General features: G+C 40.6%; 1 protein-coding gene across 2 annotated transcripts; it reads right to left on the bottom strand.

Moving 5' to 3' along the window:
• Positions 1-5,735: 5,735 nt before the first annotated feature.
• Positions 5,736-52,722, bottom strand: LOC138978562 (vitellogenin-1-like). Of its 2 annotated transcripts, none has more exons than XM_070351307.1 (10): positions 52,330-52,722; positions 22,383-22,442; positions 21,560-21,696; positions 19,627-19,747; positions 18,829-19,155; positions 18,209-18,445; positions 9,366-9,601; positions 7,175-7,259; positions 6,474-6,694; positions 5,736-5,997 (listed from the first exon to the last, which is right to left on the bottom strand). In XM_070351307.1, the coding sequence occupies exons 1-10, from the start codon at positions 52,370-52,372 to the stop codon at positions 5,986-5,988; spliced, it is 1,479 nt and encodes a 492-aa protein (XP_070207408.1). In that variant the 5' UTR covers positions 52,373-52,722; the 3' UTR covers positions 5,736-5,985. The 2 variants fall into 2 exon arrangements, with proteins under 2 accessions (XP_070207408.1, XP_070207407.1); XM_070351306.1 differs by having other exon boundaries at positions 5,745-5,997; positions 18,829-19,164.
• Positions 52,723-63,053: the final 10,331 nt, after the last annotated feature.

The following is a 63,053-nucleotide window of genomic DNA, read 5'->3' as shown; positions in this document are numbered from 1 at the left end:
TGTTTATTCCTTTATTTGTTTCTTTGTTTCTTTGTTTCTTACTTTCTTGCTTTCTTTCTAGCTGTCTGATTTCTGTCTGTCTTTTTTTTTTAACTTTATTTCTTTTCTTTCTCTCTCTCTTTTTTTATAAAACGATCCAAATTTACGTTCATCTTATTTTCCATCATTTTCTGATTCCAAAAACATATAAATATGTTATATTTGGATTAAAAACAAGCTCTGAAAATTAAATATATAAAAATTATTATCAAAATTAAATTTTCGAAATCAATTTAAAAACACTTTCATCTTATTCCTTGTCGGTTCCTGATTCCAAAAACATATAGATATGATATGTTTGGATTGAAAACACGCTCAGAAAGTTAAAACGAAGAGAGGTACAGAAAAGCGTGCTATCCTTCTCAGCGCAACTACTACCCCGCTCTTCTTGTCAATTTCACTGCCTATGCCATGAGCGGTGGACTGACGATGCTACGAGTATACGGTCTTGCTGCGTTGCATTGCGTTCAGTTTCATTCTGTGAGTTCGACAGCTACTTGACTAAATGTTGTATTTTCGCCTTACGCGACTTGTTTCTTTCTCTCTTTCTTTCTTTCTTTCTTTCTTTCTCTTTCTTTCTTTCTTTCTTTCTTTCTTTCTTTCTTTCTTTCTTTCTTTCTTTCTTCGTTTTTTCTTCCTTACTTTCTTTCTTTCTGTCAATCTTTCTCTTTCTCTTTCGCTGGCATGGCTTGAGTCCTGTCTCATTGGCAGGACTCAGGCTGTGCTTGTCGATGGCCAGATGTCTGCTCCAGCCCCACTTTCTTTCGGTGTTCCTCAAGGTTCAGTACTCGGTCCCATCCTTTTCATCATGTACACTAAACCCCTATCCACACTGATTCAAAACCATTCTGTTTTAAATCAGTCTTTTGCTGATGACACCCAGCTGTATAAACCCAGTCCCCCTGCAGAGACACATTCCGCCATCCAGACCATTCAGACATGCATCACTGATGTTAAATCTTGGATGGTCGATAACAAACTTAAGCTGAATGATGATAAGACTGAAGTCTTACTGTGCAAAAGGAAGAACACTACATTTCCCTCTCCCCAACCTGTTTCTGTTCAAATAGGCAACACCGACATTCTTTTCTCACCATCAGCTAGAAACCTTGGATTCACCCTTTCATCTGACATGACCCTTAACAAACATATATCTTTAGTCTGTAGAGCAGCTTATTTTGAGCTTCGTAAGATCAGCACCATTCGCCACACACTCTCCTCTCAAACAACTAACACTCTTGTCTGTGCCTTTGTTCTTTCTAAACTTGACTACTGCAACTCTCTTCTCTCTGGCTGTCCTCTGTACCTCCTGCATAAACTACAAAAAGTCCAAAACTCGGCAGCACGCCTCATTCTGAAAGCACGAAAACGAGATCATGCAACACCACTTCTTCACACTTTGCACTGGTTACCTATTCAAGCCCGCATTGACTACAAACTGTCCACCCTGGCTCGTCTCCTGCTTACTTCTCTGAACTCCTCACCGTCCGCTATTCTCCGGCAAGACAACTCCGTGCCTCTTCTGACTGTCGCATCCTCACCATACCACACACCAAAACCAAAACATACGGACAACGCACTTTTACTTTCTGCGCACCCGCACAATGGAATTCTCTCCCCTTTCACATCCGCCACTCTCAGACACCCCAAGCATTCGAACGAGCACTTAAAACGCACCTCTTCAAGAAATACAACCCCTGATTTTGTTTTCTCAGTCCATCAGTAGGCTACATGTAGTGTATTTGTTGTTTTAGTGATAATGTGATAATGTATATAAACATCTAGGGCTGTTTTTCAGTATTGTTGATAACATGTTCTGTTTGATTAAGGGTATTCAGCTGGTATTTCCTTGTTTTCACTACCTATTTTATTCATGTTTTTATTACTTAGTTAGTGGAAGAATCTTTTGTAATGTATGTTTGATGGTGTATGCTTTTAATTAAGCGTTGCTGACTATGAATGTAGATGTAAATGCTTGTATAACTGTGTTTTAATTTTAAATGTGTCAAGCGCAAAGAGCATAATTGTAAAGTTATGATGTTGCGCTATATAAATGCTCATTTATTATTATTATTATTATTAAACATTCTGACTTCAACCAAACATGTTGCACGATCCACGGTAAGTTGAATGCCCTCTGATGTCACAGTTGTGTGGGTTTAATCATCGTCTCGCCTGGCCGACTTCTTGTCGATTGTCAACAGCAGATGCTTTTAAAGAACAGCGAACTACAATTATGTTTCAGTTTCTACTCGAGAAGCAACTTGATCGTATATGCAACAGGCGCCCGGCTCGATGTCATCTGTGGTTTTATTTTTTTAATGACAAGCAACCACATTTATATTGCTACACAGCCTCTTTATCTCACGAGTTTATACTTGCTTTTCAAACATCAGAGAGGGACGGGCGAGCGTGCAGGCAGTCAGACAGACAGACAGACAGACACAACCCCTCTTCACACACACACACACACACACACACACACACACACACACACGAACGAACGAACGAACGAACGAACGATCGAACGAACGAACGAACGAACGAACGAACCAACGAACCAACGAACGAACGAACGAACGAACGAACGAACAAACAAACAAACAAACAAACAAACAAACAAACAAACAACAACCAAACAAACAAACAAACAAACAAACAAACAAACACATTTTTTTCTTTCATTTTCATTTTTTCATTACTTTATTGTCCCATCGCTGGGAAATTCGGGTCGCTTCCTCCCAGTGGAAAGCTAGCAGCAACGGAGTCGCGCTACCCAGGTGTCTGCGTGTTTAGGTGTATTCAGCCACCTGCACTTATGGCAGAATGACCAAGGTCTTTTACGTGCCATTGTGATGACACGGGGGTGGGACATGGCTTCCGTCTCTGGGTCTGCACATAAAGTTGACCCGTGTCCGTCCCGGCCCGAATTCGAACCTGCGACCTTTCGATCACAAGTCCAGTGCTCTACCAACTGAGCTACCGGGCACACTGTATCGAAAAAGAAAACATATTTTGCTGTAAAGTACGTTTCCCAGTGCCTTTGACATTGCGTCTTGACTAGGTACCGTATTTCATACATGTCTTTGTTCCGTCAGGTACAAACACCTTCTTTCTCATGATCTCCTTAGAACGAGGAAGTGCAGGTAGTTGACAAGCATCCTCCGCCAGAATCACCTGCCTGGGGTTTTCAAAATTCGTTTGCATTTTTTCACCCCGAAAAAGATGTTTTTCAAAAGAATGAGGTTTGTATCTTGTGATAGCTCAACAGGCTTTGGGTGGAGAAGGGGCCAAAGAACCCAACACGGCGCAGCACTGGTGGAGGGGTGGGTGTGGGGATTGGGGGAGGGGGTAGGGTTGTGTGCAGGACAGTGGGAGGATTTAGGGTTAAAGGAAAAACCCATACAGGTACAGCTGGTAAACACTTTTACCTTCATATTGTTATTCAGTCTTATGATGAATATTTTCGAAATAAAAATCGATTGAAACAGAAAACACGGACATAATCTCATAATCTAATAAACCCATAATTATTTGAATGTCTTTCCACCACAAAGATCATTAGGTTCGACATACCCCTTGTAAATATTTAATTTTGTGCATGAATAAACGTTCCAAAAATGGCCGTTTTGCTTAGTTCATCTTTAAAGCAACAGGTGTTCTAAAATAAGACATTGCATAAGTTTTCTTTGAAGTATGATATGTATCTTATTTGTCCATATTACAAACTAAAAGTTCTTGTGAATGTAAATTAAATGTTCCAATCATTAAACCTTTCTTGTTTTTTGGTTTCATAAACAAACCTTTATTAAATTTTCTATTTTCATGACTTATCGTCAGTTGGAACATTTCGACCCACACGCTTTGAAAATTATTCAGATGACGTCACGATTAACATGGTGATGGTTATTTTTTGTTTGTTTACTTTTTTGTCTGTTTTTTTTCTTCTCCAAAGCGTCAACTGTCAATAATGAATTTCCAAAAATGATACAGTCAAATAATCAACCAATCGATCAATCAATCAATCAATCAATCAATCAATCAACCAATCAATCAATCAATCAATCGTTTGTGTCTCCGCGATGAGACAGATGTTTGATCATCAGACATCAGCCGAAAGAATTCATTTTGGTTGAGTTTAGTTAGGTCTGCGAGCAGAAGAGAAGACAGAGATCGTCACTGTGTACGGGAGACAAACTTGTTTAATGAACAATCAGCAAAGCAAGGTACAATATGAGTTGCTTCCCTTCAAAGTCGCGTAGATAATTATGTTTTCGCACATTATTTTAGGGGAGCAAAATGAGTGATGATGATTAAACTAATTGAAATGAACTGTCTACTGGTGGAATATTTATTTCTTTACTTGGTTATTTTGCTGGGATATAAATGTCACGTGTTTGACGTTTTTAATTACTTCTAATGATATGGTAATGGACAAATAGAGGACTGGGTGGCCGAGTGGTAACGCACTTGCGCTCGGAAGCGAGAGGTTGCGAGTTCGACCCTGGGTCAGGGCGTTAGCAATTTTCTCCCCCCTTTCCTAACCTAGGTGGTGGGTTCAAGTGCTAGTCTTTCGGATGAGACGAAAAACCGAGGTCCCTTCGTGTACACTACATTGGGGTGTGCACGTTAAAGATCCCACGATTGACAAAAGGGTCTTTCGTGAATAGATAAAAATGTCCAGCAAAATACCCGTGTGACTTGGAATAATAGGCCGTGAAAAGTAGGATATGCGCCGAAATGGCTGCGATCTGCTGGCCGATGTGAATGCGTGATGTATTGTGTAAAGAAATTCCATCTCACACGGCATAAATAAATCCCTGCGCCTTGAATATGTGCGCGATATAAATTGCATAAAAAAAATATAAAAAGATAAATCCCTGCGCTTAGAACTGTACCCACGGAATACGTGCGATATAAGCCTCATATTGATATTGATTGATTGAAATATAGTACTTGTACCTGTAACTGAATAAGCTGGTTTTGATTAACCTTCCAAACTAGCTTTGTATCTAAAACTAACTGTTTTATTACTGTCCTACTTCATTAAAATAAGAAAGGTTAATCATCATTTTGTGTTTTAATGTTGTGATAAGCAATTATCATTGTATTATGTTATTTGGTTTTGCACGCTTAGCGACCTGCGACAGTGCTTCATTGTGGTCAAAGGGAGACAAGCATGTTTTCAGAATTTTAAGAAATCGATGTAGTTGTCTCCCTTTCACAGCAGGCATTTTCCACTCTCACCCGTATGAATTGCATAAATTATATATACATCTTTTGTTTGTTTGTTTGTTTGTTTGTCTGCTTGCCTGCCAGTCTTTCTGTTTGTTTGATTTTGTTTTTCTGCCTGTCTGACGTTTTCTGTGTGTCCGTTTGTTTGTTTGTACGCTCCCCCCGTAATTATTACCTTCCCAACAGGGATCTGTATTTATGATGTATTCATGCGTATTGGGCTAAATCAATGGAGCTTTTAGTCTCGTATTAAAATGATAGCAGGCTGTACACACACACACACACACACACACACACACACACACACACACACACACACACACACACACACACACACACACACACATAAAGCTAAGACCTTATGTTGCTGGCCTCCTCAAAAACTGTCAATCTTCAAAGAAAACCAGCAGACAATCAATACAAGCAAACAAACAAACAAACGAACACATCACAAGGCAGAAGGCATATTCATACAAAACACACTACACATTTTGTTTGACGAGCATAATCCTTTTTATCAGTGTCAGTTTATGACAGGAATGGGAAGAGGGTGGGTGATAGGGTAGGAGGGGCTTTGGGGGGTCTACTGTACATGACTTCAAGAAAGTCACTGCCGCAACAAATAACAAGATACACGAATCACATTCCATGGCAAAATTCCAGCTGAACATTCTCCTCTCCTTGGTTTTGCAGGCTAGCTATGTCCTCGATTTATTGTCTCTTCTGGAAAAAAGAAAAAAACCAAAAATATTCGCGTAACATTTGATTTCATTTCAACTGATTGTGCTGCAATGTTCAATATTTAAACACAATATGTGCTCTTTCCCACAACCCAATTTCACATTATGAGAGTAATTCCCTTCATCTATTAAACCACGACAATACAAATACAATACAAGCTTGACAAAAATGGTGCTTTTGAGTTTGGTATAGACAGAGTATTTTTGAAAATAATATTTCAAGTGAGAGCTCGTTTCCTGAAAAGGGCTGGACATTAGACTGAAATGCCACGCGCCGCTCTGCTTTTATACCCGACCCTTAGGTCTTAAAAGCTAGTTCAAGTTGTATGAACAGATCATGTAGAACAACTATAGTTGGTCTTCAATAGGGGTTGCTCTTAAAACGAGGGGTCTTCAAAAGGGGTTGTTCTTCAAAGGAGGGGTCTAGTAAACATTAAAGGGGGTCGCCATGGCCTGTACCTCAAAATGCGGAAAAGAATCTCGCTGTTGGAGACAATCCACATATTCCGCGTTCAAGCACTCCCTCTCGTGCCAGTGGAACTGGTAGCCACGGGGACACTTCTCTCGGATGCCATGGTAACCAGAACAGCTGTAGTACGTGGAGCAGTCTTTGGACGAATGGTCTGCCTGGCGACCGAACTCCACGTCACAGCGGTGACGATTCTTGCTGCTTAGAGACCCTGGGGGATACAGTTCAGTAGTTAGGTGCTTGTTTGTCCTTTCCGCGGCGTACACGATCAAATTTATCACCATAGATAGAAAGACAGACCGACGGACGAACTGACGGACAGGTAGACAGACAGACTGGCAGACAGAGAGAGAGAGAGAGAGAGAGAGAGAGAGAGAGAGAGAGAGAGAGAGACAGAGAGAGAGAGAGAGAGAGAGAGAGACAGACAGACAGACAGCCAGAGACAGACAGAAAGACAGACACATATAAATATACAAACAGAGAGACAAACAGAATACAGACACACACACACACACACACACACTGACACACACACACACACACACTGACACACACACACAAGCACACACACACACACACACACATACACACACACACACACACACACACACACACACACACACACAAACACACACACACACAAACGGTAGACGAACGCAGAAGGGATGAGCAGATACACAACCAGATTTACCGCTGTGTGAGTCGTATTCAGAATCCGAGTCTGAGTCACTTCCATGATGCCCGCTTTCGCTGCCCCCTTCTTCCCCTGCGTGAACCTGTCCAGTCATTTGTAGGTTTTACAGTTTCAGTGCACAGCGTGACTATTTAATGATAATAATAATAATAATAATAATAATAATAATAATAATAATAATAATAATAATAATAATAATAATAATAACGGGTATTTATATAGCGACTTATCCGAAGTTCAAAGCGCGTATGCCGTGTGAGATGGAATTTTTTACACAATATCTCACGCATTCACATCGTCTCTCTGTCTCTCTCTGTCTCTCTGTCTTTCTCTGTCTCTCTCTTTCTCCCCCCCCCTCTCTCTCTCTCTCTCTCTCTCTCTCTCTCTCTCTCTCTCTCTCTCTCTCTCTCTAACATATTTTTGTTGTACTATTGCTACATGTTTGATTGCTGCTACCAGCTTGTACTTATAATTACCTGCATAGTATGCATTTGATTTTAAGAATAACCACATATGCATGCTCTTCATGCCTCATCTTCATCATCATCATCATCATCATCATCATCATCATCATCATCATCATCATTCTCATCATCATCATCATCTTTATCATCACGTGCTGAAGTTTTCCGACCTCCTTTTGTTGGTTAACTTTTTAATTTTTAATTTTTTAATTTTATCATTGTGTGTCTGTGCGTCCCAAGGACAAATTGTAAAACAAGTCGCGTAAGGCGAAATTACTACATTTTAGTCAAGCTGTGGAACTCACAGAATGAAACTGAACGCACTGCATTTTTTTCACAATGACCGTAGTCCGCCGCTTGTGCATAACGGAGTGAAACTGACGAGCCTGTTTTTACTTTCTGAGCGTGTTTTTAATCCAAACATATCATATCTATATGTTTTTGGAATCAGGAACCGACAAGGAATAAGATGAAATTGTTTTTGAATCGATTTCGGAAATTTAATTTTGATCATAATTTTTATATTGTTAATTTTTAGAGCTTGTTTTTAATCCAAATATAGCATATTTATATGTTTTTGGAATCAGGAAATGATGTAGAATAAGATGAACGTAAATTTGGATCGTTTTATGTAAAATATTTATTACAATTTTCAGATTTTTAATGACCAAAGTCATTAATTAATCTTTAAGCCACCAAGCTGAAATGCAATACCGAAGTCCGGCCTTCGTCGAAGATTGCTTTACAAAAATTTTAATCAATTTGATTGAAAAATGAGGGTGTGACAGTGCCGCCTCAACTTTTACAAAAAGCCGGATATGACGTCATCAAAAGTATTTATCGAAAAAAAGAAAAAACATCCGGGGATATCATTCCCAGGAACTTTCATGTCAAATTTCATAAAGATCGGTCCAGTAGTTTGGTCTGAATCGCTCTACACACACACACACGCACAGACAGACAGACACACACACACACACACACACACACACACACACACACACACACACACACACACACATACACCACGACCCTCGTCTCGATTCCCCCTCTATGTTAAAACATTTAGTCAAAACTTGACTAAATGTAAAAAGGCGTAGCCTTAAATCTTAATTTTTCCTTCTATGTTAAAACATTTAGTCAAAACTTGACTAATTGTAAAAAGGCGTAGCCTTAAATCTTAATCCTTATTAAATAAAGTTAAATTCAATTCAATTCTCTCTCTCTCTCTCTCTCTCTCTCTCTCTCTCTCTCTCTCTCTCTCTCTCTACCCCCCCCCTCTCTCTCTCTCTCTCTCTCTCTCTCTCTCTCTCTCAGCCTCTCTCTCTTTCTCTTTAAATATTATAAAAATCCAAACCTTTTTCGACTAAGTTTGCCCTTAGCCTCATCAAATGAAACTATTGTCAGAAATGTGTCCTTGTATTTGTACAAAGCATTTAGGTTAAGGGAAGCTGTAATTTCTTAGTTGAGTGCCGTGTGAAGATGTGTTAGTATTTATTATTGTATAATTTTCATTTATCTTTCTTTTGCACATGTTCAGTGCAATGGTATGCGATGGTAACTCTATGTTCACACCCCTTCATATGGGGCAATGGCCCTATGAATAAACCATCTGCGTCTGCGTCTCTCTCTCTCTCTCTCTCTCTCTCTCTCTCTCTCTCTCTCTCTCTCTTTCTCTTTCTCTCTCAGACAACCCCACTTTCCCCTTCCCCGCCTAAACCCACCTCGTCATAGTAAATGTGCTCATAATAAAACTCCTGTTGCTTTTCGCAGATGACATCCTCGTCTTTGACACAGTCGAGCTTGTCCCAGTGGAACTGATAATGCACTGGACATTCGTGAAGAGTTCCATGGTGGTCCTCGCAGGACCAGTAACTCTTGCAGCCCTCGTCGTAATAGTTGGGTTCTTGGCCCTTGGCTATGTCGCAGGTCTTGGTTTTCGAGTTCGACTCTTTCTCTTCTGTAATGCAGAAAACGGTCAGAAAAAAGTGACTGATTGAATAAATAACTGAATGAATGCATGACGGAATGATTTGATGGTTGTTTGAACTAATAAATCATCACAATTTACCATCAGTTCAGTGAATGACAGACTGACTGATTGGACATAGTTTTACGCTCTTTGAGATTAATGTAGGCCTACACATGGATGAGACAGTAAATGACAGACTTCGTGACGGGAACAACTGATTGAAGAATGATTGCAAGGCACGTGCATGAATGTAGGAGTTGATTGAAGCAAGAATGCGAGGATGAATTAATAAGACAACCGTAAACTTGCCAAAACTTGAAGCTACACCAGAGAGGCGAGTTATGGGAAGACACGCGGACAAGCCGACAAACAAAGGGCATGAACAACCATATAAGAAGGTCATCATCTTACTATTTTTGAATTTACAAAACAAGCCTTTGCCATCGAAAAAGGAGATAAGGGAACAAAGTTGTTGAACTAAGCTACTCACACAAAGTTAAGGATCACTTGCACACAAATGCATAACTTTCCAAATAAGTAAGCCAATGCGTTGGTATTTGGCAAACGTTTAATTCAATGCTTTAGTGATAACGATACAACATTTCCTTCAATTTTGAGCAATCGTTTGGTCTGTACATTTTATCAAAGTGTGTACGTATCGACATTTGATTTCCCAAAGTCGTTGAAATCACAAGACATGGCATTCAGATGCTCCCAAAAGTTCAGTAGTGCGTGTAACCGCCCTGGCTGTTCTGGCACTCGACGCAGCGAGTCCTCATAGAGTTGACCAGGGTGGTGAAGATCCTCTGTGGAAGCACCTGCCACTCAGCCCGCAACATCTGGTAGAAGTGCTGGACATCCCTGGGAGGGGGTGGTTGCTCCTCACTTTGCGATCCAACTCATCCCTAAGGTTCTCAATCGGGTCGAGATCGGGACTGCATGCTGGCCACTCTATTCTGTTGACTCCAGACTGCTGCAGGAAGTCGTTGACCACCCTTGCCCTGTGGGGTCGAGCGTTGTCATCCTGGTAGACAGCCTGCGGTCCCATCTGCTGCAGTGTAGGCACAGCCAGCGGTCGAAGGATCTCATCCCGGTATCGGAGGCCAGCCAGGTTACCCTGTACATGAAACAAGGGTGTTCTGTGGTCAAGGCTGAAGGCCCCCCAGACCATTACAGAACCTCCACCAAAGGCCACCTTTTATTGGACAGTGGCGTCAATGTAGCGTTCCCCTTGGCGCCTCCAGACCCTCAGTCGGTCGTCGTTGTGGTTCAGGGTGAAGCGTGATTCATCACTGAACAGGACCTGGGACCATTGCTGACGTGTCCACATCACGTGACGTCTGCAGAAGGCGCGGCGTGCTGCCCTATGGGCTGGAGTTAAGCGTGGCCGTACAGCTGGGCGACGAGAACGGAGGTCAAACCCATGAAGGCGATTCCGTATGGTCTGCTGGCTGATGTTGGTGTTAGTAGCCACCCTCAGCTGCCTTCAATTAATGCTGGTAGAGGCTGTTCTTGTTTGCAAGGCTAGTCGTTCAATAAGACGATCTTCACGTGGAGTTGTCTTCTTTGGTCGCCCAGGTCTGCGTCTTTCCTGGACCCTCCCAGTGGCTGTGAAACGTTGAATCAGTCTGACAATGACCGAGATGGACACGTGAAGTCGCCTGGCCACTTCTCGCTTGGGGACACCATCTTGGAACCATGCAACAGCTCGTCCCCTCTCAAACTCGTTCAATTTTCGTCGTGGAGGCATTGTCAGATAATGCCTAATACTGGTGGTATGTCTTCTCAAAAAGCCAAGCAAGTGACAGCATCTCACACATAAACAGCAGTGCTTGCACGTGCATAATGGTTTTCCATGTGGCTTGTGCAATGTGTTCGGGCTGAACGGTCCAAAACAAGGTCCTTTTTCGCAAGTTTCCGCTTTTTCTTTTGCTACCAAGCTCAGTAGTAGAGAATCCCGTGCAATTTTCCCACTAATACAACATCGCCCACTTACAGCTGAATAAGAATTCATAACAATTTGGTTTGACTGAGAAATAAATAACAGTAGCGAACTGATTTTATTGAGCACCTGTTTTCTCCTAGTGATCCTTAACTTTTTGTGAGTAGTGTATATCTTTGACGTCGGTACGTTTTACAATTCAGCATAATTATATTTATGATTGTGTTCAAACAAACAAACAAACACATGCTAAATTATTGATTGAAGTCTATGAACTTAATATGTTTCGAGTTACTTTTAAAATGTAAACTCTACTTGTGTCCAGTTTAAAATTCTTACCCCCAAGCGTCTGACTCCTAACTAGTCGTCTCACGTGCCAACGCTGGTTTTCCCGATAGCTCATCTGAACGATAGCCATCAGTGGACAGCTAGATTAACAGATATAATGTGTGGCCTACATCACTGATGGACACTTCGAAGGTTTCTTGGTTGAATACAGTGACACCCAACTTTTCGACCTCAACACAACTGTGAAAATCAGGTGTTACCGAGAGGGAGTCTGACAAACTGGAGGTTATTTCAACAACGAAAATAGGACAAAACTTGTCTAACGGGAAGGAAATGAGTGGGGGTAGGGGATGTGTGTTTGTGAGTACGTGTGTGTGTGTGTGTGTGTGTGTATGCGTGTATGTGTGTGTGTGTGTATGTATGTATGTATGTGTGTGTGTGTGTGTGTGTGTGTGTGTGCCAGCGTGCGCGTGTGTGTGTGTGTGGGCCAGCGTGTGTATGTGCGGGCCAGTGTGTGTGTGGATGTGTGTATGTGTGTGTGTATGTGTGTGTGTGTGTGCCAGCGTGCGTGTGTGTGTGTGTGTGTGTGTGTGTGTGTGTGTGTGTGCCAGCGTGTCAAGGTATGTGCGGGCCAGTGTGTGTGTGTGCGTGTGTGTGTGTGTGTGTGCTTGAGAAGGGTCACGTTCTTACAGAGACATCCTAACGTATAGCCGTAAGGGGCTAGTCGATTACAGAGAGGAGTAAGCCGGTGCAAGCCAACACAGAGGAGATATCATCCTCCATTCACACACACACAAAGAGGAGATATCATCCTTCCTTCAGGGTGAACGTGTGATCTTGAAAGAGGGGGTTATATTCCTATAGTCTGGTCGACACATGTTGTTATTCGGAACACCTCATTAGATAGTCTCATCTCGCCCTATTCAGTTCAGTCATAACCCCTGAATTTTGTTTTTCGAGTTATGATAATCCTTTCCCCCCCATCGGAATGAGCTTAGGTATATGTTGAAACAGTTTGCATTTTTGTAATCTTTTTTCTTTCTTCTCTTTTCTTCTTCTTCATGTACCCCATGTCATTTATGAAAGTGTGCTTGTCAGCGTGCAATTGCTAATTGGCTGTTCCATTCTCCACCCTCCGTTCCCCTCTCCGTTTCTTCCAATTCCTCCATGCTTCCACTTGTTTCGCTCTTCCGTTGTAAGCTTTATTGCAGAGTATAGTTATAGAAGTAAAGTAGCCATTTTGGCAACGTTTGCCTGTGAATTTAACCTCAAGAAATCCCAGGCTCTTTTTTGTATAATAGGCTGTAATTTGCACACACCTGTAGTGATACACTCAAAAATGTTTCGCAACTAGTTAATTAATTAATTGATTGAATCAATGTAAATATAATAGCGGTTTGATGTTGACAAGCTCTCCTTGGGAATGACAGAGAAGAGAGAGAGAGAGAGAGAGAGAGAGAGAGAGAGAGAGAGAGAGAGAGAGAGAGAGAGAGAGAGAGAGAAAGAGAGAGGAGAGAGAGAGAGAGAGAGAGAGTGAGAGCGAGACAGAGATCGAGACAGAGAGAGAGAGAGAGAGAGAGAGAGAGAGAGAGAGAGAGAGAGAGAGAGAGAGAGAGAGAGAGAGATCAAATCAAATCAAATCAAATTTTATTTTTTGAGGGTTGTGGCATAAGCAATACAACGAGCTTTTTTTCAACCAGCCCTCGCCCAGAGAGGGGACTAATCTAATCACATATTTACACGGATATTAACGTAGAAAAAAAGGTAGAGAAAAACAACAACATATGAATATTTACACATTACATATTATACACAAATATAAAGCGTCGTATATGTAACGTAGTGAAAACAATGCTTTATCCTACATACGTGAGAGAGACACCCGTGAGATAATAATCGTTCAAATCACACGTGTGTATATCATGTAAATGAGGTCATGTCAAGCAAGTCTGGCAGGGACCTGTTTTTCCACTGCTTATGATGCCAAAGTCACCGAGACAAACGTCATTATAGAAACACAAATTGCGCTCGCTAATTACCCTCGATGAATATTTAGAACTAACACGTCACGCCACACTTTCAGAGTGACGTTTCTTTGCTTTGACGTAATAGATTGCACGAGGCTTTAGAAGAGATCGAGGTTCTAAAACAAGCGTCTTCAATTTAGCTGCCTCGAATGCAGGACATTTTCAGTAAAATACACGTAAGTACAGTATGTAGGATAAACAGAATACTACATGGCTTGCTGTTCCGTACCAGATTTACACTCGTTGCTTTTTCAAATAGTGAACAGCTCGCTTTCGCTCGCAGTTCAATATTTAAAAAAACAACTCGTGTAAATCTGGTACGACACAGCAAGCCATGTAGTATTCTCTATGAATACACATGCATGAGTAAATGTGTTATTAAAGCTTTGAGTGTTTTTGTGTGGATATAATGAACACTGATGCTTTGGACAAATGAAAATATAACCAAACGAAGTCTTCCATCACTGTGATTTTTCGTAATTTAACATTGAATACAGTGAAAGGTGTTTTTTGAAAGTATTGAGACTCATTGGGACTCTCACAAATTCCGAGAGAGAGAGAGAGAGAGAGAGAGAGAGAGAGAGAGAGAGAGAGAGAGAGAGAGAGAGAGAGAGAGAGAGAGAGAGAGAGAGAGAGAGAGAAAGAGGGAGAGAGTGAGAGTGAGAGAGAGAGAGAGTGAGAGAGAGAGAGAGAGAGAGAGTGAGAGAGAGAGAGAGTGAGAGAGAGAGAGAGAGAGAGAGAGAGAGAGAGAGAGAGAGAGAGAGAGAGAGAGAGAGAGAGAGAGAGAGAGAGAGTTTTCATTCAAGTCGACTTACACATTACTTCATTTTGAAGATATAATCAACGGTTTATCGACCTGGATATATATTCAAGTTGATGTAAACACAAGGCCATGGGGATGGACGCACAACAAAACGCACCTCCCTCTTCCCCATCCCCCATCCCTCCGGTCCTCTATCGCATATCGCTAGAGCCATCTCCACACTTGCCTATTACAGAGAGGCCTATTACCAACTCAAAGTTTTGCTTCGGGATGTTGTGTCGGAAGTGTGTCGTGGACAGGGCTGGTTGATGAACACCTTCAAACATGGGGCTAAGGATAAGAATATGATACATTTTAGTGCGAACACGTCACACCTTTTTTAATTTTTTTTATTGCAAAGACAGCCATTGGAAGAACGGACTCGGCATAAGAATATGACACTTTTTAGCACAAACATAGTTTATGTTTTTATTGTAGAAATGTTGAGAACATTTCAAGTCAGAACTGCTACTTTCGAGTCAGAGTTGTTTGTTCAGCCGCTTCAAAATCAAATGATGTTATTTATGTTTACAGCTGTCGTGTTTTCAGTGTAGCTACAGGGACCGATATTTTGACGAGACACACATTACACTGCCGAGTCGAAGATGAGGCGCATTATAATTGTTCGAGTCATAATATCGGGCCCTATTGCCACGCTAAACACATGATAGTGTTAAAATTGCCATCTATATATATATACGACTTGTGTCTGTCTGTCTGTGTGTCTGTGTGTGTGTCTGTGTGTGAGTTCGCGATGCACGGCCAAAGTTCTCGATGGATCTGCTTCAAATTTGGTGGGCATATTCAGGTAGACCCGGGACAGGACACAACCTGGTCGATATTTCAACACGTGCTCTCAGCGCGCAGCGCTGAACCGATTTTGGTTCCACCTCAGCTATTTTGGTTCCACCTCAGCTACCCGGGCCCCCATACCGACACACCAAAGCCAAAGTTCTCGGTGGATCTTTTTCAAATTTGGACACCGTATTCAGCTACACCCCGGACACAATATCATCGATGAGATATTTCAACACGTGCTCTCAGCGCGCAGCGCTGAACCGATTTTGGTTTTTGTGTTCATTTCACCATTATAAGTAACTCTTCCTTATCTTCTCATTTTCTCCAGGTTTTCAGCGTTTACCTCCCTTCCTTCGTATGGTGCACTATAGTATGAGTGGGGCGTCTTCGGATATTCCCGGCGTTCTGTTACTATTTTTAGAAGGTCACCGCAGTGTCCAGAACGTAAATTGGACCCGTAAATTATCCTCACTGTAAAAGTGCAAAGGTCGAATCAATTTATAGCCACGCGAAAAATACACTGTCATCTATCTCTCTATAGATACGGCTTCTCTGTGTTTGTGTGTGTGTGTGTGTGTGTGTGTGTGTGTGTGTGTGTGTGTGTGTGTGTGTGTGTGTGTGTCTCTCTATGTGAGCAACACCTGGGGAATGTTCAGTTCTGTTTGTGATGTGGTCTGGCGGCTTTTGTGTATTTGTAGGCCCACTTTGGCACTACTTTCTCCTCACTGGCTCAATTCAATGCTTCACTCTTTAGTGAAATCAGTGTCGACCCAAATGATGTGGCCCAAAACCCCATATCTCGTGATCCCTCATGGACAATGAAAGAAATGAATTTTGACACAGAATATTGCACAGCCACAAAGGATGATCAGTTATTACTCAGGATACAAGCCCTTGAGCACATTGATACTGTATACAAAGGCCATGTTCATGTTTACACAGACGGGTCAGTGTTGGATGACAAGAAGGCTGGCGCAGCTTTTGTAATCCCCAGCGATGACATGACTGGGAAATTTAAACTGTGCAACAGAAACTCGATCTTCTCAGCTGAGCTCCTTGCCATCTGCATGTCGCTTGTTCATCTCAATCTCAAGAACACTCCTCCTCAAAAGATAGCCATATTCTCTGACTCCAAAGCAGCCATTGAAGCATTAAGATCTAACAAAAGATCAAAAAGACATGATCTTGTCATTGCCATAAAGGAGCTGGCAAATAAAATTATAAAAAAAGGAAGCGAGATTAACCTGGTCTGGTGTCCAGCACACGTGAACGTGCCTGGCAACGAGAAAGCGGACATAGCCGCTAAAGAAGCTGCCCAAGGCATAGGCGCCTCCGAGGTAGACCTGCCATTGTCTGCTTCTGAGATCAGTAGCCTTACAGACTCTCTTCTCTGGAGAGAATGGAGGAACAAATATATGCACAAGGCTATAAGCTCTGGCTGGCTCATTCGGGAAGCCCCATCAAAACAGATGAACACCTATAATGCATGCCCACGTGTAATAAAAAGGATTAACCGCCTAAGGGCAGAAGCTGGGAATTACCAATTTCTAGAGCTTAAATGCACCTGTCAATCCGACCTCACCATTGCTCATTTGACTTTGGAGTGTGATTTGAACTCATGCCACTTTCAACCCCTGACTCAGTTTATAAACTCAAATAGAAATATTCTGCCAAATACCTCAAAGGAAAAATTAAGCTATCTTTTAAGTTTTAATAAAGACCTTGGGTGGCAAGGTCCCAAACTTATCGCTGGACTTATGCACACGCACCCACTTGGTCCCTGGATATGAAGAGACGTTGCTGCGGCTGACGCCATTGCTTCTCATACAGCTACTATATATTTTTATCAGAACTTTTAAAAATACCATTTTAAATCCAAGTATCTCTTAACACCATTTTTTATTAGATGAGCGAGAGTGTGCGGGGGGCGGGAGGGTGGTGAACCACTGTACATAAAGGGAAAGTTTGTGTGCGTGCCTGTGTGTGTTCTTAATCTAAGACAAATGTCGCCAATGTTTTTACAGAGTGACGTTAAATAAACGATTTTATCATCTGTATTTGTATGTACTGGCCTTCCTTTGAAAAGCCATAACAGTTCAAAAGGGCTTACAGATAAGCTATAAATTGCTCAATCCTGTTTGAGTGGAGTTCGCCTCCAAAGGTGATTAACACGGTTACATTCGTCGACAAGGATGGGACTCGATATGGTCAGGAATGGCATTATGGCCACTGAATCATTTTCGTGCTGTTCCCATTCCACGAATCTGGGAGGGACCTAAGCTTGGCGGGTCCATTGTTCGGACCCGGCGAAGCCGGCGTACGGCTCTAAGTACTTCTTCCCGGCGAAGCCGGCTACCCGGCGAAGCGGGTATTCATTCTAGTTAAGACAATATATGTGATTAAAAATGCATGTTTCTTTCTTCGATTGACATGTCTTCATATAATAACAACAGCAACGACGACTATAGTACTACAACGACGACAACGACGACGACGACTCGACGACGACGACGACGACTCGACGCCGCCGATGATGATGATGATGATGATGATGATGATGATGATGATGATGATGATGATGATGCCGCTGCTGCTGCTGCTGCTCCTGATGATGATGATGATGTTGATGACGACGGCGACGATCATGTTGACGATGAATACACTAAAGACAACAACGACGTCGATTATGATGACATCCAATAAATTACGTCACTAAGTCTCGAAATATCACCATTTACCTTCATCACCGGAGCCATAGGGATGTCCATGATAATATTTCTCCATCTGAACCCAGCAGGACACGTCGTCATCGTTCATGCACGTCTTGTACTGGAAGTGGAACTGATCCGACCCGTGGCAGCGTTGAGGCGTGCCCCAGTAATCCTCACAGCTCCAGTAGCTCGAGCATTCCTCCGAATCGTCAAAGTCGGGCTCGTTGCCGTACGCCGTTTTACAGATGTGGCCCTCTGCACGGTCTGCACAGTGGCAGAGAAGAATGGATAAGATCTGACTGCAGTGTAGGACTATTTCCTCGTTTACAGGAAATTAACAATTGTCCATTGGCACCACATCGCATGACTCAGGAGGACAAACATATTGCTAACGATTAAACGCATAATGATTTTAAACCAATCAACCAATCAAATAATCGGTCAACTATGACAGCGTCAGCTATTACAGAGCCTGTAGTGTGATAGTTGACGATTATCTTATATCTTTAACAAAGTACATAATTTTACGTTTAGCAGAGTACGAAGTACCCGCAACAGAACGGTATAACTGACTCAAGACTCAAGGTGTGTTGTACTTACAACAATAAAGAAAAACAGCCATGACAATGGATATATACCAGACTCACCAAGGGAGTCAGAAGAAATGTCCGACGACGACGACGACCCAGAGGACGACCCAGAAGACGACGATGACCCAGACGACGATGACCCAGACGACGATGATCCAGACCCAGAGGACGAAGACGATCCATACTTCTCGTAGTATTCCAGCTGCCATTTGCAAAGCACGTCTGAGTCCTTTTCACAGGAGAGGTGCTCGAAGTCGAACTGGTATCCGCTGGGACAGTAGAAGAGCGTCCCCCAGTAGTCCTTGCAGTTGTAGTAACTCTTGCACTCGTAGTCGTTGTAGTTGGGCTCGATGCCGTAGTCTGTGTGACAGTCCCTTTCGTAGCCTGAAGAACCTTGGAAGGAGAGGAGGTCGTGAAGGTTAACAAGCCATTAGTGTGGGAATGTGGGGTGAGGGTAGATGCCCCTAATGGATTAACCGTGAGGGCGTTAAACAACATGTATTGGGTGGGAGTAGGGGATGGGTGTGTGGGTGATTGTGGTGGTGGTGGTGGTGATGTGAGTCATGCTGAACCTGACCATCATTCTTACCAGAGACTTAAAATCACAAACGCCTTTAGTGCTGAGTCTGTCTGTCCACTGTCAAGAACATGGGGTCGACGTTCTTGTGAATGTAATGCTTTGTTTTGTCATACCTTACCGTTCTTGTGTTTTGATTGTGGTAAATTTTTATCGGGCTTATCAGCAGTATACGACAAAATATTACTATGTTGCGTTGCGTTGCTTTGTGTTGTGCGAAGCTATAGCTATACAACGCCACTGATACTATGCCATGCCATGCCCATATGCTAGGTTACCAGAGCTTGAAGAACCGGAAGAACTGGAGGAACCGGAAGACCCCGAGCCGCCATAGTACTGCAGCTGCCATTTGCACATGACGTCACTGTCGTCCCTGCACTCCTTGTGGTCAAAGTGGAACTGCACGCACGTGCACACATAAATTAGGCGGCGTCAGGGGTTACACCGGATACTTGCGATAGTCATTATGGGTCAACACAATCTTAATCCCGCTCTGAAGGCAATGTGAGCTTAACTGTAACTGTACGCATTATTTCATGTTTGAAAGAGAGAGATGCAAAAGCTTTTTTTATGTTATTTTATTTGAACGAATCCACTAATGACTTACTGGAGGGTAAGTATGCTACACCCAAGCACCTCCTTCTTGAACTTGTCCTCAGTAAGCGTGTGGGTGTACCAGACATTCTTGTCCTCAGTAAGCGTGTGGGTGTACCAGACATTCTTGTCCTCAATAAGCGTGTGGGTGTACCAGACATTCTTGTCCTCAGTGATTATTAAAAATAATGGTCGAAGTTAGCGGATCATGAAAAATGCGAGCTTCAGCGAGCTTTTTCATGACCGTGAACTGAGGTATGTAACCTCTTTATTCCTCCTTTCTTCAGTTATTCAAAGAAAAGAGGAGTTTTTGTGCGAAAGTTTGATCGAATGGGACTAGCAGACAAACCTGTGCACCCGTGTTCCAACGTTAAAAACTGTATGAAGTTCAGTTTTTTGGGGCAAAATAATGTATGAAACCGCTGTATGTTCTTTAAATTGATGAGATGTGTGCACTTGGTTGCGTGTGATCTGTTTATACAATGAAATATTGTCGAAAACTAACCGTCAGATTGCAGTCTTTTGTCCAAGCAACTTAGTTCAGAAAATTTGGAAGGGGAACTACTCTTATCGCTAGACAGAGTACGAGAGTTACTTGCCTTGGAAGTTTGCTTGCACTCACAAGAGATCTAAAGCGAATTTCTCTGCACTGATCGTTAGATTTGGATTTAGAAAACAACCAAACTCATGGATTTTATATGGAGATTAATGTGTTCAAGCCTGTAGTTGCTAGTTTAAATGCAGTATGTTTGTATTGTTTGGTCTAGAGATGTATATTTCGTACATTAGAGCGTTCGGAACTTTTCAATCGCTAAAGTAGTTCCCTCAAAGTCTAGCTCATTAACCTGTGAGCTATCGAGGATTCAGGCCCGTTGTTGGGTAAGTGATTTTGGTTGTTGGGTAAGTTACCGAAAAATAACTAGCCCTACACGTTTACAGAGAGAAAGAAGCAGAGGGGGGAATAACAGACATTTTTTCCCCAGTAAGCGTGTGAGTGTACCAGACATTCTTGTCCTGAGTAAGCCTGTGGGTGTACCAGACATTCTTGTCCTGAGTAAGCGTGTGGGTGTACCAGACATTCTTGTCCTCAGTAAGCGTGTGGGTGTACCAGACATTCTTGTCCTCAGTAAGCGTGTGGGTGTACCAGATATTCTTGTCCTCAGTAAGCGTGTGGGTGTACCAGACATTCTTGCCCTCAGTAAGCGTGTGGGTGTACCAGACATTCTTGTCCTCAGTAAGCGTGTGGGTGTACCAGACATTCTTGCCCTCAGTAAGCGTGTGGGTGTACCAGACATTCTTGTCCTCAGTAAGCGTGTGGGTGTACCAGACATTCTTGCATTTAAAGCAACAAGTGTGAAAAGACATGAGCTTGTTAGAACCTTCTTCATTGTACAGATATCGACCAAAGTGTAAGAAGTTTCAAAGACTACCTTGTGAACAGAGGAAGGAAACAAACTTGGTTTGGTCCTGCATAGCCAAGTTGGCTAAAGGGACGTTAACAAACCAACATCAAACCAACCACCCTCGTTCGTGTGTCGTAAAGGGGTCACCCAGTCTCGCATTTAGGTCCTCTGGCCCACCAAAAGTTAAGATTTCCTCAGATGTACTGATACTGACCTGTTCCCCCTTAGAACAGTAGTGCAGGGAGCCCCAGTAGTCGCTACAGGTGAAGTAGCTCTTGCAGTCGTCGTCGTAGTAGTTGGGTTCCTTGCCGTAGTCTACGTCACACACGTGACCTTCTGACCCCGATGACCCTTGGAGGTCAAAATATGTCATTGATTGATGAGAGTAAAAAAAAACAATAGACTAAATGAAAGAACCATACTAATTTAGTTTCGCCCTTTGTAAAACGTCGTCACAAGCAATACAATAACTGCACACAAGCACACTCAAGGACGCACACAGGTACATATCCACAAACAAAGAAGTTCCCTCTCCCCCTCTCCGATACGAACAGAAACGCACGTGCATAATTATGCAACTGCTTAAAGAGATGCAAGTACATCAATCATTCAATCAATCAATCAGGGAATGACTCCGTTAACCAAATGACCAATCAATCAACAATCTTTATTAATCATGCAATCAATGAAACAACCAAGCAATCAATGACTCCGCCAATTGATATTTAAATGACTTATTCAATCATGTCATGAATGAATGAATGAATTAATTAATTAATTAATCACTCACTCACTCAATCACTCAATTACCCGCTCACTTACTCACTCACTCACTCATTCGATCGCTCACTTACTACCTCATCACTCGCGCATTCCCTCACTTACTCACTCACTCACTCACTCCATCAATCAATCAATCAATCAATCAATCAATCAACAGTCAATCAATCAATCAACCAACCAACCAACCAACCAACCAACCTACCAACCAACCAACCAAGGAAGAGTAGAGTAAGGAGAGGGGTACATCAACTTACAATCACTCTGGAAATCACTGTGGCACTGTGCAAAGTCTACGCAGAAACACAGCATGGCAACTGAAACACAACATTACAACCAAGCACACATTTACTTACACAGTCAGAGAGATAAACACAAAAAATATAATCCAAATTTACCGTAAAATCCCTAGCATAAGCCCACCATCTAGCAAACGCCCACCCCCCACTTTGGGCCAAAAGTTGTGCACAGGGGTAACTACCTAGCAAACGCCCACCCTGATTTTTTCAAAGAGACTTTCACCAGGATTTGTGCAGACTGTTCTAAAAGTCATCTTTTTCCCCTTCTTTACCTTTTCGTGTTTCTTTCCTTTTTTTCTTATTCTTTGTCCCCTCTCCTCACTCCCACCCATCGTTTATGTTTTTTCGAGTTTCTCTTCTCTTTTTTTTCCTAAGTTTGTGGGTTTTTCTTTCTCAGAAAGATTGGGCCTTTTGAAGACAAAATCCAAGTTCAGTTAACGTTTCATTTCCAAAGACGATCGTGTAATTTCTTCCCTGTACAGAAAGAAAGGGCTTCATTGGTGTTGACATTTTGACATTTCATCAAGTTTCTTTTTCCCGGAATTGTGTTGTTATTGTTTGTCCTTGCAAAGGTCTGGCGATTTTCTTTTTACTCATAAATTTATATGAATGACTATGCTCGTGTTGTTTTCAGAAGAGCCAGTCCTTCTCTCTCTCTCTCTCTCTCTCTCTCTCTCTCTCTCTCTCTCTCTCTCTCTCTCTCTCTCTCTCTCTCTCTCTCTCTCTCTCTCTCTCTCTCTCTCTCTCTCTCTCTCTCTCTCTCTCTCTCATGGTTGGCCTTCTTTGCCTCAAAGTCCTTTTTTTTCTTTTTTCCTTCACTTCTACTCACACGATCTAACTTACATGCTTTCTGGGTTTGTATTCACTCAATTACACGGTTGAGCACAAAACTTACTTTGTGCAAAGGGGTCTATCCCTAGCAAACGCCCACCCCCCAATTTTGCCCTAAATCTGTGCACAGGGGGGGTGGGCTTATGCTAGGGATTTTACGGTAGTACCAGAAAAAATAAAGCTTACAAAATTAAGGAGAGAGAGATCAAATCAAATCAAATCAAATCAAATTTTATTTTTCGAGGGTTGTGGCATAAGCAATACAACGAGCTTTTTTTCAACCAGCCTTCGCCCAGAGAGGGGACTAATCTAATCACATATTTACACGGATATTAACGTAGAAAAAAAAAGATAGAAAAAAACAACAACATATGAATATTTACACATTACATATTATACACAAATATAAAGCGTCGTATATGTAACGTAGTGAAAACAATGCTAAATACACATGCATGAGTAAATGTGTTATTAAAGCTTTGAGTGTTTTTGTGTGGATATAATGAACACTGATGCTTTGGACAAATGAAAATATAACTAAACGAAGTCTTCCATCACTGTGATTTTTCGTAATTTAACATTAAATACAATGAAAGGTGTTTTTTGAAAGTATTGAGACTCATTGGGACTCTCACAAATTCCGGGAGAGAATTCCACAGGACGCTACCAGAATAGGCTAAGCTTGATTTGAAGAGATCTATCCTTGGAATTGGGACGTTAAACTTTCGGTTTGGTTTGACTTTAAAGTTTGCGACGAAAGTTCGTGGTGCACGGCCGGAAAGTATTTTGTGAAGGAGCACGCCTTCATTTAATTTAAATCTTTCTTTTAATGGGAGAATCTTAAGTTTCTTATAATCATCAAATACAAGACTGGATTGTTTCAGTAAAACTAGTTTCAGCGCTCGCCTATGTAAACTAAACAATGGTTTTAAAATATTAGCACTGGCAGAGTCCCAGATGGTTGAGCAATAATCTGTGATGGTTTGTATATATGAGAGAGAGAGAGAGAGAGAGAGAGAGAGAGAGAGAGAGAGAGAGAGAGAGAGAGAGAGAGAGAGAGAGAGAGAGAGAGAGAGAGAGAGAGAGAGAGAGAAAGAGAGAGAGAGAGAGAGAGAGAGAGAGAGAGAGAGAGAGAGAGAGAGAGAGAGAGAGAGAGAGAGAGAGAGAGAGAGAGAGAGAATTGAACTTTATTTAACAAGGATTAAGATTTTATGCTACGCCTTTTCTTACAATCTGTAAGAGAGAGAGAGAGAGCGGCATAGAGAGCGAGAGAGAGATGAGAAGGATCATACGATGCCATAACCTACGTGACCAATGGACACTAAGCAATAAGTCAGTGATATCAAGGTAAGCCGAGATGTGCATAATTTAGAAATGTGAAGCAGACACAGCAGACAATGCACAGCATCCTAATACTTTTTGTGGTAATATCTAGATTTGTTTTAGTTGTGTGTGTGTGTGTGTGTGTGTGTGTGTGTGTGTGTGTGTGTGTGTGTCAGTGTGTGTGTGTGGTGTGGTGCGGTTTGGTGTGTGTGTGTATGTGTGTAAGTGTTTGTGTGTGTGTGTGTGTGTGTGTGTGTGTGTGTGTGTGTGTGTGTGTTCAAGTTTGTTTGTATGTTTTTTTTGTCGTGGTTGATGGGAGGAAGGAGTTATTTTCATCGAGTAAATTAGGGGTTGTGAGGAGAACGAGCACATCTTGTCATCATTACCTACGATTTTTACGTCGATGAGATATATTTTATATTCATGTTTCCTTTTAACTTCCATTCCTCAAGTCAATATTCATTACGAAATTCTAAAGGCAATTGTGACATACACAACTCTGCATTTTCTTCTTCTTCATAATAACATATCTAAACCTATGGCATTCCGTTTGTCAAATAATTATTTGGATACTTTTTCATGTTTTTTTCACCAGTTTTAGCTAAATAATCATTATTTAGAAGCTCATGTGCTAAATAAGTAATTGTTTATAAACAATGTAAAACAATTCTAAATAATTTTTTGTTTACGTAAACAATTCATTATTTACCTAAACAATTCATTGTTTACGTAAATAATTCATTGTTTACGTAAATAATGATTTATTTAGCAACATTGCTGATTCTTTATAAACAATGTAATATAAGTCTAAATAATATATTGTTTACGTAAATAAATCATTATTTACGTAAACAATGAATTATTTACGTAAACAATGAATTGTTTAGGTAAATAATGAATGGTTTACGTAAACAAAAAATTATTTAGAATTGTTTTACATTGTTTATAAACAATTACTTATTTAGCACATGAGCTTCTAAATAATGATTATTTAGCTAAAACTGGTGAAAAAAACATGAAAAAGTATCCAAATAATTATTTGACAAACGGAATGCCATATAAACCACAAACATTTCAGATGTTGATTTATTTCTGTACAATATACCCAACCAAAAGGAATGTAGCATACTGTAATAGATCTTTATGGCAAAGAAATTATCTAAGCTCTACTAGATACGGAAGTGACCCATGTCGTCGTGAAATCGGGAATCCAGCCTGCTTTTTATAGGTAGACTGGATTCCCGATTTGCCAACGACCAGGCGTTGGCCTATTTCAAAGGATATATATTTTATAGATTCACCTTCTATGCAAACTTGGTGCGGCTATGTCGGCAGAACGCCAGTATGACACGAATGTGTTTTTCCCGGACTTTATTCTTAATATACATCTCTGTACAGCATACCGATTTTGGTCTTCACTCCCAATAAACATTAATATTTACTATCTTTGCGGACAATTTTGTCTGCTAGTAATTAACGACAAAATAGCAAACACATGCATAATTATTTCTAAAACACATATTTTAGTTAGGAGAAAACGTGCAGGTGCTGTTTTCAACACAATATGACATGCACTTCAGCTGAACCTGAGTCTTTGGTTGTCTTCAATCTGTGGTAGACATAAGCAGGCAGTGCAGTGTGTGGAGTGTGGTTGGTCCGTTGTCGATCGGTGGGTTCTAATGTGGAGACACACCTGCTACCGTGGCGTTTTTGACCATCTTTTATCGATTTTGGTTTTTATATTTAGTCAAGTTTTTATATTTAGTCAAGTTTTGACTAAATATTTTAACATCGAGGGGGAATCGAAACGAGGGTCGTGGTGTATGTGCGTGTGTGTGTGTGTGTGTGTGTGTGTGTGTGTCTGTGTGTGTGTGTGTGTAGAGCGATTCAGACTAAACTACTGGACCGATCTTTATGAAATTTGACATGAGAGTTCCTGGGTATGAAATCCCCGAACATTTTTTTCATTTTTTTGATAAATGTCTTTGATGACGTCATATCCGGCTTTTCGTGAAAGTTGAGGCGGCACTGTCACGCCCTCATTTTTCAACCAAATTGGTTGAAATTTTGGTCAAGTAATCTTCGACGAAGCCCGGACTTCGGTATTGCATTTCAGCGTGGTGGCTTAAGAATTAATTAATGACTTTGGTCATTAAAAATCGGAAAATTGTAAAAAAAAAATAAAAATTTATAAAACGATCCCAATTTACGTTTATCTTATTCTCCATCATTTGCTGATTCCAAAAACATATAAATATGTTATATTCGGATTAAAAACAAGCTCTGAAAATTAAATATATAAAAATTATTATCAAATTTTTTTTTCGAAATCAATTCAAAAACACTTTCATCTTATTCCTTGTCGGTTCCTGATTCCAAAAATATATAGATATGATATGTTTGGATTAAAAACACGCTCAGAAAGTTAAAACGAAGAGAGGTACAGAAAAGCGTGCTATCCTTCTCAGCGCAACGAATACCCCGCTCTTCTTGTCAATTCCACGGGCACTGCCTTTGCCACGGGCGGTGGAGTGACGATGCTACGAGTATACGGTCTTGCTGCGTTGCGTTGCGTTCAGTTTCATTCTGTGAGTTCGACAGCTACTTGACTAAATATTGTATTTTCGCCTTACGCGACTTGTTTAATTTTGATATCATCTGACCATCCTTTAATCTATATCGTTCTTCTTGAAGATCATCCGACCATACTTTTATCTTTATCCGTTCATACGTTCAAGTATATCGTGTTTGTTTTTTTATAGACCATCCGACCATATTTTTATTTAACTACATATTATTATTTTTTAGTCCATCTTATCATACGTCTATGTCATTATTTAAGGTTTCCTTTTAAAAGTAGGACCATTCTTTTATCTAAGTATAGGGTTTATTAGACAATTAAACCATATCTTTTAACGTTTATTTAATTGTTGATTTTTGACCGTCTGACCATACTTTTATTTAATCTTTTTTTTTTCTTTTCATTTTTTTTTTTGGGGGGGGGGGGGGGGTTCTGTTATTTAAGTATTTAGTTGTTGTTTTTAGATCATCTGAACATACTTTTATTTAACTTTAATTATTTAAATACTTTTAATACCATCCGGCAGTACTGCTGTTTTATTAACTAGACTAGACCAAACATTATTTTGTATTTAGCTGTTTCTGTCATAACCACCCGACCCTTCTTTTATTTACATATTAAGGTTTATTAGCATTCGACCATACTTTTGTTTGACTATATATATATATATATGTGTGCTCTCATCCTCAGAATTAATTACTGACATGTAGCTTATATTCTCCACAATACCAAATGACCATAAATTCCCTGCTTCTCAATTAAAGCAGAAGTGGGTTTTTTTCTGACAGATTGCATGTGCCTGTGCCACTGATCTAAAAATAGAAGCCGCTGTGTTTCATCTAATTTTCGCCGACTTGCATAGATTCTTCTCATATGCCGTGTTAGTGGCATGTAGCTTATCATCCACATTACCAAATGATGAGTTAGTATAAAATTCTCACCCGCTAGCAGAAAACACAAGTGTTATTCCGATAACGTACCAGCTAGACCAGTTTGGAAGACTGACTCGATCGACTCTGTCATACGTAGCACTGACTACACTAAAATACGACTGCATCAGTTCAGTAAATGAATCGTGGTTTCCGAATTATTATTTCAAGGCAAGAACAATCGTAATCGAAAACGTGTAGGGTTCAGAACGTTCTTACCATATATATACCAGCCTGCCTCGTGCGTGCAGACTCAGTGCAGACTGCATGCAGTGGTTTGATTGCCCTAGCAGACGACATAAACCCCGCTCAGCAAATTAACATGATTAACATGTTGGGCAAATGTGAACGAAAAAACGATGGGGATATAATACGTGTAGGGTTCAGAGCATTCTTACCGTTCATATTTAGTACCAGACTCCCCGATGAGTGAAGATACCACACGAGAAACATGCCACATTTATTTTGAAAATGTGCCGCTTTCCGTCGACCTTGGCAAGGGGCAAAACTCTGCACAGTCAATCTGTCGAAGCTCGATGAAGGTTTCGAATCGCAAATTAAGAGCACAGTCCTTTCTCCGAGTTTAAATGAGGTCTCTATGAAAGATCATCACTTTTTAGCTTAACGATACACTGGAATTTACCAACAGAAATTAAAACAAGAGTTTGCGTGTGACGAAAGCACGACACACTTGTGACAGCCCACACAAAAGTAGATCCAGTGACACAAACCTGACCACACAGTTACGCCGATCCAAATGCGCGTTGCAAAATGTGCGTTTTGAATCTTCTTTTTTTTCTCTGGCGGTACTGACAATATCGTTATTGAAACAATCCCAGTGCACTAAGGGATTTATAGAGCAAATCTCGAAAATAATTTCTCGATTTGCTCTATAAATCCCTTAGTGCACTGGGATGTCTCAATAACTTAAATAATAATAATAATAATAATAATAATTGTCAGTAAGTACTGGTGTCACATGACTGATGTGAACCAGTTGATTGGCTAATGGCGATGCGCTAAAACTGTTAGCGCACTCTTGGAGTGCGCTAACTTTTCCACAGAGCGTATTCTTACGCCCTTTACCTAAGCAAGACTGTGCTCTCATCCTCAGAATTAATTACTGACATGTAGCTTATATTCTCCACAATACCAAATGACCATAAATTCCCTACTTCTCAATTAAAGCAGAAGTGGTTTTTTTTTTGACAGATTGCATGTGCCTGTGCCACAGTGCGGCTGCCACTGATCTAAAAATAGAAGCCGCTGGGTTTCATCTAATTCTTGCCGACTTGCATAGATTCTTCTCATCGTGTTAGTGGCATGTAGCTTATCATCCACATTACCAAATGATGAGTTAATATAAAATTCCCAGCGGCTAACAGAAAACACAAGTGTTATTCCGATAACGTACCAGCTAGACCAGTTTGGAAGACTGACTCGATCGACTCTGTCATACGTAGCCGCACTGACTACACTGAAATACGACTGCATCAGTTCAGTAAATGAATGGTTTCCGAATTATTATTTCAAGGCAAGAACAATCGTAATCGAAAACGTGTAGGGTTCAGAACGTTCTTACCATTATAAGACTTATTACCAGCGTGCCTCGTGCGTGCAGACTCAGTCAGTGCAGACTGCATGCAGTTGTTTGATTGCCCTAGCAGACGACATAAACCCCGCTCAGCAAATTAACATGTTGGGCAAATGTGAACGAAAAAACGATGGGGATATAATACGTGTAGGGTTCAGAGCATTCTTACCGTTCATATTTAGTATCAGACTCCCCGATGAATGAAGATACAACACGAAAATATGCCACATTTGTTTTGAAAATGTGCGAACCGTCGAGTCCCGCTTCGAGTCAATTCAAGGGGAGTCACTCCGCACAGTCAATCCGTCGAAGCTCGACTGGAGGTTTCGAATCGCAAATAATGAAGAGCACAGCCCTTTCTCCGAGTTCAAATGAGGTCTCTCTGAAAGATCATCACTGTTCAGATTAACGCTACACTGGTATTTACCAACAGAAATTAAAATGCGTGTGACGAAAGCACGACACACTTGAGACACCCCACACAAAAGTAGATCTTTACTGTGCACGACCTGACCACACAGTTATGCCTATTCAAATGCGCATTGCAAAATGTGCGTTTGGAATCTTCTTTTTTCTATGGCGGTACTGACAATATCGTTATTGAAACAATCCCAGTGCACTAAGGGATTTATAGAGCAAATCTCGAAAATAATTATTGAACTCAGCGCTATGCGCTTCGTTCAACAAGAGGCGAAGCCTTCAAGGCTCCCGTAAGAAATCAACAAACAGTAACATAACACAAACTCACTCACTATGTAACACACACACACACAAACACACACACACACACACACACACACACACACACACACGCACACACACGCACACACACACACACAGTTAAAACTAACGCATCATATCAACTCGCCTGGTTCTTAAAATAATTCTGACGGTCAACACAGCCAGAAATGCCAACAAAGACAAGAAAGCTGTTGCAAGGTAAGCTTACCAAACGTTACATAGCGAATCATATGATAGTGCGTAAACAGCAAACAGTAGATCTACAATCAAAGAGAGGATCGAGTCTGGAATGAAACGCGATACAGATCTAGCATTCAAAAACTGTCTTTCACGTTCAAGGAAGTTGTTGCAAAGTACTTAAGACTAGATCAACTCATTTCACTAGAGGTGACTGCCTAGCACTGTGTTTGACAGCCGTGTCTGCTGAAATAAAAAGAAACTAGTAATACCCGTGCTCCGCACGGGATTTTTTCTTCTTCATTAATTACAGAGTTAATTATGAATAAGCAACAACAAAAACGTGTTCAATGTGCAATGGCACGCGCGTACAGAACAAAATGCCATACATTTATTGGGAGAGATAAAAAAAAGGGCACAGAGGTGGATTGGCCATGACTTGTGCAGTGACAACAGTAACATATTAAATTTAGAAGTAATTGCGACAAATTTATCCCAAAAAAGCGCTAGCACACACAGAACAAAATGTGATAAAACATCAAACCTAAGAAAAACAGCGTTCAATGTGCAATGAACTGCAAACCATTTACACAGCAGCAAACATGTGACGCTTTCTGAAATTTCGGTCAATGTAGCGATATTTTCTTTTTACCAGGCTCGGCGCTTGAATACACTTTCTTTCTTTTCTTGCGTAGCTGCTCACCATTAGTAATGCAAGAATCTACAGCTTGGTGAAGGCAGACAGTTACGAAGGAAAGGCTAAATGCGGCAAAACTAAAAAAAGTGGCTATATTAACCGAAATCTCAGAAATTATGACACATGGGAGTGAAACAAACACATAAACACAGCATTAAATGAGCAAATTGTGTGCACAGTAAAAAAAAAAGTTTTACACATATAAAAATTTACATGGTTGCCCATATGGTCTTTGTTGATGTTCTTTGTCTCGTGACGTTATCAATATGTCCACAAAATTCAAAACAGGGATCAGATTTTACCCGCAACTACTGACTCGAGCAAATAGTGTGCACAGTACAAAAAAAAGTTTTACACATCAGCAAATAGGAATGAAAATGTAACCCAGTGGTGAATTTACAGTGGGTTCTGTGAACAATAACAAATCATGTAATTGGGAAAGAATAAAACAGCGTTAAATTGTGCCCTTTTTTGAGATTTCAGTCAATGTGGACAGTCTGAGAATTCAATCAATGTGACAAAATCATTTTGTCACGCTTCAACCAAGATGATGAATGCTAGTTAAAATGTGTAAAAGAATATATAACACCAATCATATAATTGGGAAAGAAATCTCGTCGCAGTACCCTACAGCTCGAGTCACCCACAATGAAACGTTTGCACGATTGACTGGACTTAAACAAATTAGCGGCTACATTGACATAAGTGAGGGACATAAATGTGCAAAAAAATGTGCCCAGAGAACAATAGTTGTACACATCACCATATATGTCTTAAGACGGGGAAAAAAACAGCACTAAATGGAACAAAATTTGTACACTTCAGCAAACATGCGAGTGAAAAATAAGATGTTAACCCTTACACCGGTGCAATTCTGTAACACATGTTACATAGCCACTGGTGAATTAACAGAGAGAAAAATAACAAAAAACAGTCATATAGGTTTTCGCATCAATGGGAGGTAATCGGAACTGACCAAACAGACTGAGCCAATAGCGCGACATATGTCGTGACAACCAGGTGACAGTATACGTAAAGTAGCGCGACATATGTCGCGACAACCAGCCAATGTGAAATTGGTTCTGCGTTCTGCGAACAACAAAATGTTTACACATGCATTGTGCACAGAGAACAAAAGTTTTCAGATCACCATGCATATATGGCATTATGATGGTTAGGCCTGAAGAAATACATTTGCTTTTGTTTAATATTTCTCTAAAATGTGAAATTGGTTCTGCGTTCTGCGAACAACAAAATGTTTACACATGCATTGTGCACAGAGAACAGAAGTTTACAGATCACCATGCATATATGGCATTATGATGGTTAGCAGGGGCGGATCTGGGTTTTGAAAGGGGGGGTGCAAAGTTCTTTTTTTTTTTTTGTATCTTATCAGCGAAGGCGCGAAGCGCCGAACCGATGGCGCGAAGCGCCGAGCATGCTAGGGGGGTCCGGGGGCATGCCCCCCCGGAATTTGTTTTAAAAAGGAAGCAAAATTGTGCAATTTGGTGCAATCTGAGCGTGTAAAGTGCTATTTTCAGGTGATACATTTTTCTTCTTTTTTTTTTTTTTGTTGTCCCGCTTGGGGGGGTGCAATTGCACCCATTGCACCCCCCCCCCCCCCCCCCCAGATCCGCCCCTGGTTAGGCCTGAAGAAATACATTTGCTTTTGTTTAATATTTCTCTTGGGCTGCAAGCCAGCACAAAATAATTAAAACATTTCATTTGCCAAATCAGCGCCACCAAAACTGATAAATAGGACTAAGCATGGAGTATTCATGGCAGGGGCTCTTTTTTGTTTGTCATGCTGTGTGCCACACGCGTTGCAGTTGTCACCGTGTGTAGAGTTTAAGATGATGTGATTCCTATTCTTATAAAGACAAAGTCGATCTCCGTTACACCCCCGCAACAATTTACATGGTTGCCCATATGGTCTTTGTTGATGTTCTTTGTCTCGTGACTTTATCGATTTGTCGCAAAATGATTCCACCAAATTCAAAACAGGGATCAGATTTTACCCGCAACTACTGACTCTGAAAAGGTTGTGAAAAAATGGGTTGAATGTGAATGTTTATTCCTGAGACAATGCTTGGAGAGCTTCTCCCGATGTGACTGCGTCATCTGAAGTGGACTGGGTTGCGTTTTGTGTTGCATCAAACATGTCTGTGGATTGTGTTGAATTTTGTGTTGCGTCAATCATGTCGTCATCCATGATTTGACTGAGCGTTAGGACGTCGACAATAGGTGGTTTGATGTGTTTGTAGGAGTGCTTGTTGCTGCAGGGTTGTTTGGTGCAGCGGTGGGTGAACGTAGTGCAGATGAAGATTAGCTGGCTATTGCCGCAGGGTTGTTTGGTGCAGCGGTGGGTGTAGATGAACGTAGTGAAGATGAGGTGGCCGACTGGAGGCGTTGATTTTCACGCCTAAGATTGGTTAGTTGTGTGGAGTCTTTGCTCGCTTTGGTTTTTGCATCTGACAATTGGTTGATGATGGTCTGGAAAGATTGCTTTTGTTTTTGTCGAAGTCGGGGTACTGCTTCACAGGTCAAGTTGTGGTCAGCGTCTTGAAGTGAGGTCGCAGTGAGTTGGTCGTTGGGACGCCATATCTGAAGAAAATTACAAAAAATTATACCTTATACACAGGAGTATGGAACACTGAAAAAAGATTTGTTTTGGCAGGAATGACGTTTGCATGATTACGTCTACATGAACAAAATTTTCTCTTTATACGTTTGCTCATTGGTGTAAAAATCCAGCCCCCCCCCCCCCCCCCCAAAGCATTAAAGGTAAAAGCCATCGTAAAGATACGAAATGGAAATCTATAACGTCTAAAATATATAAAGATTCAAACGCATATTGTAACTAAATGACAACAGAAAATATACATGGTCCAAACACACACACACACAATCGAGTGCACGCATCCATGCATATAAAGTCATGTACACACACACACACCCAATAAAGGTACGTCCAATGGCACGTGTGTGTGTGCTGTTTTCAGGTAATAGCACCGCCCTCCCTCCCCCTCATGTATGATTTTTACGAAATGGAAATCTTTCCTTGAACCCCACCCCCCCCCCCCCCCACTCATGTATTGCCTATGCCTGGGTTAGTAAACAACGAAAGAATGCAGCGTTTCTTTCTGCATCTGCATGGGTAACGCGGGTGTGACGTTTTCATCTTTCGCTTTGTAACGGTGTTGATATTTTGATTCTCGGCCTCGTTGATCTAGTATAAACTCTACACTGAACAAAAAAACACCCTTCGATTGTACTGATAAGCGACCTTGTGTACCCTACATTCATGGGGCCAAATTTGTCCAACCAATTTTTTTTTATTTAACTTGAAATTTGATTCATCCTCAAATGTTTCTCTTCTTACTCAAAGGACGTAACCACTCGGTACACGTTTTCGAAAAAATCGATTTTGGGTGTGAAATCTATTAAATTTAACCAATTTTCTTCACATGCAAGAAAATGACATGCTTTTCGTCCATAAATAATTTCACTTCTTAATTTTACCAGGAAACATTTCAGTCTTGAGTATCGAGGGGGAAATATGTACACAGGCGAAAGATGAAATCGTGACACCGGCAGAATCCCAAACTTTGGCTTAGTACCGCACCCCCCCCCCCCCCCCCCCCGTCCATAATGTATGGCAAGATTCCTTGAATCCCCCCCCCCCACCCCCCATATGGCCTATGCCTGGGTTAGAAAACAACCAAAGAATGCAGCGTTGAAAGAGCGAAAATCCTGCAGTTCAGCCGTGGCGTGTCAAAATGGCGGGGGAAGACTGAGAAACGTGGCGAATAATGTTGCAAATTCTCTATAGTATAACCCCTGTGGTAGAATACAGCAAGGTTAGGAACACTTTAAGAAAGTTTTACAGACTGATAAATGGGATTTACCTGTAGAGCCAGCCGTAGGATCCAACAGCAGATTTGACAGTTGCCCCGATTCAAAGCTGGGGGAGGAGCGGCAACATCCGCTTTGCCTTTGGTTCTGACTAAAGACTGCGCGACCACACGCGACCGCCGACTGGAGGCGTTGATTTTCACGCCTAAGAAGATTGGTTAGTTGTGTGGAGTCTTTGCTCGCTTTGGTTTTTGCATCTGACAATTGGTTGATAATGGTCTGGAAAGATTGCTTTTGTTTTCGTCGAAGTCGGGGTACTGCTTCACAGGCCAAGTTGTGGTCAGCGTCTTGAAGTGAGGTCGCAGTGAGTTGGTCGTTGGGACGCCATATCTGAAGAAAATGAAAAAAAATTATACCTTGTAGTTGTACACAGGAGTATGCAACACTGAAAAAAGATTTGTTTTGGCAGGAATGACGTTTGCATGATTACATCTACATGAACAAAATTTTCTCTTTATACGTTTGCTCATTGGTGTAAAAAATACAGCCCCCTCCCCCCCCCCCCCCAAATGATCACACACACACACAGTGATGAAAGTGCGCATCTCTTCCCAGCCTTGCAGCGCTTTGAAAGTTGGAAGCATTAAGCATTAAAGGTAAAAGCCATCGTGAAGATATGAACAAAAAGTAAGACGTCTAAAATATATAATGATTCAAACGCATAGTATAACATAAGTAAATAACAGAAAATATACATGGTTCAAACACACACACACACACACACACAATCGAGTGCAGCATCCATGAACACACACACAGACAAACACACACACAATAAATGTACGTCCAATGGAACGTGTGCGCGTGTGTGTGGATGCTGTTTTCAGGTAATAGAACCCCCCACATGTATGGCCTATGCCATGGGTTAGAGAAGTAGAAAAAGCAAGATTCGTTCACCCCCCCCCCCCCCCCCCCCCCCACATGTAATGCGCCATGGGTCATAGATTTTTACGAAATGGAAATCTAAAACGTCCAAAATATATAATGATTCAAACGCATATTCAGACCTGGGAACCCCTGTTTTGCACTTTGACTATTCTCTGTTTCTCAAACAAACTTGGTGTATTATCAAAAAAATGAGCGTAGTCACTACTCCACACAGCGTTTGCACATCCATGATTAAAACATGCCTCATGCGCGTCAAAATGGCGGGGGGAGACTGCAAATTCTCTATCTCTATAGTATAACCCCTGTGGCAGAATACAGCAAGGTTAGGAACACTTTAAGAAAGTTTTACAGACTGATAAATGGGATTTACCTGTAGAGCCAGTTGATGCGACAGCAGATTGACAGCTGCCTCGATTCAAAGCTGGGCACTGAGAAGCAAGCGGTCCGAATGTTGCCACGCTTTAGGTCTGACCGTCTGACTAAAGACTGCGCGACCGCACGCGACTATACAAACAAACAAAATAAAATACAGCAGGAATGACGTTTGCATGAATCCATGATTACGTCTACATGAACAACAGTGATAAAAGTGCGCATCTCTTCCCAGCCGTGCAGCGCTTTGAAAGTTGGAAGCATTAAAATTTAAACGGGTAAAAGCCATCGTGAAGATACGAAAAAAAAGTATGACGTCTAAAATACATAATGATTCAAACGCATAGTATAACATATGTAATAAACACACAATCGAGTCCACACATCCATGCTTATTTAAAGTCATGTACACACACACACACATACATGGCATCAAGCAATACACAATTAAATGACACATATATGGAAAACGTATAATGAACATGAACATGGCAAGTAATTCACACCGTTACCTACTATAAAATTGATGATATATATATACCACTCACTTGCTATTCGCCTAAAAGCTTGCAGTGTGCTGTGACACATATAAGAAACCAGAAGAAAAAAGGACTTTACTTTGGCGAAAAGAGCATATGCTGCTTATTTTTGTACATAACTGCTATAACTGTATTTTTTCCGAACACTTACATGTAAAAAACATAGAGATATATCTTACCATTTCACTAAGACAGCCAAAATAACGGTCAAATTAAGGGGAGATCATGATGAAGGGGAGATCATGATGACGTACATGTCTATGGTTGCACCGGGGGAAAATATTTAGTCGCTGGAACCTATAAGGTTATACGGCGACTTATCAGATGATATTGTTTCGAACTTATCTTTTAAAAATTAAGTAAACAAATCTATAGAATATTTTGGAGTTCCATTAACAGATAAACAGATCTATCTATCTTCTTATTATTTTAGGTTCGTCTGGGGTAGAGAAATAAAACACACAGCTAGGTTCGTCTGAGGTGCGGTCGCGTAGTGTTTAGTCAAACCGTTCGCTTTCGGCCAATGGGATAGCTGGGATATTCTGTCTGCTACGACATTTCACGTTAAAAAGGCCTCAAAAAGCCATTTCGCTTTCGAAGTCGTCAATCTAACCCAGCCTATCGTCTTCATCGCGATCCGTTCCTACGGAAAAACCGAGGGACAGGGTCCAAACCGGCGGGGTTTGGTAGGAGATACGTCCACACGGCGAAAAAGGCCACGCGTATTATAATATAGATTAAAACAAAACGGATTAACAGTAGGTGACACGTTTTAATATCAGAGTGGGAGACACTAGACAGTCTGTCTCTGAACTTACCGGGATACGGCTGCAAGATCGACACTGACTGCCGCGCTTTCGACAGCTCTTCCTCGCGTGGACATTGGAAACACGCTGTGCAGATCAAATTGTAGGAAATCTCCCTTTGGTATCTTCTTTATTTACTTTTCTGGAGCTTAGAAACCGAACAACATGAAATCGTCTTCCCCGGCGAATCGGCGAGGTGAGAACTGGACCACAATCCTTCGCGCGACCCCTGACCTGATCTTGACACCTGACCTGCCGTCTACATGCCAAACACGACACAAATCAGTCAACTGCTTGTACCCCTTCAAAACCCCCCACCACCCGTTTTCTTTGGATACACGCTTTAACTACACACATGCCGACACAATGTTGATCATTGCTTCAATAATTTGAAGATGGTGCTTGAAAATTAACCACGTGAAACGAGTATTTCGGTGTTTAGCCAAAAATGTTAAAGTTTCTACCACAGACATACACACATACATACATACATACGCACGCACGCACAGACAGACAAAGTTTACCATCGCATAGGCTACACTTACGTGAGCCAATAATGAATTTTCTCGATTTGCTCTATAAATCCCTTAGTGCACTGGGATGTCTCAATAACTTAAATAATAATAATAATAATAATAATAATAATAATTGTCAGTAAGTACTGGTGTCACATGACTGATGTGAACCAGTTGATTGGCTAATGGCGATGCGCTTAAATCTGTTAGCGCACTCCTGGAGTGCGCTAACTTTTCCACAGAGCGTATTCTTACACCCTTTGCCAAAGCGAGACTGTACTCTCATCCTCAGAATTAATTAATGACATGTAGCTTATATTCTCCACAATACCAATGATTATGACCATAAATGTCCTGCTTTTCAATTAAAGCAGAAGTGTTTTTTTTCTGACAGATTGCATGCGCCTGTGCCACCCACAGTCGCACTGATCTAAAAATAGAACCCGCTGTGTCTAATTTTTCCGTTTCGACTTGCGAAGATTCCTCTCATAATTATGCCATGTTGGTGGCATGTACCTTATTATCCACATTACCAAATGATGAGTTAGTATACAATTCCCAGCAGCTAACAGAAAACACAAGTGTTATTCCGATAACGTAGCAGCTAGATCAGCACGCAGCAGACTACACTGAAATACGACTGCATCTGTTCAGTAAATGAATGTTTTCCGTTTATTTTAAGGCAAGAACAATCGGAATCGAAAACGTGTAGGGTTTAGAACGTTCTTACCACATATAAGACTTATTACCAGCCTGCTTAATGACACACAGTGTGCAGACTCAGTGCAACGGGACGAGCAATTTTTGTTTTTGAAATGAGACTCAGTGCAATAGCCTAGCAGACGACATAAATCACGCTCAGCAAATTAACATGTTAGGCAAATGTGAACGATAAAACGATGGGGATATAATACGTGTAGGGTTCAGAGCATTCTTACCGTTCATATTTAGTACCAGACAATGAGGGAAGATACCACACGAAAAACATGCCACGTTTATTTTGAAAATGGGCTTTCCGTCGACCTTGGCAAGGGGCAAAACTCTGCACAGTCAATCTGTCGAAGCTCGATGAAGGTTTCGAACCGCAAATAACTGAAAGCACAGTCCTTTCTCCGAGTTCAAATGAGAGAAAGATCATCACTGTTTAGCTTAACGCTACACTGGAATTTACCAACAGAAATTAAAACAAGAGTTTGCGTGTGATGAAAGCACGACACACGAGACAGCCCACACAAAAGTAGATCTTCCATACGACCTGACCACACAGTTATGCCTATTCAAATGCGCGTAGCAAAATGTGCGTGTTGTATCTTCTTTTTTCTCTGGCGGTACCGACAATATCGTTATTGAAATAATCCCAGTGCACTAAGGGATTTATAGAGCAAATCTCGAAAATAATTATTGAACTCAGCGCTATGCGCTTCGTTCAATAATGAATTTTCTCGATTTGCTCTATAAATCCCTTAGTGCACTGGGATGTCTCAATAACTTAAATAATAATAATAATAATAATAATAATAATAAAACATTCTTTTATAGCGCTGTTCACCGCCGAATGGCAGTCTCATGGCGCTTTACATTAGACAATAAAATTTAACGTTTTACATATAAAAAGTTTTCTCTAAGAAATAACATACAAGCATTAAAAACAATTCATAGACAACGACCACTTATAGTTATATAAGATAATTTAGAAAAATTGTTTTTAAAAAGATGAAAAAAACACGTAAGATAAGTAATAGACACATAGTTACACATAAAACGTCTGACAATAAAACAGAACTCACATAAAAGCGTACAGATCTAAAAAAGAACAAAGATGTAACATAGACTGTGGGGCAACAAATCTTTTATATATATATATATATATCTACAACAAAAAAAGAAGGTATATATACATCTATATATATATATATACGACTTGTGTCTGTCTGTGTGTGTGTCCGCGATGCCAAGCCAAAGTTCTCGGTAGATCTTTTTCAAATTTGGAGACCGTATTCAGCTACACCCCGGACACAACCTCATCGATGAGATATTTCAACACGTGCTCTCAGCGCGCAGCGCTGAACCGATTTTGGTTTTTCTCTGGATCCATTCCCAGTAACTCTTCCTTATCTTCTCCAGAGTTTTTGGCCGCGTTTGTCTCCCTTCCTCCGTGCGGTGCGCCGTAAAAAGCCGGCGTACACCCGGCATAGCCGGGTCCCCGGCGCAGCCGGGCTTTCGGCCCGACTTCTTCCCGGCGCAGCCGTACCCGGCGAAGCGGCTATTCATCTAGTGTATATATATATACCTGTTTTTGTTTTTGTAGATCACCCCCCGACCATGCTTTTATTAAATTATTTAGCGTTTTAAGACTTTTGTTACCATACACTTTTTTGATTTTGTTTGCCCATCCGACTGTACTTTTATTTAATTATTTCGCTTCTTTTAGACCACCCAACCATATTTTCATTTCAATATTTAGTGTTCTGTTAGATAAATACTACTACTACTACTACTACTACTACTTCTACTACCACTACTACTACTACTACTACTACTACTAATAATAATAATAATATGGGAGATTTATAGAGCGCTTTACGTTCTCAAAGCGCTTTACAATGACAAACATACATAATACATACAAAGCAAAGCAAAAGCATGTGCAGCAGCATTCAGCACACAAGTGAACAACGATACTCAAACACTACATCAATACAATCTGCAAGCATACTAACACAGGCAAAACATTCAAACATTCAAACACCTGATTCAAAAATGCACCATGTTGAAATAAAATTAATCAAAATACTGGGTGAAGAAGTGTGTTTTAAGGTTTGATTTGAAGGAACAGAATGTTTGGCAGTGTCGGATAGAGTAAGGGAGAGAGTTCCACGCAACGGCAGCAGAGTGGGAGAAGGCTCTCTGGCCGTGCTGTTTGCGACTAAAAGAAGATAGACGGAATATTCTAGTGTCTACAGAGGAGCGGAGGGATCGTGAGGGTGTATAGAGTGTGAACAGGTCAGACAGGTAGGATGGGGCTGAGCCAGATATTATTTTGTAGCAGATACAGCAGCACTTATATTGGATTCTCAGCTCTACAGGGAGCCAATGAAGTTTCTTTAGCAGGGGGGAACAGGACTGGGACCGAGGGGCTTTGCAGACAAGCCGGGCTGCAGAATTTTGAACGCGCTGCAAAGGATGGATGACAGACTGAGGACAGCCAATGAGAACAGAATTTACTACTACTACTACTACTACTACTACTACTACGACTACTACTACTATTACTACTTATACTACTTATAATAATACTACATAACTTTTAAATAGCTCGAGTCCAAGCAGTTGGCTCCAGGCGTTTACAATTTCCCTCTAAAACAAACGAGCAATAGTATAACGAGCATACAAAGCATACCAATAACTTTGAGAAAAGAGTTAGAGAAAAGAGAAAAAATTGAAAAAAATATGAGAAAATGTAATTTACATGTTTTTGTTGTTGTTCTTGAGTATAATGCTAAGTCTGGATTCAATGTTTTTGTATACCAAATTTGCTGTGAGAGATCAAATCAAATCAAACAAAATATTTTACTGGGGTTGTGGCAATACAGACGAGCTTTTTTCAACAAGCCCTCGCCCAGACTGAGAGGGACTAATCTAATCACATTATGTACACGGACATTCACATAAATCAAGCATTGACCTTAACGGGCAAAATAGCCGCCCGTGGTGACACGGGGGTAGGACATGGATACCGTCTCTGCACAAATAGTTGACATGTGACCTAATCCGCGACCTTAAGTCACGCTTAACAGTTTCAAACCATACTAAGAGAGAACGAGAGAAAGAGAGAGAGAGAGGGGGAGAGAGAGAGAGAGAGAGAGAGAGAGAGAGAGAGAGAGAGAGAGAGAGAGATCAAATCAAATCAAATCAAATTTTATTTTACGAGGGTTGTGGCATAAGCAATATAAACGAGCTAAACGAGAGAGAGAGAGAGAGAGAGAGAGAGAGAGAGAGAGAGAGAGAGAGAGAGAGAGAGAGAGAGAGAGAGAGAGAGAGAGAGAGAGAGAGAGAGAGAGAGAGAGAGAGAGAGAGAGAGAGAGGAAGGGGGATGGGGGGTGAGAGAGAAACAGAATGACAGACAGACAGACAGAGCTGTCGGCATCAAAGTAACAGATTAACAACAGTCATCGCCGAGACCTTATTTCAGATAGTCTCGACTAACCACTGAGACGCCTGTACACAACACCGCTTTCCTTACCCGAAGCCGTGACAACTGAACTTTGGAAGAGTACACCTCTTCATTACCTCCAGAGATCTTTCACTTCCAGCTGACTACCGCCCCACCCCCCACCCCCGGTCTCCCACCCCCTCCCCAGCCCCTCTGTGGGCAGAGAGGTGTCACCGTCAGCTAATTGAGGTCACATGCACTCACTCAGAGCAAAACCAGTTGACCGTGTCTAACTTTTGACACTGATAAACAAAATTAAAAGAATTAAAAAAAAAGTTTAAAAAAATTAAGAAAAAAATGAAAATTTAAAAAAAAAAAATGAAAGAGAGTGCAGATTTTTTTTTAAATTTAAATTAAAAAAATAATTAAAAATATATTAAAATAAAATGAAAGAGAGAGCGAGAAAGGAGTGCAGAAGAAAAAAGTGAAAGTGAAAATAATAATAATCAAATATTCGGGCCATAAGGAGCGTCGAACCACGCACCTACGCGCGCTCGTCGAAATCAAGCATGATATTCAAGTTTTACGCCCTCACGGCAAAGCCATTAGGTGAGATACACAAGTGTATGCGTGTTTAGGTGGTATCAGCCATTATGGCAGAATGACCGAGGTCTTTTACGTGCCACTGTGGTGACACGGGGGTGGAAGATGGATACCGTCTCTGGGTCTGCACATAAGGTTGACCTGTGTCCGTCCCGGCCCGGATTCGAACCAGCGACCTTTCGATCACAAGTCCAGTGCTCTACCACCTGAGCTACCCGGGCCCCCCGTCGAAATCAAGCCTCTCTTTGATCGAGAGCGCCGAGGGACGATGTTTCAAACCCAGACATACGCAATGACAGTAAACATTCAATTTGACAACAGCTGAAACGAATTTAAAAACATATTATCTGACTAGTGTACACGCCCATGCTTTGTAAAAGCTTCCATGCTTCGTGTATAAAGGTTTTAGGTCTCACTCAGCACAGTCATGTCTTCGACGTCAAGTGTTAGGTTGAAACGCGCGTCCTCATGCCAAATCTTTAGTTCCACAATTTTTTAGTAATGCTTGTCCGACATCATATTATTTTGTGTTATTTTACTACTTCGTAGGGCGCGTAATATAAGCGTTCGCTTGAGTTCGTGTCCCTATTGTTTATCGTTGTATTATTGTATCATGTTTGATTTAATAAAACATTGTTTAAACCAAATCTTTAGCACCCACTTTACAGGGAATTTATTTTCCTGGCCGGGTGCCAAAAGCGTGTAAAGCTAAAATCTTCCGTTTGCCTACCGTTAGGAACGTAAGTTTTGGTACAAACCCTTGGCCCCACAATTCCAAGCTACTCGCCATATTTGAGCTCAGAGTACCGGAGATACAGTCCCCATTCTTCAACTGGACAAACAAACAACCACAGAGAGCGAAACCTAAGTAGCCGGGCTATAAATAATAAATAAATAGCCGGCGGCTACAAAGAGGGAAACAAAGAAACAGAAGAAGAGAAAATCATAAGAATACGTACATATTACAGACTTTACATCAATACTAAACATCATGTCAATAGTGGAAAGTTACTCATCATCTATGCTTGAGCAAATATTTAGTTTGGCTTGGAATTTTGTAGCGATAGCTCGTGGTGCACGGCCGGAAAGGATTTTGTGAATGAGCACGCCTTTATTTATTTTCTTTCTCTTCGTGGCAGAATCTTAAGTTTCTTATAATCGTCAAATACGAGACTAGATTGTTTTAATAAAATGATTATCAGCGCTCGTCTGTGTAAGCTGTACATTGGTTTTAAAATATCAGCACTGGCACAATAATCTGTGATGGTTTGTGTGTATGCGTTTACAAATAATAAACTTTGCTGATCGAGAAAATGTTTAATTCTGTTTAACTGATATATTTTCCTCGGCATCAGTAGAGAGAGAGAGAGAGAGAGAGAGAGAGAGAGAGAGAGAGAGAGAGAGAGAGAGAGAGAGAGAGAGAGAGAGAGAGAGAGAGAGTGAGAGAGAGAGCCTGGAGAGAGAGAGAGAGAGAGAGAGAGCCTGGAGAGAGAAAGAGAGACAGAGAGAGAGAGAGAGAGAGAGAGAGAGAGAGAGAGTGTTTGTGTATGTGTGTATCTGTGCGCGTGCGCGGGCGCGCGCGCGGGTTTGTGTGTGTGTGTGTGTGTGTGTGTGTCAATGTCAGTGTGTGTGTGTGTGTGTGTGTGTGTGTGTGTGTGTGTGTGTGTGTGTGTGTGTGTGTGTGTGTGTGTGTGTGTCAGTTTGTGAGCAAACGAATTGATAATATGTTTTTACTTTGCTTGATAGAATCGAATGCATCCTCACTCAAAGATACACCAATTTCTGGTGCGTGTGTATAATTATGTTTATACAGCACGTATATGTTTATACATGTAATACATGCTTTACAAATATTTGTTCTGTGATGATTTTTGAACATATATATGCAAAATATAAAACAAAGACCCTCAGGATTACATAAAGGACACTCGGAATTTTGATTTCAAGTTGATCCTGGTGAAATGTTCACCACTGACTTCACCCCACTACAGTGGTACATGTGATGTAAGGTTCATGCTCTCAAAGTGCTGTTGACGGATTGGGATTTCATTTTACTCATGATAACTCAAGTACGAAGGCTTAGGCCTTTTTTGTTTGACTAAAAATAATGTCACCTTCTTTGCACAGCTTTTTTTCCTGTTAACTTGGCAAAGTGCCCTAACTATGACTCGACTGAGAATGACCCGGGTGTCATCTTAGAACTAGTCACACAAATATATCTCATGTTCCTATCCTAATAATGATGGATATTAAGTTTTTGCAGGTTTTTGTGACAATTTTGTATGCTGATAATTTAAGACTTAGTTGCTAAAACTTCAACAAACGTGTCACAATGGATACTTTAGAAAAATTAAGCTTAACAAGTGTTGTTTTTGGCAAAATATGATATGCGTGGTCGCCGAACCGGGTTTGTAGCTGGGTGGTAAACGTCGTACATATAAAGTGTACAGAACAAGAGAGTGCAAGGATGGTCCGCGGCTCGTGGATTATCTCTTGGCGACACGCGATCTACCACTGCCATTTAGACTGTCCGATCATCCATTTTTTTTCCATCCGTGCAGCACCTTAGTTTTTGTTCTTCTTCAAATTCGTTCGTATATCTTCACTACTTCATCACACTTCTTGTAATTTCACCAAAAGGGTTTACATAATACGTTACGTATCATCCACTATGTGTGTGTGTTTAGGTGTGTGTGTGTCAGTGTGTGTGTGTGTGTGTATGTGTGGTGCGTGCGTGCGTGTGTACGTGTGTGTGTGTGTGTGTGTGTGTGTGTGTGTGTATGCATCTTTGATCATTCAACCATAGTTTGTTGTTATTGTTTTTGTTGTTATTTTTGTTGTTGTTTTGGTGGTGGTTTTTAATGTTCTCTTCTTAAATATGGTGTACTTCAGTTTTGTTTGAAATAGATGCCAGGAGTGACACCGATTTGACTTTAAGCATAAGATAGCAAAAAAGAACATTGAATAAAGATATTTAGATAAAGATTGAAAATTGTCTCTTTGGTGTGCGTACACACACAAACACACATACACGCGAGCGCGCGCACGCACTCCCCCACACGCAGACACATAAACCCTTACACGCACGCACACACACTACATGTTCTTGTAATGTCACCAAAGGGTTGACATAATACTTTACGTATCATCCACTGTGTGAGTGTGTGTGTGTACAGTGTGTGTGTATGTGTGTCACTGTGTGTGTGTGTGTGTATGTGTGTGTGTGTGTGTGTGTGTGTACAGTGTGTGTGTGTGTGTGTGTGCAGTGTGTGTGTGTGTGCAGTGTGTGTGTGTGTGCGTGTGTGTGACAGAGACAGACACTGAGAGAATTCTTCAAAATAAAGAGCAACGAACTAGTAACTGTCAACAATGAATAAATGAATGAAGAAATGAATAAATGATTAAATGCACGAATGCCGTAATAAATAAACACATTACCTGATTAGATAATTAATTCATAGCTAGATATATCTGGTTAGCTAGTTTGAGTATACCAGTAACATTTTAGAACCCGGATAATAAACCAACACGAATTCAACAATATGTAGAGTAAATATATATATTGAGCAAACTATACTTATGCTGGTGCAGTACAGCAAACCAAGACGCATTGGCATAATGGAGGTTACATATTGGGCATATTAGTATAATACTAGAGTTAAATCTCAGTAAAGTCTTGGTTCAATTATGTTCTTTTTGTGGTTAGCTACACTGTAACTGACAAACTTCAAACTGAATTTGTATGCTTTCCTCTAACATATTTGAAAAAAATCAATGTTTACCTGTGTCAAGTTTATTTTTTGGGAGAGTATATAAAAGTGCGAAATAGGAATCCAAGACAACGCGTAGAGCACTTTTTCCTAGTCATGTTATTAGTGTATTGCACATAGTTGTAATTGTCTGATGTCTTCAGTGTGCTAAATATTATGAGACTATCGTAAGTTTAGTGCTCTCAAAATGTCGCTCAAACGGGAACTCACTCTACTCAGTCAACGAGTGTGAGGGCTTAGGCCCTTTGTCATGTGACGAAACATAGTGTCACCTTTCTTCCGCAGCGTTCATTTGTCGACTGACGCGACTCGAGTTTTCCCGAAATTTGTTAGTAGAACTGGTGTCCGAACTAGTTGTCAAATTCTAACTTTAAATGGGATTAAAATTCATTTTTTGTTGCTTTTTTTGAAGTTTTGACAACATGTAATTAAAGACAAAATATCTAACGTTTCAATAAATACGTGAAAAATAATTTTGCAGTGAAATACATTCTATAAAGTATAAGATTTTGATAAAATGTAGCATGTGTGCTTTCCGTACCTGAATTATTGCTCTCTGTAACATTGTTGTAAATATAAATGGATCCCATAGAGTCACTTCGAGGGATGGTCCGTTGCTTGTGGCTTATCTTCCTGGCGACATGATCACTACCACTGCAACTTAGACTATTCTTTTTGGCACTCTGCCATTTTAACACAGAATATTTACACTTTTTGCTTTGAACTTTTCTCCGATCCACCCTATTTTCCCTTGTGAAAGTAATACTATTTTTTAAATACGTGTGACCAACTGTGTGTGTGTGTGTATGTGTGTGTGTGTGTGTGTGTGTGTGTGTGTGCGTGCGCGCGCGTCATATAAAATGATTTGTGCTGACTTAAAACAGTAGGAAGCAACACATAATTCTACACTTCTTGATTTCGAAATTAACCTCGTCTCTGATTTGAAAGACACTTTGTGAAAAGACAAGTGTTGGGGCTAAGAAGTTGTTTGTGTATCATGACACTTCACTCTACCCCGTATTAAGCCCATGTGTGTTTATGAAGAGTTACTGTTTCCTTTTTGTAATGTACAATATTTCAACCTAGTACCTTTTTTTTTTATTGAAATGAGAAACTGTTTAAAGTTTCAAGATTGTACATGAATGACAGGCAACATTTTTGAAAGTGTACGTTCGTTATAAAGTATATGAACATTCAAAATTGCGCACAAATCGCTTGTCACATCTTCAAAACTGAGAGCAATGTTGGTTTGTTCAATTCTGCACTTGTTACGAGTTTCTACCCCATTTTCATAGGTAGGAGTGTCTCAAACTGACCTAATGAAATACGAAGAGAAGATTGTTTCATTCAACTTATATAGCGTTGCAAAGTGTAGACGTTACAGTGTCGGTGAACCAGGCATTCATTGTAATTTATGCATCACCAAATAGAGTCATTCATAGGACGAGGTCATCGGATAATACGTTTTAGAAGACTACTTGGCAAAGGGCCATAATGACTAGAATGTGTTTTTCCCGAGTGATATTTTTTAGATAGGCTTTGAAGATCTAATATTTGTCAGTTTACGATATGTTAACATAACGACGAACATTACAATTTTGCTTAGTTTTCAGAAATCTTCACTGGCTGATAATTTGCAACAATTTATTTCAAAGTTAAACAAACTGTTTGACACAAAAGTTTAGCAAAAAAAAATTTATACTGAGGTATTTTTTGTATCAGATAAAGATTCACATCAACTGTCCCATTCCATTACCGGGTCGCTGAACGTAGTAGATATATATTCCGCATTTACTTGATATAGTTAAGGATGGTCCGTGGTACGTGGGTTATCTTCTGGTGACATGAGTACTACCACTACCATAATAGACTGTCCATCCATTTTATGGACAGGTTTGACATTGGGCAGTGTGCCAGTACGGGTGTACATTAGTTTAAGGTGTGGGATTTAGTTTTGTTTTACACGTATCTTGCTTCTTATTTGATATTACTTCATTTATTTTACACTCGGGGCGGATTGAATACAACCATATGTATTGAAGCTAGGCAAGAGTGTAAATTAGTTTCAGTGCTTGGGATTTTTAACATTTTGTGCGCATTACCTTAAATTTCAGTTGAAGACATACTCCACACAACATGTAACTATGATACTGGTGTTCGACATACTGACATCAAACGTACATCTACAGGTGTCCGTTACAAAATTAAATCAGCAACATATTTCAACTCTCCACAAGCAGCAGCCGTACTGTTGATTTTTGGCCTACATTCAAGTGGAAGAATAGGCTTATTGCATGCAGCACGGGCTGATTCATATCAAGTCGATCTGTTCATAACTGTATAACCAGAGACTGCCTTGGTGTGTGCGATAATATTACACAATTCCACGCAAAAAAACGTGCTAACCTAAATCACAGTCGCTGGGCCTTCCTCCTTTCAATGTTTTGTACTGCTCTTGTTCAGCCAGTCCTCCGTTTCTTAGACTCTAGGTTTGGCGAGTGTAGCGAGGAAGTAGCGTTTCGTAGGCAATTCTCGCCGCGAGGAAATCTAATTTACCGAGCTGAATTGGACTGGACTGAACGTTTTTTACAAGGACACACACACACACACACACACACACACCCACACACACACACACACACACGCACGCACACACGCACGCACACACACACACACACACACACATACACACACACACACACATACACACACACACACACACACACATACCTTTATATCTATCTTTAATTTCTAGGAATGTTTCCTCTTTCCTTTTTACATTTAGTCAAGTTTTGACTAAATGTTTTAACATAGAGGGGGAATCGAGACGAGGGTCGTGGTGTGTGTGTGTGTATTTGTGTGTGTGTGTGTGTGTGTGTGTGTGTGTGTGTGTGTGTGTGTCTGTGTGTCTGTCTGTGCGTGTGTGTGTGTTGAGCGATTCAGACTAAACTGCTCGACCGATCTTTATGAAATTTGACATGAGAGTTCCTGGGAATGATATCCCCGGAATTTTTTTCTGTTTTTCGGTAAATACCTTTGATGACGTCATATCCGGCTTTTTGTAAAAGTTGAGGCGGCACTGTCACACCCTCATTTTTCAATCAAATTGATTGAAATTTTGGCAAAGCAATCTTCGACGAAGGCCGGACTTTGGTATTGCATTTCAGCTTGGTGGCTTAAAAACTAATGAATGAGTTTGGTCATTAAAAATCGGAAACTTGTAATTAAATGGTTTTTTAATTAAACGATCCAAAAATAATTTCATCTTATTCTTCGTCATTTTCTGATTCCAAAAACATATACATATGTTATATGTGGATTACAAATAAGCTCTGAAAATTAAAAATATGAAAATTATGATTAAAATTAATTTTCCGAAATCGATTTAAAAACAATTTCATCTTATTCCTTGTCGGTTCCTGATTCCAAAAACATATATATATGATATGTTTGGATTAAAAACAAACTCAGTAAGCTAAAAAGAATAGACATACAGAAAAGCGTGTTATCCTGCTCAGCGCGACCACTACCGCACTAGTCTGCATGGCTTGTCGATTTCACTGCCTTTGCCACGAGCGGTGGACTGACAAAACTACGAGTAAGTGGTCTTGGTGAAAAAAGCAGTGCGTTCAGTTTCATTCTGTGAGTTCGACAGCTTGACTAAATGTTATTTCGCCTTACGCGACTTGTTTGTTCTCTCTATTCTTCTTTTCTTCTTATCTTTATGAGTTTTGTATTCTGTTTTTGTTTTGTTTATGAGTTGACGGTATTGATTATCACAAATTCTTTGTTTCTCATCTGTATGTGGTTTTATTTTCTTTGATTGTGGTATTTATTATGCTTTTGGCTCAACATTCTCTTCAGCTTAAAATTGATTTTGTCTGCAGTCGCAATATAAATATTAACGTGAACATAACTTTCAGACATACTCGCAGAATAAGAAGCATAAACAGTTTGTTTTCTTTAATAATGTATTGTACTTTGTGCATTTATGTTGAGTGCTTGTTTGTTTGTATTGTATTGTATTGCATGTACTCTATTGTGTATATTTGTTTGTGTATATAATTGTATATGGTAATGCCTTTCAGACAAAATGTAATTACTTGGAATCTTGATGATCTTGTATATTACACGCCTAAAATAAGAACAACCCAACATTGGACAAATTGATTGTGCGATTCGAATTCTACATTAACATTGATTTGTGCTCACGCTTCATTTCCTGGGCCTGTATGTGTGACTGACTTACATACATACTTCTTCCTTTTCGAGATTGTGTACTGTGCATGAAGCAGTGAATTGCTTGGTATGACGCGAACAAAGCACGCTACTTGTAATGCCGTCGCTTGTGTTAACCACTGAGTTACATCTCAGTTACATCTGAGTTAACACGCGTGTGCCTATGACTCAAAAATGGTTTTCCCCATTTGTATTTTTAGATGTATTATATACATACTATTTTCTTAACATTTTCAGTTTTTGGGGGGTATTCGCTTGTTTTGATGAGTTTCAACTTAACAACATTAAACAATAGCAAATGTTTGAGTTTTTATTCTAATTTATATTCAGCAACCAGAAGCCAGTATTGTATTTTCCGGACAAATGTAACATGCAGATAAACATTACCGTCATTTGGACAGGCGGTAACATGTTGGTATTATAATGATATATGTTACGTGTAGTGTTTAAGGAAGGTCCGAGGCTTGTGGATTATCTTGATTGGTGACGAACTCTATACCTCCACTGCCGTGTAGACTTTCTGTTACTTTTTGCTTCCTTGTCTTTCGTGCGTAATGATGTATTGTTGGACATTAGTGCCAGCGTGCGTGCCTGCGTGCGTCCGTGTGTGTGTGTGTGTGTTTCATTCTGTCTTTTTCGTTTGTTTTTGTCTGTTTATCTTCTTCTTCTTGCAGATTTGTGGAGAAATACAAAACATTCCAGTGATACGAAATCGACATCAGCATGTTGATACATGTCTGGCAAACCAAGGAAAGCGACATGTTTTCCTGAGCTCTTTAAAGGCAAGGACAACAAGCATACGTACGTTTGTATTGGAGGCATGTCCAATGGGGAAACAGATTTTATTTGCTCACAGTTGAAATAACACGAGCTTAAATTGTATGTGTTTGTCTTGACATTTGTTTGTAGATGCAATATACCACGAACAGTTCATTCAAACATACGTCCATGAACAACGAATGTCTTCATAATTATTTTCTGGAAGCAAATATGATTGTTTTGGTTCCTTTACGTTGTTTTCTGTTGTATTGCATTGTTTTGTGCAGTAGACGAGAAAGCTTTTTACACAAAACATGAGTATTTAGAATCTTGATGATCTTCAGTAGAGACATGGTTAAAATTGAACACTTTACGACCTGATAGCAGTTTATTTTCAGGCTAAATTCCACCCCTACCCCAAAAACAAAAATAAACAACAACAACATAACAAACAAAGAAACAAAAAAACTTACCGGAGACACAAACGAGCATTTTTCCAAACAGTGGATAGCCCATTTTGTCGACACAGAGTAACTCAGCAATCCCTTTGGAATAATAACATAAACTTTTCCTTCAGAATGCCAGTTGCACAATACTTGCTAAACGATCACCACTATACTCACGGAATGTTAAGCTTTTCTTATCATTACAAACTGTGCAATAGTCTCGCAAAACCATCCACTCGATGAGAGTTTTAATGTTATGACTATCAGAACAATTTGGTGTGATCAAACTCGATTGCGTTCCAAAACTAATCTAACTTTCAAAGTCTGTTTTATCACATTGTCATAGGAATGGGGGCAGGATTACAAAACAGCTTTGAAACCAACACATTTCTATCTGTCCACCGCTGCCCCGTCACGCCTTTTCCGTGTGAGTAATCAACTGTCGTGGGATGTTTAACGGATTTAAGCAGCAGGGAGGCGGAAGCTGAAGCGTTTGTCGCACCGTATGGGGATGTGAGAAAGGGAGGATTAGCACAGGTGTGACATAGTTGAAAGGGGCGACAGGGTTCGGGGGATAAAAAACAGGTACGAAAGTAAAGCAGTGAGTCTGTGTTAATTGCTGGCCCGTGACTCCGATCAAAAGATAATCTCTTTGTTCACTGTTTGTTTGATTCTCTTTGCTTGTTTGTTTGTTTGTTTGTATCGTTGTTTGTAAATTTTGAGAGTTCTCTCTGTCTGCCTGTCTGTCTGTTTTTGTGTCTGAACCTTTTGTCTGATTTTAGAACACACACACACACACACACACACACTCTCTCTCTCTCTCTCTCAATATATATACACAAGCAAACATTTAAACACAATCTCGATCTCATCAAAAGTGGTTTGAACGATATTGTTATTATACGTGGGCTCTCTCCCGTATGTAGGATACATATATTTCTCTCTCTCTCTCTCTCTCTACAAGTGCGTGCAGGTGTGTGTGTGTGTGTGTGTGTGTTTGTGTGTGTTTGTGTGTGTGTGTGCGTGCGCGTGTATGTGTGTGTGTGTGTGTGTGTGTGTGCGTGTCTGTGTGTATTTGTGTGTGTGTGTGTGTGTGTGTGTGTGTGTGTGTTTGCGCTTCTGTGTAAAATGAAGGGAAATTGAAAACTTGATAAAACATGACAAAACTCCGTGTTCTGCAATGAGGTTAACTATTGGTTTATTTTACTCTGTATGTGCGTGTGTGTGTGTGTGTGTGTGTGTGTGTGTGTGTGTGTGAGTGTGTGCATGTGTGTGCGTGTGTGCGTGTGTGTGCGTGCATGAAATAGATTCAGAGAGAAACTGACTGATTGACTCACTGAACAAGGATAGAACGTATAAGGCAGAATGCCTTGTCTTACAAACAGTTCTAAGACAAATTAAGCAAACACAAACACAAACAAACAGCAGAAAAACATTCCTTATGCAATCAATGTAAAATATACCCCCACGCAGTGTTTTAACTCAGCAATATGCATATGATCTTATATGTATTAATATCACTCTTTATTTCTTCTGTCGACACCCGTTTTTAATCGCTTGCTTCCCTTAATGTATTAAACCGGCCATAAGACTTCAATGTCCCTAACACAAACTTCAAAATCTCCAAAACCGTTTGGAATTCTGGGTAGGGAAATCCTTTCATGAAATGACGTCAGCGCCTTTCCGGAGCAGGACTGCCAACATTATATGGGTCACACTTGGAATTATGCCACTTGAGTTTGCTTTCCAAACGGATACAAACATAAATGCAGACATTATCATCATACGTTATAACAATTAATTGCTTCCAGGATACAAACACCATGAAATAAATGTCCACAAAATGCAAAAAAAATAACAAAAACAATTAAGAATCAGGCAAACAACAAAATGTCAATCATACTGCTGCCCACACGAGTTGCTTTTTATATTTAGTCAAGTTTTGACTAAATATTTTAACATCGAGGGGGAATCGAAACGAGGGTCGTGGTGTATGTGCGTGCGTGTGTGTGTGTGTGTGTGTGTGTGTGTGTGTGTGTGTGTGCGTGTGTGTAGAGCGATTCAGACTAAACTACTGGACCGATCTTTATGAAATTTGACATGAGAGTTCCTGGGTATGAAATCCCCGAACGTTTTTTTCATTTTTTTGATAAATGTCTTTGATGACGTCATATCCGGCTTTTCGTGAAAGTTGAAGCGGCACTGTCACGACCTCATTTTTCAACCAAATTGGTTGAAATTTTGGTCAAGTAATCTTCGACGAAGCCCGGGGTTCGGTATTGCATTTCAGCTTGGTGGCTTAAAAATTAATTAATGACTTTGGTCATTAAAAATCTGAAAATTGTAAAAAAAATAAAAATTTATAAAACGATCCAAATTTACGTTTATCTTATTCTCCATCATTTGCTGATTCCAAAAACATATAAATATGTTATATTCGGATTAAAAACAAGCTCTGAAAATTAAATATATAAAAATTATTATCAAAATTAAATTGTCCAAATCAATTTAAAAACACTTTCATCTTATTCCTTGTCGGTTCCTGATTCCAAAAACATATAGATATGATATGTTTGGATTAAAAACACGCTCAGAAAGTTAAAACAAAGAGAGGTACAGAAAAGCGTGCTATCCTTCTTAGCGCAACTACTACCCCGCTCTTCTTGTCAATTTCACTGCCTTTGCCATGAGCGGTGGACTGACGATGCTACGAGTATACGGTCTTGCTGAAAAATGGCAGCTACTTGACTAAATATTGTATTTTCGCCTTACGCGACTTGTTACATTTAGTCAAGTTTTGACTAAATGTTTTAACATAGAGGGGGAATCGAGACGAGGGTCGTGGTGTATGTGTGTCTGTCTGTCTGTCTGTGCGTGTGTGTGTAGAGCAATTCAGACCAAACTACTGGACCGATCTTTATGAAATTTGACATGAGAGTTTCTGGGAATGATATCCCCGGATGTTTTTTTCATTTTTTCGATAAATACCTTTGATGACCTCATATCCGGCTTTTTGTAAAAGTTGAGGCGGCACTGTCACACCCTCCTTTTTCAATCAAATTGATTGGAATTTTTGTAAAGCAATCTTCGACGAAGGCCGGACTTCGGTATTGCATTTCAGCTTGGTAGCTTAAAAATTAATTAATGACTTTGGTCATTAAAAATCTGAAAATTGGATTTTTTTTATATAAAACGATCCAAATTTACGTTCATCTTATTCCGCATCATTTACTGATTCCAAAAACATATAAATATGTTATATTTGGATTAAAAACAAGCTCTGAAAATTAAAAATATAAAAATTATGATCAAAATTAAATTTCCGAAATCGATATAAAAACAATTTCATCTTATTCCTTGTCGGTTCCTGATTCCAAAAACATATAGATATGATATGTTTGGATTAAAAACACGCTCAGAAAGTTAAAACGAAGAGAGGTACAGAAAAGCGTGCTATGCAGCACAGCGAAACCACTACCGCGCTGAACAGGCTCGTCAGTTTCACTCCTTTTTGCACAAGCAGCGGACTACGGTCATTGTGAAAAAATGCAGTGCGTTCAGTTTCATTCTGTGAGTTCCACAGCTTGACTAAATGTCACAATTTCGCCTTACGCGACTTGTTTAAATATTAAACTGCGAGCGAAAGCGAGATTTTCAATAGTTGAAAAAGCAACGAGTGTAAATCTGGTACGACACAGCAAGCCATGTAGTATTCTGTTTATCCTACATACTGTACTTACGTGTGTTTTACTCAAAACGTACCGCAGTCGAGGAGTACAAATTGAAGACGCTTCTTTTGGAACCTCGATCTCTTCCAAAGCCTCGTGTACTCTTTGACGTCAACCTGCAATATCTTCAAATCTTAATCTAACAAAACAAACTTAAAATACATCATGCTAATCAAGCTATTTGTTTCAGTTTACCTACTGCTTTAATATGCATCAAATGATGATACTGTGTAGGCTGGTGAGCTGTTGACTATGAGTGTACGATACAAATCAACGCACAGCCTGGTGGTGACTGTATAGTAATGTGTGAGCATCATTACATAAAATAGAGAAAACAACGGCGGAGTTAATTTGTTGATTATAAGTCTACAAAACCAGCAAATGCGGAATGTTTTTTTTCTTGCAATGCCTAGCAATATATAACCGAATATCATTGCATTGGACTGGAAACGATCTCTGTTACCGCCCTTTTTTACACACACACACACACACTGACACACACGCACTAACACACACATACACACACACACACATACACATACACACACACACACACACACACACACACACACACACACACACATTTTGTGGACGGTTGATAACGTACTCCAAAAGCAATGCTTTATAATTCTGCTAGTCTGTGAGGGTGGAAGCTTTTGAAGGTTAAATGTGTGCAACTTTTTGATTGGGTTTAATGAGTTTTTATTGTACCATGTCTTCTTGTATTTAAGTTTCATTTACCATACAGGTTTTCGACTCCAAAACTTCAAATTATTCATTGGAGCTGATGGCGGGAATGGAGCAGTGGATTTCAAGACGTAAATTTACGAGCACTCGGGATCAGCTGGCAGCACTTGTCAACATCACCGTGGCGCCCCCTGTGTGTCGCCGTTACGTTCGTATCGTCAAACGAGACGATGACATTGAGGTTCTGTCGCTATGCGAAGTGGAAGTGTTCGGATTCGAGCTTCTACCTGGTTAGACAAAGTAGAGAAAGCGAAACGGGGTGGTGAAAGGGGGTTTGGTGTGGAAGAGAGAGAGAGTCTGATTGGCTGCCTGTCTGTGCTTGTGTGTGTGTGTGTGTGTTTGTGTGTGTGTGTGTGTGTGTTTGTGTGTGTGTGTTTGTGTATGTGTGTGTGTGTGTGTGTGTGGTGTATGTGTGTGTGTTTGTCCGTGTGTGTCTGTGTCTGTCTGTGGTGCGTCATCAGTCGTGTCATCAACTGATTCAGTCAAAGAACCAACAACGTTGGCAACCCAAGTCAGCCAATCAACCACCTCTTCGACGTTGAATACACCTTCTGCAAATAACTCTGTATGTCGATGCGTTTTGCTGGCTTCATCTAACAACACGAAAAAAATGGAAACTGCAGTCGAGAAGGACATGACAGATGTAAAAGCGTATTTGATCGTTAACATCACAAAAACCAGCAAACACATTCGCAAGAACATAATTATCTGCTGAAGACAAGAGAGTGTCGTCCAAGCTTAGTGGCTTTGCTGCTGTAGTTATTCTTGTTATTGTTGCTGCCTTCTTTGTCTTAATCGATGTTGGCAAGTGTATAGGATACTGCCACACCATATTTAAAGGCAGGAAAGTTATGGCGTTGAACGGCGAGCCGCAGCCAAAGTAAGTACAGTTGAGAAGAATGATAGGCTCATCAATAAAAGACGTACGACTTCGACACATGCACAGCGTGGCGGTGACCTTATAAGTATTTGCTACTCCTGACAGGATCAACTCACCAACACCCACTTTGGTCTTACCAAATTCTTTGTCAGTTGCTTATAAACCATGCAACACAAGTTTTAGAATTCAACGTGACGCCATTATTGGCATAATGACGTCTTCTCAAACTCTGTGACGATTTTGGGTCAGATGCTTGTTTTGTTTGTTTGTTTTTACATGTTTTAACATAGTTTAGGAATCAAAATGAGGGTGATGGTGTGTATATGTGTGTGTGTGTGTGTGTGTGTGTGTGTGTGTGTGTGTGTGTGTGTGTGTGTGTGTGTGTATGTGCGCGCGCACATCGATTCCTAGAAAGTACCCGACAGATCTTTATCAAACGTTGCATGTGAGTTCCTGCCGATAATATCCCCAGAAGTGTTTTTTTCGATACATGTATTTAATGACGTCATATCCGGCTTTTTGCAAAAGTTGAGGCCCCACCGTAGTGACGTCATTTTTCACTCAAATAGATTGAAATGTTGGTGAAGCTTCGAAAACATAAACATTCATTGATTAGTTGGTAAATAAAAGGTGTTTTAAAATCATCCATTCCTAAAAATGTGGTTACAACTAAAGAAAATAGGAACTTCGTTTGCATACTTCGCGGAGTCGGGCGTGACCCGTCTCGGTCTTCGGCTTACCAAGACTTCCTACATGTAGTCTCGGCGAAGACTGATTTTCTGATGTGTTTGTTGTGCGGTGCGCGAACATCAGCGTCCAAGAGTTCATCGGAGTTCACGTATTGTTGCGGAAATGATCGCTGGCCCGTAGTGATCGCTCACAACGTGTTTGGCTTGAGGTCACGTGGGTTTGGCTTGAGGTCACGTGGGTTTGACTTGAGGTCACGTGAGTTAAGGAAAACACACGTGCTTAGTGAACCCCGTCCAGTGATCAGCAAGTCATCTTTGTCGACGCCTGGCTTTGATGTGTTAATTTTACGCACAAAATAAGGATCAGATCAGAATAATAATTTTATATGGTCCCATGGAAATTCGGGCTGCTTTCTCACTGTATTTATGTTTCCAAGCCCTGAGACTTTTGCTGTGAACTTAGGTTCTTTATCTTGCGCATGCGTGCACACGGGGGTGTTCGGACACTAAGGAGAGTCTGCACAAAGTTGACGTGTATTCACACATGGGAGGGTACCCATGCAGGAGTGAAACAAACATCCAAAAACAAGTAGACTGCCAACGTTCCAAAATTCAGATTCAAAAAACAAGAAATGTATAATTATGTTGTTTGAAGGTTTAATTATTGACAAGACAAAAGTTGAAAACGTTACGTTCACGGATATATCTCCCACTATGCATTGGAACTGATCATGTTGTTGAATGCATGTTTCCAATTACTCTTTCAACCCATGTAAAAGCCTGGACACATCTTTCATGGTTTACATGATCGTGTGCAGGGAAAGAAGGTATCGTCAAAAGGTATCATCTATATCTATATACGGCTTGTGTGTGTGTGTCTGTCTGTCTGTGTGTTCACGATTCACGGCCAAAGTTCTCGATGGATCTGCTTCAAATTTGGTGGGCATATTCAGGTAGACCCCGGACACAATCGTGGAAAATTTTGAACACGTGCGTGCTCTCAGCGCGCAGCGCTGAACCGATTTTGGTTTTTCTGTACATCCATTCCCAGTAACTCTTCCTTATCTTCTCCAGTGTTTTGCGCGTTTATCTCCCTTCCTTCGTACGGTGCGCCGGCGAAGCCGTCGTACACCCGACAAAGCCGGGTCCCCGGCGAAGCCGGGTATTCGGCCCTACTTCTTCCCGGCGAAGCCGTACCCGGCGAAGCGGGTATTCATCTAGTATATAATATGGCGAAGCCGTGGCAAAATCATCAACATTTAAGAGCTATTGTGTTTTCAGCGTAGCAATAGGGTCCGATATTTAGACGACACAAGTATAATGCCGACGAGTCGAAGACGAGTCGCATTATATTTGTTCGAGTCTAAATATCGGACCCTATTGCTACGCTGAAAATACAATAGCGATTATATAGCTGTTCTGACCTTGATTTGTTGTTCCAAACTTACAAAATGACAGTTTTTGCGTCGATGCGTTGATCTCAGGTTTTGATTGCAGACGCCGTTTCTTATGTGCATTAGTTTTGCGCAGGCGCCACACTGACTTTGGGAAAAAAAATTGATTTGACAACACAGCTGTTAAACAGCTTTTTGACTCGCATGCGAAGCAAAAGTGAGTCTATGTACTCACCCGAGTCGTCCGTCCGTCCGTCCGTCCGTCCGTCCGTCCGTCCGTCCCGGCGTCCGTCCGGAAAACTTTAACGTTGGATATTTCTTGGACACTATTAAGTCTATCAACACCTGATGTGGCCTGATGGTGTATGGTTACAAGATCTCAAAAAACATGTGCGGCAACTTGACCTCACTTCAAGTTCAAGGTCACAGGGGCCGTAATTGTTGTCTTAAAAACGACCATTTTTCACATTTTCGCATTTTTTTCTGAAGTTATCGAGAATGGCAACCTTAGCTATGTATGCTATACAGGGCAATGTAAGCCCTATCTTTGGACACCAGTTTAGTTGACCTTGCTTCAAGGTCAAGGTCGCAAGGGTCCTTTAAAGTTGGATTGTATACATATTTTGAAGTGACCTTGACCCTGAACTATTTGTTTGTTTATTTGTTGCTTAACGTCCAGCCGACTACGCAGAGCCATATCAGGACGAGGAAGGGGGGGGATGAAGGGGGCCACTTGTCAAGCGATTCCTGTTTACAAATACACCAACCCATTACTTGTGTCCCAGCAGGCTTTAGTAAAACTAAATTAATACCTACTGGAAGATTACCAGTTTCCAGTATGTTAAAATAGGCTTAACCTATCTACTGCTGGACTTACATCAGAACACTAACAGATTAAACTATACATGAATCGCGAGACAAGCGGCAAGAGAAGAGATTTTTGGAAAAAATACAGGTGAATGAGCAAGAAGGCAGAAAAAAGAAAAGAATTCATGAAGAAAAAGAGAGCATGACAGGAAAGAGGAACCAAAAATCTACCTAACAGCAAACTAGAAAGCTCCTGCGGTTCCAAAAACAAGAGGGGCCTTTAATTTCATAACCGCAGTGCCCCACTGCGGGAACCCTGAACTATGGAAGACTGTTTCAAACTTAAAAATTATGTGGGTCACATGTTATGCTTTTATCATGAGACACATTTGGTCACATATGATCAAGGTCAAGGTCACTTTGACCCTTATGAAATGTGACCAAAATAAGGTAGTGAACCACTAAAAGTGACCATATCTCATGGTAGAAAGAGCCAATAAGCACCATTGTACTTCCTATGTCTTGAATTAACAGCTTTGTGTTGCATGACCTTGGATGTCAAGGTCACATGTATTTTGGTAGGAAAAATGTGTAAAGCAGTTCTTAGTGTATGATGTCATTGCTAGGTTTAGTTATTTGACCTTGACCCTGAAGGTCAAGGTCATGTAAAGGTCAAGGTCAAGCATGTGAGTCGTATGGGCTTTGCCCTTCTTGTTATTAGTTCATTTGTAAACAACAAAAAGAAGTTTGCGTTTTTTTAATGTTGAACAAGACTACTTATGAAGAAGACCAAAACACAACATCAACAGAAGACTAGAAACAACTGAAGAACTAGGATGCAACAAGGGGAGGAGAAGAGAACAGCTAATCCGTAAAACGCGAGCAGACGGCAGCGAAGTTTTCAGTTTGGGTGAATGGCATTTATACTTGTCTTGTCATGAAGCGAATTTTTCAACCTCAGTTTTAAACGACTACATGAATGTTAGTGCCATGGGTTGTACATCAATACTTTAGAGGGGAAGTGGGGTATTTAGTGTGGAGTTACGAGATAAGAAAAGCAGAATGCGAAAGTTTGTGACAGTCAGCAACTGCGCTCACACAGACACACAAAAACGGCTGTTCCGTTTTACTCCCCTGTTTGTACTACATCTTTCGACTTTGGGCGAACATAATTGGTTTAGTCCTGTTTCATAGGGAAGTTAGCAGAAAAGGGTATGCTATCGACATTTGTAAAACATGTTAATTTGCTGAGCGGGATTTATGTCGTCTGCTAGGTTATAGCAATCGAACCACTGCACTGAGTCTCATTTCAAAAACAAAAATTGCTCGTCACGTTGCACTGACTGAGTCTGCACGCATGAGGCAGGCTGGTTATAATATATTATGGTAATTAAGAACGTTCTAAACCCTACACGTTTTCGATTCCGATTGTTCTTGCCTTGAAATAATAATTCAGAAAACATTCATTTACTGAACAGATGCAGTCGTATTTCAGTGTAGTCTGCTACGTGCTGATCTAGCTGCTACGTAATCGGAATAACACTTGTGTTTTCTGTTAGCTGCTGGGAATTGTATACTAACTCATCATTTGGTAATGTGGATAATAAGCTACATGCCACTAACATGGCATAATTATGAGAGGAATCTTCGCAAGTCGAAACTGAAAAATTAGACACAGCGGGTTCTATTTTTAGATCAGTGGCAACTGTGGCACAGGCACATGCAATCTGTCAGAAAAAAAACCCCACTTCTGCTTCAATTGAGAAGCAGGAAATGTATGGTCATAATCATTGGTTTTCTGGAGAATATAAGCTACATGTCATTAATTAATTCTGAGGATGAGAGTACACTCTCGCTTAGGCAAAGGGCGGAAGAATACGCTCTGTGGAAAAGTTAGCGCACTCCAAGAGTGCGCTAACAGTTTTAGCGCATCGCCATTAGCCAATCAACTGGTTCACATCAGTCACTACTGACAATTATTTAAGTTATTGAGACATCCCAGTGCACTAAGGGATTTATAGAGCAAATCGAGAAAATTCATTATTGAACGAAGCGTACAGCGCTGAGTTCAATAATTATTTTCGAGATTTGCTCTATAAATCCCTTAGTGCACTGGGATTGTTTCAATAACGATATTGTCAGTACCGCCATAGAAAAAAGAAGATTCCAAACGCACATTTTGCTACGCGCATTTGAATTGGCATAACTGTGTGGTCAGGTCGTGTACAGTAAGATCTACTTTTGGGTGGGCCGGTGTCTCAAGTGTGTCGTGCTTTCGTCTCACGCATTTTGATTTCTGTTGGTAAATTCCAGTGTAGCGTTAAGCTGAACAGTGATGATCTTTCAGAGATACCTCATTTGAACTCGGAGAAAGGACTGTGCTCTTCATTATTTGCAATTCGAAACCTTCAGTCGAGCTTCGATGGATTGACTGTGCGGAGTGACTCCCCTTGAATTGACTACCCCACGAAGTACTCGACGGTTCGCACATTTTCAAAATAAATGT

This window comes from Littorina saxatilis, linkage group LG10 (assembly GCF_037325665.1).
Source record: "Littorina saxatilis isolate snail1 linkage group LG10, US_GU_Lsax_2.0, whole genome shotgun sequence".
Classification (NCBI taxonomy): Eukaryota; Metazoa; Mollusca; class Gastropoda; order Littorinimorpha; family Littorinidae; genus Littorina; species Littorina saxatilis.
This window is presented reverse-complemented; position numbering and strand designations above follow the sequence as displayed.

What these genes read in the sequence shown, in the direction of transcription:
- LOC138978562 (XM_070351306.1), bottom strand. Translation starts at nt 52,372, where the DNA reads ATGGGCTATCCACTGTTTGGAAAAATGCTCGTTTGTGTCTCCG. An exon ending in AATGCTCGTTTGTGTCTCCG is followed by an intron (nt 22,443 to 52,329) that starts GTAAGTTTTTTT and finishes GTTGTGTTTCAG; the next exon opens with TTGCCATGCTGTGTTTCTGC. An exon ending in AGCACATTTACTATGACGAG is followed by an intron (nt 7,260 to 9,365) that starts GTGGGTTTAGGC and finishes ATGACTGGACAG; the next exon opens with GTTCACGCAGGGGAAGAAGG.